Genomic DNA, 72089 nt, shown 5'->3' on the forward strand with positions numbered 1-72089 from the left:
CAAGGAGAGATTGATAACGTGGGCCAACTGGCACTTGGGGCCTGATTATACGTGTGTGTGTGTGTGTGTGTGTGTGTGTGTGTGTGTGTTTGTGTGTGTGTGTGTGTATAATTGCACAAACAGAGGCACAGACATAGTACATTTGTATAAAGCCAGCCCTGCCTCTAATCTAGTTCCCCAGTACAAATAATATATATACGTATATAATACATAATACAAATCTGATATTTATATATCATACAAGTTGAACAGACATAGGTGGGAGAATGAGAGAATGGAGGGTATGATGAAGCTACATATTAAAATGATGTGGAGTTTTAGTTGGCTAAAGTTCCATAGGAACTGGACGATCGCCTTGAGTTATACGTACGACGTTAAAAACTTTTTTGATTTACTTTTGTGTTGATTTGAATTTATTATTTGGCTTAGTTTTAATTTGAATTTATTTATGGGGAATCCACGGGTATATTTTGGGGATTGAAAACGGGTCAAATGGGAGATAAGGAAGGACGTGAGGCTGTGGGTTATTAATCTTTAAAAGGAGAATACTTTGCAGGCCTGCACCAGCTGCCTTCAAATATTTGAAAAATTGGCACAGAGAATATTCATTGTGCTACAATTCTGGGGGGCAGAGCCATAACCAATGAATGGAAGCCATGAGGAGATGGATTTTGGTTAAATATAAGGAAGAACTAACCTTTAGAGCCAAGATCAGATGAGCTAGCCAATGAAACTTGTTATATTCACTGAGGAATATCATCTGTTTAACAAAAACCTGTTGGATTAAATGATGCTTCCACATTTGGCACTAGTCTTAGGACCACTTTGGTTTTCAGATGCATGTTGGGCAGTATCATCTTTCTTTCTTTAAAATTTTTATTTTATATTGGAGTATCCTTAATTACCAATACTGTGTTAGTTTCAGGTATACAGCAAAGTGGTTCAGTTATACATATTATACATGTATCTCTTTTTTCATTTGCGAGTCTTACAGTATGAAAACACAGAAAACCAGTCCCATACCTAGTGAGGGTGTCCTTCCTATGAATCATGGAGGCTCCCTACAGATTATGAGAGAAATGTGTCTAATTTTGTGGTTTTACTTTGAAATTGCTTCTATGTCTTTTCTAAAATTCTATTGTTTTCAGTATTTATAATTATCTCTTTAAAAATGTAAAGTGAGACTAAGCATTGGATAATCTCTCTGAATTGTCTTCAGGAAAATTTTCTGTTAGGTTATAAGGCTCTGGTCCCCCCAAACATCTGGTATGGGGAGGGGCATCAGATGCCAAACAGTGACATCTGATCAGAATTTCAAGGGATATTATTAAACCTGGCCTCTTGAACTTTGGAACGTTGGAATGGCCTCCTGACTGCTACTACTGTGACTCAGGGCCTTATTACCTCACAGTGTTAGTTTTCTAATAATGGTTTGACTTCAGTTTTTCCTTCCCTAATTGACCTTCTCTATAACTAACTACTGACTGTCATTTAAATACTGCTACAGAATAAATCACCCCAAGTTGAGTGGCTTCAAATAAAAACTACCTACTGTTTCTTACGACTCTACCAGTCGGTCAGATTGTTCTAGCGACCTGGACTGGCCTGAGGTCTCTGAGATGAGGGTCGGCTAGGTCGCCTTGTCGATCTTTGCCGGGCTTGATCACATATAACATACTTCGTTCGCCTGGGGAGCTTGGCTGACTTGGCTCTGCTCAATGTGGCCTCCCACTTTTCTGTAGGTTTTCTTGGGTTTATTCTCATCGAGGTGTCAAGGTTTCAAGAAAGACAGTAGAAGTGTGGAAATCTGCTGCTTGAGGTTTAGTTCAGAACAAGCATGCTGTCACTTCCTTTGCATTTTATTGGCTATAACAGACAAAAACCAGCCCATATTCAAGGCTCCACCTCTGGACAGGTAGAGCAGCAAAGTCACGTTGCAAAGAGTATAGTTTCAACAAGGATGTGGAGACTTACAGCCATTTTTACAAGCAATCTACCATATAGGTTTATTGAGAATACACCAATTTTAAGCCAAAGAATACACAGAGATTGCCAAATGCCTAAATTGAATCAAATCCAAACTTTCCAAGCTGGAGTCAAGGACCTAATCCTTCCTGTGTAGCTTTTCTAACAGCTGTCAGCAATGGGAATGCTCTGTCTCTAGAAAAGTGACATGGTTTGGTGGGAAGAGAAGAAGTTACGGACTCAGAAAAATTGGCTATAACTTATTAGGCATGTGCGGCATTACAGCCTATAATCTGCACCTTAGAACAATCTCAGATTTTAGCTTATGTCTTGTTTACCAAATTGAATTGCATGGTAGGAAAGCTTCTACCTTTCTGGAGACGTACTGGAGATGGCTCCAATGTCTCCTGCCTTCCTAGGTATTCATGACCTTGTGTAATCCCTCCTCTTGAATAACTTGCTTCTAGCCAGTAGAATGCAGTGGCATTGCTGGATGTCACTTCCATGTTTAAACTGCAGAAGACGGTCACTTCCATCTTGCAAGCATGCTCTCCTATTGCCTCCTCAGCTTGCATACGTTGGTAAACAAGCTGATGTGTTGGAGGGGCTGACATAGCAAGGACCTAATCGCAGCTACTGGCCAGCGGTCAGTGAGGAACTGAGGCCCTCAATTCAACAGCACATTGTGAACTGAATCGAATTGTGCCAATGACCAGGATGTAGAAGCAAATCCTTCCCTGATGGAGCCTTAAGATGACTGCAGCCTAGTTGATATCTTCACTGAGTGATTCTGCAACAGCACAGCTGTGCTATGCTAAGATCCTGACCCATAAGAGCTGTGAGATTATAAATGTGTGTTCTAACCCACTAAGTTTTGGGACGTTTTTCTTATGCCAAAGATAACTAACACAAATTGTAAGTCTTTTGTATTAAAAACCTATCTTCACAAAGAGAAGGGAGTGAGTCTGCCACACACTCAATATTTAAACTTTCTAAGCATGTGGCCAAAAGACCAATATCCATATCTTATTTCATAGAATTGTTGTGAGAACTAAACAAGATAACAAATGAACTGTACCTAGTACGAAGTTGCGCCATGAATTTCATCTCCCTCCCTGTCTCCTTTTTCTTCTTAGTGTTCTCTTTGCCATTTTCAATTGATGTTTCCCTTTTACATTCCATATTTTTCAATATTTTTGAATGGAGTAAAGAAAGATATAAAATACAGGGAGGGGGGCAGTTGAATAACTGATTCTTTTTTACTGGAGTAATTTTGTGAAGGATGGCAAATTACTTGCCTTAGCCTGGGCTCACCTGAAAGTGGAGCCTGAAGCAAAGGCTTCTATGCTGATATTTCCTAAGGGGTTCGATCAGGGAAGCCAGGGTGAGTGACAGGGGAGCCAGGCAAAGGTGTGTTACTGAGAGGGACTGCCCTGAGTGAGACAACTTGCTTTTCAGCCCAAGAGGCTGGGGACTTGCATGGGGCAAGGAAGGGAGAGGAGTTATTTGCCAGCTCCGGCCCCTCAGGGCTAGGTGTTACCCTGTGAAGCACCGACTCATGTACCCTCCACCTCTGCATCATGTACAAAGAGCAGGGTTCCTGTAGCCTCTTCGCTTGGGCACCAACAAAGAAGCCTTGAGCTGGAGGTGAGAGGCGAGAAGCTTGGGCATGAGACCAGCACTCTTAGACTACACTTGCATCGAGGTGGTCGGAAGCCACGCCATAAGAGATGGCCGCATCTGCACTTTGAGTTGGAACTAAAGGTAGGAGAGCTGAGAGGACCTGGAGCATCATGATACGCAGGTAGAGAGAGGTCAAGAGTTTAGGAGGGCAATTTTCTGAAAAGGATGTGCTATAGACTCACTTTGTGTCACCCCCCCACCCCCAATTCATAGGTTGGAGCCTCATCGCCAGTATGATGGTATGAGGAGGTGGGTGGGGTCTTTGGGAGGCGATTGGGTCATGAATGGGATTAGTGCCCTTATACAAGAGACCCCTGATAGCTCCCGAGTTCATCTGCTATGTGGGCACAGTGAGAAGAGCCATCTGTGAATCAGAAAGCAGCTTCTCACTGGACACCAACCTGCCAGAGGCCTCCGGTCTTGGACTTCCAGCCTCCAGAACCGTGAGAAAGGAATTTCTGTTGTTCATAAGCCGCCCGGTCTATGGTATTTCGTTAGAGCATCCCAGACAGACTAAGGCAGGTTGTTCAGACGGTCTAGTGGCAGGGGAGGGCAGGCGAGGATGGATTCTAGCAAGATTGTGAAGACAAAGGTAGGATTTTGCTAGAGATCATGTAAAAAAGTGAAAAATGAAATGTCAGTTGCTCTTCAGATTGGGGGCCAAAGGGATCAGAAGGTGAGAAAACTATCTTCTCTCAAAGATACAGAAGCACTCTGTGTGTAGGGGAGCAAGACATCTTGGAAGAAGAAGAACATTGGACACACATCTGGGAAATAATACAAAATTAAATATACATAGCCTTCTCAGTTAAAATTAATGAGGGACATAACTGCTGCTAATATCTGAAGGGTGTTAACAGGAAGAAAGGAGCATAATTACTTAGCACCATACCCGTAAACATAATTAGGAATAATGGTATGCAATTAAGAAAAATTTAGTCACAACATCATGAAAGTTCCTCTGTGTTTGTGACATCTATTAAACTAGGGCATCGTTTTCCAAAGCATCTGGGAGGAGTCCTGTTCCCTGAAGCACAGAGAATAAATGAAACTAGGCGGCAAAAAGAACACCTCCTAGTGCCAACAGAACAAAACAAAACAAAAAGATGCTTTGCAGCCTGCATAGGTCTGTATCATGGATTTTATGTGTTTCTTTGAATTGGGGGTTTAGAGAGGAGCATAAAGTACCAGGATTTCAGTTCTTAACTCATGCTATCTGCTGTGCACGACCTTACTGTTTTGTGTACTTAGGAAAACCAGGGCATTTGCTGAACAGCCGTTCACGAGGCAGTATCTATCTCAACCCAAGCCTTTAAGGTCTCTCCTCTACTTCTAAGGTGAAACTGACAATAGAAACAGCACTTTTAGGGCAATTAGAGTGTTTAGTATTCTTTTCTTCCGCCTAAAACATCTTTGAGAACTCCTTTAAAAATAGATGGGGATTAAGTAGTGATCTGTTGCTGGATAAGAGGAGGGCAAATGGGGGTGACTGCTCTCAGCTTCAAGATTCCAAAGCAGTTACTGCAAAAGTGGCAAAAGAATACAGGAATCAAAGGCCTATTAGAGAGACCTCAGGTTGTTAAATGAGGAACTAATGGTAGGCAGAAAAGGGTAAAGGGAATTGAATGATAATTTTTTACAGTCTACTTTAAAAAATGCCAATGTTCCAACTCAGTCTGGTTGCTTTAATAACTCATAAGACATTTAGGCTTTTGCAGCAATTGTGCACATTTAAGGAACAGCAGTTGGCTGCAATGTAAATATTCTTTGACTGATTAGTATAAAAATGGCCCTTCCTCCCCATTTCCCTTTGTGATGCTGACAACAGAGTGACCTGATAGATGCATGCATTATGTATTTTCAGAAGATAGAGGAGCTAGAAATTGAAGAGAATGCTTAATTTATATTGTTTTGTGCTTTCCCTACAGAGGGTATCTGCTTAAATTGTCTGCGGTTAATTTATGAGGGCTGCTGTCTCCGTTTAATCTCCAGTGCACAGAAATTTGTTCTTCACACCTTTATTTCTAGATATTTTAGGATATTTCTGGAAAGCAAGCTGATCTGTGCCTTTTCATAGGAGTAAAAAGCAATCAAAATTGGTTATGATTTGAGTAAAACTAAAAGGTATAGATCTCTCTCATATGTCTTTCCCATCCAGAATGTGATGGTGTTTAAATTCTGTTTTTTAAATTCAATTCTTTTGATGAAGGTACAATTTTCTAATGTAACCTTTTAATACCCAGATGTTTTACGGCTAATAATAATATTTATTTCATGGAATTCTTGTAAGGATTACATCGAATGACTTAATGCCTATAAAGTGCTTAGCATAGAGCTTGGCACAGAGTAAAGATTTAATAAACCTTATTTTATTATCATTATGAGTGCTATAATTATGATTATTACATTTACCTGTGTCAGGTAACAACCTCACAGCCTTTTAATACAATGGCAACCTTGACTTGTGACTTCTTTAGCGGACATCAGGACCCTGTGAAATAGGTGACAAGATAGGAAATTTTTCATGGGGGTTTGGGAAGACCAATTTGGATGGCTTTGGAGGCTGGTTTCCTCACCACTGTGCTAGGTGAGCCAAGAGCTGGCTCAGCAGATGAATTAGCTCAACAAAAACCCTAGGCTAATTCCAGCTACTGGAACAGGTATTGGTTCCGTGACTCCACCTTTGAACAAGGCCATTTTCTATTGTTACCTTGGATTATCAATGTTTCCCCACTCCCTGCCACTTCCTACCCCCATATCTGTTCCTGTAAATACATAGCCCATTATAGGGTAGGGACCTCCCGGTACAGGATTGTTGGCTATGATGTTTGTATGCCCAGCCTGGGCTGTAAAATGAGAACTTAGGGGACCACATGTATTCCACTCCTTCTCTGCCTGGGAGTTTTGTCCCAGTAAACCCAGTATCTGTACCGTATGACGTTAATAGTGTGGATTCATGGATGCTTTGTAGAACGGGAGAAAGGAATACAGGCTCCTGGGTAACTTGAGACCATTGTACCCTGTAGACAAAAAAGAGTCAACAGTGCACTTGATTCAGAAATTACTAGCTCAGCATAACATTCACTGTATCTGGCCCTTGTTATAAGCAACGCTCGTGCTAATGCTATAGTATTTTCCAAAGAAAATTGATGCATGAAATCTTAACTTTGTTTACTTCTCTTTTTCCCTGATCTCTGTGCGCTGATGCAGTCTGCTAATTTCTGTCCCCTTTTAGTTCGGTTGCCAAAGAGGGCATTAGAAAGTTGGATTAATGATTAGTTCTTTTGATCAAAATGTTATTCTTGATTATTGTCATTTAAAATACGACACACAGAGGCATATATTACTATTATTTGTTTCAAATTAGAAATTAGTTATCTACCACTAATTAGAAATGAATGACACACTATTAAATTAGGGCTTAAATATAATGAAGTCATACTAAGTAAGAAATAAGAAAATGCCACAAGAGGTCCTCCTCACGAAAGAATGTTTAAATGGAAAAAAAAATCAAGATGGTCTCAGATACGTTAAAGAAAGTGTGTTGGGATGGAAGAAATCTTTATTTCAAAAAATCACTAAAACAGAAAATATAGACAGAAATAAAACCGCTGCCATCTGACAGTGAAGAATGCCCACCTCTTAACAGCAAGTATTAAAAATAAGTAGGTCATAAAGATGAGAAAGTAAAATGCTATGATATTGGCTCCTTATCTTTAAGTGGAATTCTAATTTGACTCTAGCACAAGGAAAGGGAATGCATACAGTATGTTTTCCCATGTGAGCTGTCAGAATGATAAAACTGAATATGCTGTAAATCAGCTTTTCCATGGACAGCTGGTTCATCATCATTAGTATGTATATCCTTAATAATATCTAGGCCACTCGACTATAGTAGAACTAGATTGATGCTCTTTAAAATTCTGCACTGCTCCAATCAATTGCAGAGGTCTGTATTACAAGTATCAAGCTATAATGAACAAAGAAATACTATTCTGACTGGCTTCTTCAACAAAGAAAAAATATTTTACTATACCATTCTGCTCTAAAAATATTCTAAAGGTTTTTTAATAATGTAGAATGTGCTTATTTAGATGCCTGCATATCTGTGCAATTCTTATTCCCTTAGCTCTTCAAGGAGTTGGAGGTGGTGTGTAGGTTGGTGTGCTTTCTCAGTTGGCCCAAGTGCCCTGCCAGGGAGCAGAGGGCCTTTAATTTTCAAGTGAACTGAATTAAAATAATTGACCCTAAGATTTGGGTTCCTATCTAAGAGTTTAGTTATATTCCTTGTGATTATCATCAGAGTGTATTTGAAAGTACAAAAATCAGGTAAAAGGAGCATAAGTAATCAATTCCAACGTTCATTATAAATGTGAAATTGAGTCAAAGACAATAAAGTGAATTACTGAAGGACACAAAGCATAGCAAGGCCATGAATTGAGATCAAAAGCCCAGGACCCTTCCCTAGACCATACTGCATTTAAGAACGTGAAAACCTTTTCTGATGCTCCTATCTGCATGCCCATATGATTCACCCGATGTTGGTACAGAATGTCTGGTACCCAAACTCCAATAAGGTACAGTAGCTTAGGTACACTTGGATTTTTTCCTTCTTCCCTCCATCCCTCCCTCCTTTCCTACTTTCCTTCCTTTTCTTCTCTCATTTTATTTCTTTTTCTCAGCTAAATTGTGGTTGAGGCCATTTGAATCATAGGCTCTGCCTGAGGAGTGCATTCCTCTGATAAACCATAAAATCACAGGAATTGTTCTCAACCAAATGCTGTTTCAGTTTTATTTCCTATTCTTGAGTTACAGAAGCAATTTACTTTTTGACCCTTAAGGATCCCAAAATCTTGGACTTTATTCACTTGTATTTCTGCTTTCAAACTAGAAGCTCTTTCCTGAGCTCATATCTTTATTGTAATACCCGAATATAAGGAGTAAGAAACAAACTAAACACATCATATTGTAGCTCTTGCTACCTCCCAAAGCAATTGGTCTGTATTCAGAGTTACCAGAATTTTACCTAATGTTTTGACACAGCTTATCAGGGCTATCCAGCCTTCCAGCCTTGGAATCTATTTTCTTATAAAAGCCTCAACCTCTCAACGGTTGCCTCTCAACCCACGCGGCAGCTTATGTCTATGCTTTTCAGGCTTTTCTCATTACATCACCCGATCCAAGTTTCCAGTTTCTGAGTTACACATAGGCTCCCATCATTTTAAAAACAAGATAAAATAATATTAAACATTTATAAATTTAAAAAATATTTCTAATAACTCCAATCGATGCTGTTTATCACATAATAATGAAAAGTGGATGGTTGCGGTTGGCAAAGTAGAAATTGCACCAAAGTTCACCCATAAGGAAGACTTTATTCAAGACTATTGCCATAAAGGAGAGAGACTGAACTCAACTTTGCTGAGGCAAATGGCTGGAGAGTTTTTAAGCACTGAAGTGAACTAGTAAAAAAGTATTGGAGGATTTTGTGGAGAGGGGAGGTTGATCAGTGGGATGTGCTGAGCACTTTGAGTTATTCCTGAGTTTACGAATGTTTTTCTCTGAGATTAGGCCATCTGTGTTTGCTCCTTGGCCTCCCATGGAAGTAACACTTCCACCCTCCCACAGGGACTGAGAGATGGGCGTGTTATCTCTTTCCATCGTCATATTTCAAAGAGATGGTTCTTAGGTCCTTGAGAAAGATATGTTCTGAGGCATAAAGTTGGAAGGAGGCTGGGAGAAGATTTACATACATTTCAGAGGAGTAGAGAAAGAATTGACACAGGCTTCCAAGGGGAAGCTTTATCACCAGCTGAAGGAGGAAGAGCAGGAAGAATGATACTTGTAAGGTATTTATTGGCCAGAATAGTGTACATCACTTTTGCTCACATCTATTCACAGTAGTTCCACTACATGGCTCTTTTATCTTCAGAGGCAGCTAGCAATTGTGATCTTGCTGTGATCTGAGAGAATTGAGAACATGGATTTTGCTGACAGTTTTTGCCACAACTGAGTGTTCACCAGGATCTATGCCAAATAAATACCTAGATATATATTATTTAAATACTATGAAAAAAAACCTGAGAAGCAAGTATTAGTGTCCTCATTGTGGAAAGGAGGGTTGAGACTTAGAGAAGTTAGTACTTTGCTCATGTAATCAAGAGCTGAATAAAAATTCAAATTAAATCTTTATGCCTAAATAGTGTACAGTCTTTACCTTTATGCCACACACACACACACACACACACACACACACACACTCAGAGAGAGAAAGAGAGATTGAGAGAGAAAGTGAAATTTTCCATTGTTTTTTCCCCATAACAGATGGCCATAAGGTACAATATGAATGGCATTATAATTAATCCCATATATTTTATTATAGTTTTCCCTCAGTTCTTCCTCAACACAATTCTAACTTCCTAAATGCCTCCCTCCTTCTCTCTCTCTGTCTCTGTCTGTCTTTGTCTCCCCACTTCCCCTCTCTCCATTTTCTCATGTCGTTTAGTCTCAGATTACCCCAACTTTATTTTTTATTTTTTTTTTTTGCGGTATGCGGGCCCACTACTGCTGCGGCCTCTCCCGCTGCGGAGCACAGGCTCCGGATGCGCAGGCTCAGCGGCCGTGGCCCACAGGCCCAGCCACTCTGTGGCACGCGGGATCCTCCCGGACCGGGGCACGAACCTGCGTCCCCTACATCGGCAGGCAGACTCGCAACCACTGCGCCACCAGGGAAGCCCACCCCAACTTTACTTGAATAGTACCCTTTTCAATTCATAGTAATAAACCTTCAGCAAAGTAGGCATTATATACAAAAGACAAGAGGGATATAATATTTTGGAGCATGAATCTCAGGCTTGCGCATTTAATCTGGTTTTTCAAAAAACTTTCATCATTGAAAGATAATGCAAGAGGACATAGAAAAAGCACAGAAGGAAAAGAAAAATGAGAAATATTAAAACAGCCAGGGGGGTAAGGAAAGAAGACATAATAAAAATAAAAGACAAGGAAAGTCAGGAAGAAAATACAAAAAAAATAAAAGAGAATTGGTCTTCAGTTTGGACTATACTGTATAGCTCTAGTAAATTAAAAATTTGAAAATAAATGCAATGATTTGAGGATTTTTTAACCAAAAATGAAAGTTGTTGAGTTCCTCAAATGTGGAAAGAGACATACTTTCCAATTTTTCCCTGTTGAACTTTACGTTGGGTGTATTTTATGTAATAGACTGGGTTCCGTGCAATCAAAGTGTGTGAAGGTCCTTTCTAAATTACCTGAGGTGGTTATCTGTCACAGAGTGAAGGTACACTATATAACTCAAGGTTAGGCCTACATTTTTATGTCAAAACACAAGTGTTGCTCAAGTTTTCTATCTCTGGGAATGATTTTATATATGGCTCAAAGATACTTCAGCTTAACTGCTAACGATAAACCTAAGGAGAAGCTGTTGTTCATTTAAATCAGAGGCTGCACACACACACATACACACACACAGATTTTCTCAGTTATTCCTAATTCCTTCTATAGAACGTAGATTTGCTCTTAGCAATAATGTGAGTCTGCATTTACAGACATCCCATGCAGTGGAATAATGCAGAGGTACGTTTCAGTGGCAACCTGAAATAGCAATGAAATATCAATGAATAGAACATGATTTAGAATTGCATTATGAAAATATTTCACATAAAAAGACTCCAGTGTGATAAATGTGTGTGTGCGTTCATGCAAAAGTAATTATCGATCAAGCCCTGTTCTAGATGATGAAGAAACAGTGGAGATCAGAACAGACAAAATCTTCATGGAGCTTTTATCCTAGCTCGCATATAATTACATGCCTAGACTTTAAAATATACACATCAATTTAAGAGAAATAATATTAAATTTGGTAATTTATCATATGAGTATATTTTGTACCTTATGAAAACCTCATACGGTGAGAATGATAAGGAAACAAAAATGGTATTAACCAACAGGGATAAAAACAACAGGAAAGACAGCAAAGGAGTTTAAATCTTAGCCATGTTTTCCAAAAGGATAGAGGGGTGGTGAAGTAAAATCATAAGTGTTTTCCATATTAAGGGTTATGGACCCTGCAGGTGCTGGGAAATGTTCCTGCAGAATTCCTAAAAAATATTATGTGGTTGGCAGTACCAGGTAGTGCAGAAGGCGCAGGGCAGGAACAGCCCTGAGCAGAGGTGAGTGCTCGAAGTCTGTAAACAGAAAACTTAGATCCGCAGCACCCTCCCTTCATGACGCCAAGCGACTACCCCCTCCAGCTTCTCAGGAAGGAAGTGAGAGGAGCTTCATTCTTTGGAGAAATTGGAGCAGAGGTGTTCTCATCTTATGGGCCCTGGACATAGTAAGGCTAGTATAAGGCAGGGGTGACACAGGCAGTGAAAATAGGAGAAATAAGTGGGAATCTACAAGCTGGACTCTGGGATCCTCAGCCTTTCCTGTTTTTGCTTCTCAGAGGGAAGGTGACCAGCTATAAAGTCGTCTCCCCTTTCTCAGGGAGATTACCTGCTTCTTCTCTGATGAATCATCATTGCCCAAAGAAAAGACCTGTGGTTCCCAGTGCTTCAGGGCTGCTCACTGTCTGTTTAGGAGAGTAGGAATCAGGGTGAGGTCTCCTTCCAGTCAGTGCTACATTTAATCTTCCTAACGATGACTTCGTTTTGCATATTCTGTATGATACCTTCCAGATCTCACATTTTACAATTCTAAGTTTTCTGAATAAACAGTGATCATACAAAAACATTGTGCATAAAAAATCAATTGAATTTAAGCATAAATGAAACAGTTCTGTATTTTTCCTCAACAACCAGTTACCAATTAGACTACAATTTGAGAGTCAATTTTTATTCCAGGCATTCACCTTCAGATATGGAACAGAGAAACATCTTCAAAGAAATAATTTTGAAGATGAAGGTGTCTTGTTTCTTTATAGAATGCCCCCCCCCCATTCAAAGTTTAGAAGACCCATCATGACCCATGGACTAGAATGAAACTTAACAGCTACCCCTGATTTCAAAGTGCTGATGACAAGACAATATAAGATTCAAAAAATATTTTTGTATTTGACCAAATATGGCTATATGTTTTTGTTAAAAGCATTTTTTTTTCTTTTCTGGATATTTAAATGTTTCTCTGAATACTCTAATAAAATGCAAATGATGGATTTCTTTTCCCATTAGTTTTGTCTTTCTCCTATCCCCTGAGACATATTATGTATGATTAAAAATATTTTAATGACAGCAAGAAGAGATTTCCACAGAAAATGTTGTAAACGTTGTCACTAAAAAAAATAGCTTTCATTTCCAAAATTTTATGAACAATCTTCTCCTGCCCAGTGCGTTTTCCAATTATGACAGAATGAGACTAGTTTTTAAAGCTTAAACGCTTAACCCTTCATTTTATCCAATTTTATTGAAAATTAAGGAGAGGAAAAATTCTTGTATAATGCACTGCTGTGAAAGAGGAACTCTTAGTTTTAGCTTTTTGGACATTTTAGTTGGTACCCATCTTATTCACAACTATTATAATGTCACAATTTTCATAACCTTATCTAATGAGAGATTTTCTGGTTGACTCCATTACCTTGTCTGACCATAGCATATAATTCATCAGTTTGTGTGAAAGTGTCCTTTACTAAGACTCTATGGCAAAAAAATATCATTCTAATGTAAACAAACATTCCTGCATATGGTGACTCAAATACAGTCCTGAGATGGTGTATCCTGTTCTTTTTAGCTCATTGAAAATAAAACCCCAACCTAGCTGATGGTTAATAACAGAATCCTTAATTGTTCTGCAGAGAGACATGAAATAGAAGATGTTACTTTGATCTGTCAGAACTTCTGTTTCTGATCACAGCTTTAAAGATAACCTTAGGCTCTTTTTCAAATTATAGTATAAAACTTCCATTTGTAAGAGACCTTCATTTACCACATTGCTACTGTTTTTTTAATTCCAACCTTTAATAGTTAACATTGAATAAAGCTAGAGTCCAATTGTTTTATTTGACTTATTTTTCCATACTACTTCCTTCTAGAGCTGAATTTTATACATAATGCATATTTTTTCCTTATACAATGCATTTTCTTTGTTTTCGTATTTATCCATACATCATTCTTTAAGATTCCTTTTTCTTGTAATCCATTTCTCCCTTAAGCTTTGTATACATGGCTAAAATTGAAATACACTGTTCAGCCTTGACTCACTTTTAAAATTCTTCAAGAGTCCTATTAAATAATCCATACCATCTATCTTCTACCTAAATGTGATTTTTCAGAAGTCTGTACATTTAACTAATCTTAGGTGGATTTTTAAGGCACAGTTCAGGGAGATACCTGAGGCAGACCTGAACTTGGACCAGTGAGGGTGATGGCTGACTTGGATTGTCATATAAAACGAGTACCTTGGAGCTATTACCACTGTCTTGGTGACTGAGAGGGTTAGGTTGAGGTGTGCAGCCAACAGCTCAAGGATAGTTAGGAGAAGACAGGGAATAAACCCTGTGAGGATAGCAGAGGGTGTATCTCAAAGAACTTGAAATCTTTACCCTAATCAGGTGTATCACCATAGTGATGTATGGCCACAGAGTTCCGTTTATTTCGTTTAGGTTTATGAATATATTTAAACAACTTCAGTACTCTCCTAAATATTGAGTTAAATGGAAACCTATGATAAGTAATACATAGACATAATTTTTTAATGCAAGTGGAGGGGAAGGAGGAATTTATTATATCTATATAGTATATAATTTTATAAATTCATAAAATTATATATATAGTATATAATTTTATATTATAAAATTTTATATTATAATATAAAATAATATAAATATATTATATAAATATATTATAATATAAAATTATAATATCTGTCTGTACTCACTTTGTCTTTACCATGATATAAGATGTGCTCAGTGACCTATCTACCCTTTCTAACCATTCTTGTGTTTTTCCTTGAATATTTCCTTCCCTGTATTCCTTACTTTAGGTTTTCAGTATTAGATAAATGGTTTTCACGTCGTAAGCCATTTTTTATTTGATTATTTCTGGTGGTAAAATTGAGTAAAAAGTTGGTAAAGCTTAGAATTAAGGGAAGAGAATAACAATAAACAAAGCTCCCTTAATTTCATGGAAACATAATATTTCTCAATGGCCCAGAACTATAGCTTTTTTTTTCCATTTTCATCCATATCACCTATATTTTCTGAGGTAGGACACCTTCATCACTCATTGTATTTTAAATATGAACACCTTCTACCCTCCTTGTCCTCCTTCATTCCTGTTCTGTATCTACCTCTTGGCCAGTTTTTTCAGGAGAGTCATAGGAAGAACTTACAGTTATTACAGGGCTCCATGATGTGCATTTACTTTCTCACAAGTGTAATAAGTATAAATTTTTGTCGCTAAATGATGCACAAAACATAACTCAGGAGCAAATACCCTTTTTAATACTCTACTTGCCTGAAGATCAGGTAGTTAGTTAGGATCAGGGAGTTGAAGTCAGTGAATAATTCGACTTTAAAATTTTGGGGGCAAGAGCATCTGTATTATGATATAAATGAAATGAGTGCTGTTAAACACCTATTGTATCCATTTCAAAATAAAAAAAACATAAGGTGCTGTTAAATATTTCTTTTAACTGTTTACACTTGTCCTAATTGTATGATCATAAAAGCTTATTTATTTATTTATTTTTTAAAAATTAGTTGTCCAGTGTTGGTGTTCCTTTAGGGAGGGCATGTTTTTATCATCAGTATTCTAATACTTTTATAGTTCTTTCAATTTTATATTTTCATTCTGATTTTATATTTACATTGCGTGAACTTGGTTAGTGGATCTTCTCTGGGTACGTTAACAAGTAAGGTTTCTCAAATTAAAAGGTTGAGAACTGACATGGTAACATGGCATGTTTACTAAGTTCTTGAGTGCTAGTGTGAGAGGTCAGATGGCCATTTATTACATTTGTAACCATCCCCAAACGGGCATGTGGGTTCATGTATAAGGCTTTACAATACTTGGAGAAATTCAAAGTGAAGTCAAATAATAGTATTACGCTGTATTTCTGTGGCTCTTGCTCTTACTTCCTCTTTCTAGGTTCTAAGATTGGAAGTGCAGATACTTCTCACAGAGTGCTACACCCCACATGATTTCAAAGTTCCCACTGGGTGTACATAAGCTTCAAGTACATCCTATCGGCCACCATATTTTGCCTGTAGTTTTCTGTTTGCATCTTTAACTCCAGCCCAGGCCCTCTTTGGCGATACTTGACAATGAGGTTCATTTGTTTGAGCGATCCTGAGGACATCTTGAATTCATTGGTACCATTTGCACTCTATATCCACCTCCTCGTGTCTACTCTTCTAGTTTAGAGTCCATGATTTGTGATGATTCCTACTACTTATTACTCCTTTGCGAATATTCTCCAATGTCTTTCCACTTTCTTCCTGCAAACCTCCACCTTCTCTATGCTTGCACTCCTGTAGCTGAATATTGTTGGAGAAAACACACATGCTCACCCGTGTTGATGTCACTATACATGCATAATCATCAATTTTAAAACAAGACTGTAAACTCTAAGAACTATAAACTTTATAAAATCACTTTCCTGCTAAATCATATCCTTTCATAACCTGTCAAACTTCTTATTCTATATGTTTCTGTAACTTCAGCGGTTGCCCTTTCCTTCCTGGGGAAAGTAGACCCTCATGTGTAAAGGCTCTCACCTTGCCATCACCAAGTCTTTATATGTGTAAGCACCTGTGCCCATCTTCTCCTATAATCTTAAAGAAGAGACCCCTCATCAAAGGTCAGTATATCCTCACTTGATTCTCACCAAATCCCTTTCTCCTTCGCAGGACTTTTCTCCTGCAATTATCTGCATTCTCCCCGTGTTGTCTGTTTCTCCCTCACAAATGAGTGGTTATTCTCAGAGTCCATACACTCTCCAGTATCCACCAATTTAAAATTCATTTTCTTAACCATATCCCCTTTCTTCATCTATACCCCACGTTTTATGAAAGAGGTTTTGTATTTATCTCCACTTCGTCAAATTCTGTTACATCCTCTCTCCATCTGGCTTTGTCTCCAAACCCCTTTCTGATTTTTCACTGATGGAATCAACAAAAACACCTTGTTGCCAACATCAACAAATTACCACAAACTTAGTGGCTGAAATGACAGAAATTCATTCTCTTACAGTTCTGAAGGTCAGAAGTCCAGAATTAGTCTTACAGGAATAAACTAAAGTTTCAGCAGTTCTGACTCCTTCTGGAGGTTCTGGGGAGAATCCATTCCTTGCCTTTTCCATCTTATAGGGTCTGTCTCATTTCCTGATCCTGGTCCCACATCACATTCTCTTTCCTCCTCCTGCTTCCATTAACCCCTTGCCCCCTTTCTTCAATTCTAACTCTGTTCCTCTTGTGTCCCTCTTATGCGAATCGTTGTGATTACCTCGGGCCCACCTGGGTAATCCAGGCTAATGTAACAGTCAGCATCATTAATTTATCTGCAAAGCCTCTTTTGCCACATAAATTAACATTCACAAGTTCACGAGATTAGTACATGACACATTTGGGGAATCATAACAGTGTTCTTGATAAGAAGGTACTTTTCCTTTAAGTGGTGATTCAGAATCTCAGGGTCTTTTCTTTTCTCTTCCTCCCTCCCCCCTTCCTTCCTTCCTTCCATCCTTTCTCTTTCTTTTCCTTTCTTCTTTCTTTCTTTCTTTCTTTCTTTCTTTCTTTCTTTCTTTCTTTCTTTCTTTCTTTCTTTCTTCCTTCCTTCCTTCCTTCCTTCCTTCCTTCTTTCCTTCCTTCCTTCCTTCCTTCCTTCCTTTCTTCCTCTCTCTCTCTCTCTCTTCTTTTTTTCTGCCTCTGCCATCTCAAACACAAGTAAGTCAAACTTGCCATCCTTTCTTTCATTGAATACAAAACGGAAAGTGCATAGAGGATCACAAATGGAAAGTGTTTCAGGGTGAGTCCTAGAAGTGAATTACCACTTCCTCTTACATTATATTGAAGAGAAACCTTTCATATATCCAAATATAACTGCAAAATAAAAATCAAAAACAAATATGGGAAACATAGTCAACTTGTGTATCCAGATAGGCATGTTTGATGATTGGCTTAGAATCTCTGCTATACTATTCTTATTAATATTTTTTTATAATCTAAAATGAGAATTTTGAATTCATACCACCCTCCATCCTGATAATGGATTCAGATCTATTCACTGAGTGTTTCTTCTATTCCTTAGTATCTTGTGGGTATTATTTATTCGTTCATTTATTTATTCACTCAAAAATACCCATCACTTACTAGATATCAGAGATTAGAGTAGAACATATGTATTGCTTTGACGTTTATGTCTAAAGATAATGTTGGTTTAGTGTGAAGACATTCTGCAGACATGACAACTAAAGAATGTTTCCATAATTCGGAGAAGAGATGATGGTATCTTGGGCGAGAGTGGTGTATGGAGGAAGATGAGAAGGATTTGAGATGGTACGGGTGGCACACTGGAGTGAGTGTTTAATCTGGGAGAGAAGAAGGAGTTAGCAGTTCTGTTACTTATTTATAAAAAACAGGTGAATAGTGGTTACATTTGCTGAGAAACAAGAATATTAGGATTTGGTAAAATCCTAATAGGATGGTGAGTTTATATTTGGATACATTGAGAATGAGGAAAACATCCAAGTAGATACACCCCAACAGTGTTGGACACGGAAGTCTGAAGGTCAGGGGCGAGGTCTGGCCTGCAGCTGTGGGCCTGAGAGTTGTGAACACAATGAAGTTGTATGAGTAGGTTTTGTTATCAGAAACACTATGTAGAATAAGAAGAGAGGAAGGCTTGGGACAAGACTGAATAATGACAGTACCCAAGAGAAGGACTGGTATACTTTTTCTGTATAGGGCCAGATGGTAAGTATTTTAAAATTTTGAAGGCCATATGATCTCTGTTGTAACTACTGAACCCTGCCACTGTAGCGTGAATGCAGCCATAGACAACATGTTAACACATAAGCAGGGCTGTTCATTTTTAAAAATAATAATTTATATACCAAAAAAAAAAAAAAACCAGTCCAGATTTAGCCCACGGAGCATAGTTTTTGAGCCCCTGCTCAAGAGGATGGGAAAGAAACAGTAGACCTAGAAAATAAAGAAAGAAACCCCAAGAGAGTGTGAGCAAGGGAAAAGGATGCTTCAAGAGGAGGAGGAGTCTGAATTTTAAATATGATGACTGAAGGTGGAAGACTTCAAGACCAATCTGACATTCTTTGCCCAATGTGGACCTTAAACTAATTATACGACATCCAAGAATAAATCAACAACTTTGTCCTTTACGCAAAATTGGAAACTTAATTATCTCTAAATTTCCATTTTGTAAAACTTGTTAATTTATGTAGATTATGGGACTTCCCTGGTGGCGCAGTGGTTAGGAAAATGCCTGCCAATGCAGGGGACACGGGTTCGAGTCCTGGTACAGGAAGATCCCACACACTGCAGGGCAACTAAGCCTGTGCACCACAACTACTGAGCCTGCACTTTAGAGCCCGCAAGCCACAACTACTGAGCCAGCGTGCCACAACTAATGAAGCCTGTGCGCCTAGAGCCCATGAAGCCACCACAATGAGAAGCCTGCACACTGCAATGAAAAGTAGCCCCCGCTCAACACAACTAGAGAAAGCCCCCGTGCAGCAACGAAGACCCAACGCAGCCAAAAATAAATAAATAAATGAATAAATTTAGTTATTTTAAAAATTATATAGATTATTAGATAAATTTAGAAATCCTTTTTTATTTTTGCATTTATTAAAAACACGTTCCTAATATCTACTTAGAGATAACTCATTTTAACTTCAGAGTTAACAGAATATCCTTTTTAGCTTGTTGGCAGCTCCTGGCAAGTTTTGCAAAAATGTAGAAAACACTACATTTTTGTTTGCATGATTTTGGTTTGTTATTCATCACTTATGTGTGCAGAGCCACATGAGCTACCCAACTACTCAGTCTGTCTGGAGCCTCTGTGCACAATGTCGTGTCCCCAGGTCCCACCCATGTACATAAAACATTCCTAACATTAGAATACATACACTTCCTTCTATAAGGCGTGTACAATGATCACAGCTTTCTTTTGTGAGGAAATATGCCTTTGGATGTCCCATTTTTAGAACTTTGGGGTTCAGTTATTTTCTCAGGTTCCTCTGTCACCATTTTAAAATTCATTTTCATAACCATATACCTTTTTTTTTATCTATTCCCCACTTTTTACGAAAGAGTTTTTGTATTTATCTCCACTCCCTCAAATTCTATTACAACCCCTCTCCATCTGGCTTTGTCTGCAGCACCTTTCCTGACCTTTCACTGAAAGAATCAACAAAAACCCTGTGTTGGCAAAATCAACAAATTACCACAAACTTAGTGGTTGAAATAACATAAATTCATTCTCTTAACCGTTCTGTTCTGAAGGTCAGAACTCCAGAATGAGTCTTACAGGACTAAAACAAAAGTTTCAGCATGTGTTTGGATGTCTCATTTTTAGAACTTTCGGGTTCAGTCATCTTCTCAAGTTCCTCCTGTCTCCCAATTATTAGCTAGTATTTGGCTCTAAAAGTACACACCCTTATCTCATTCTTTTTATTTCTTTCCTAACTAAAAAATTTTAATACTTACGTGGTATAAATGATTACTCCATTCTTTTAAAATCTATTATTTGATTCATTTGCGGATTGATGGAGTATGTCTTCATGTAATTTTCACGGAGTCTGTGCATAGCATATTTTCATGGAGTCTTTACATATCAGTAAATATCATTGCAGTAACTTCACAGAAAAACGATAACTTCATTGAGTATATTTTTTGCCATACTCTTCTCTGTCTGTTAAGCATCACTCAGCTGGTGTTTTAAAATATTTTTTAGATGCAGTATTAGATGCTTAAAGCCTAGTTTCCATTTCCTTATAAATAGCCCATTTTTTTTCTCTCCCTGGATCTTTGTAGAAATGTATTCTTTAAACATGTAACAAAAAATATCATATGTTTTTCTTTCAACTCATAGTTTTATCTTAAATATTTATGATTATTTTTATTCACTTTTTAAATTTTTTTCTGATAAAATGCCTATTGTCCCATCATTTTAGTCTCATTGTTCATTTTACTCTTCATAACTAATTGTATTTTCTGTGGTGAGATTCTAACTCTTTAAATCTTCCAATAGGCAGATTGAATTTACTAATTTAAAATTTTAATTTCTTTGCAATCACAGCTTATTTCAGTCAGCTTTCTTTTCATCTCAGTTTATATATAGTCTGTTATTTTCCATTTCATATTTTATTTTGTTTCTTACAGGCCAAATTTTTATTTTATATATTTCTGATAATAGGTACAAATGATTTAAATTTTTCCTATAGTTTTTGGTATTAAATCTTTAAAAATTATTATTTTCATATATATATATATATATATATATATATATATATATATATATAGGATTGCAGAAATTTTTCTTCATGCTCCCTCTTTTGCTTTTCCTTTAGTCACTTATAAATTCCTCACTGTCTATTTGAGTGTTAACACAATATTTCTTCAGATTTTTAGCTGAACGTCAGGTTTATACATAAACCCCTATTTTAGTTAGAATTAAGACTCGTGTATTGAAACAGAGACCTCAATATACAGTTGCTTAAGTAAGATAAAGATATAAGATAAAACTTAGTTCTCACGTAAGAGTCTGGAGGTTATTCAGACAGACAGGGGCTCAACCTGACAAGACCATCAGGAACCCAAGTTCCTTCCATCCTTTCTTCTCAAAGAATGTTTTTCTTATTTGTCAAGTCAAAGCTGGACCAGGACTATATCATGTTTCAGTCTGAGAGAAAGGGAAAGAGAGAAAGTAAAGGCCAGGTAATTTTCTTTTAAGCTAGTTACTCAGAAGTTATAAGCATTGTTTCCACTCACACATCTTTGTTGAGAACTTTATTACCTCACGACCACTAGCTGAAACAGAAGTTGGTTAATGAAATCTTTAGCTAGGTAACTATATGTTCAGTTAAAACCCTATTACTATGGAAAAAGGAGAAACGTAATTGGATGGAAAATGGCCCCAACCTTTAATGATTCTGTTTACAGTTCTTGTTTTTATATTTTTTTCTATAAGAAGAACGTTTTTCTAGATAATACATATCAGCTGTCAACCCACGTTTCTTGGAAGCACTAGAGTAAATGTTTCCCTAAGCTCTGCCGATCTCTTTCTTGACTTACTGTTGACTTCACATCTCAGAATATAATGCCTTGCTTTCTGCGGCCTTATACCAGGCCCTGTCTTATTGTAGCCCCTGAATGTTCATAAAAAGGAAGGGCTGATAGAATGAAATTGTCTTCAGCCCATTCAAAGAATCATTGAAAAATGTGCAGCAGGGACAATGGAAGCTGGGAAATGGGAGCAAAGGGGCATCTGCTTTTGTGTATTGAGTGACAGCAAAATGACACTATACAAAATGGCTAGAGATATTGGTTGGAAGGAAAAAAATTTAGCCTCCTTTCTGCTGGAGATGAAAACACATTATTGGAATCACTGGGGAAAATGAGAACAGGATAAAAACTTCATAACTTAGTACTCAGACACTGGAGAATTGGGCTTCCCTGGTGGCACAGTGGTTAAGAATCTGCCTGCCAATGCAGGGGACATGGGTTCGAGCCCTGGTCCAGGAAGATCCCACATGCTGTGGAGCAACTAAGCTCGTGCGCCACAACTACTGAGCCCATGCGCCTAGAGCCCATGCTCCACAACAGGAGAAGCCACCGCAGTGAGAAGCCCGGGCACCACAACGAAGAGTAGCCCCAGCTCGCTGCAACTAGAGAAAGCCACGTGCAGGAACAAAGACCCAACGCAGCCAAAATAAATAAATAATAAATAAATAAATAGAAACTGAAGTATTTTCTCACACCACACACATTCAGTCATTCAGTTATTTTCTCAGTGTTTAGAGGACATTTATTGCAATGAGGCCTTTCAGAGTTACACATTTTGGTATGAAACTGTTTCAGCTATAGTTAGTAATTTTTTTTCCCAGGAGGGGGTATATAGAGTGGAGACTGTGTTTTCCTTATCAATATACATGAAAGAGGGCTACGTATTTTGAAACAAACCAAAAAAATCACAAAATTTTTTTTGGGGTGTGTTTAGAGAAATAGCCTTCAGTTTTATGATATGATTACCTTACTGTGCCAAACGCTTCAGGACATACAAAGATACATAAATTGCAGCAATAAAGTAAAGGGACTAATTTTCATTTTCTTCACAGTCATGCCAGTATTTGAATGGTGACAAAGAGATGTGTCACCATTATGTAGGCATATTATGCAGACAAAATTCAATCTATGAAGTAATTTCCCATGGAGAATTTAGTACAGGTAATTCCAATAGTACTATCATTTTAAAAATAACATTTTAGAACTTCTGAGGATCAGGTTTCTCATTAGAAGAATATAACTATTTTCCAAAGATAACTTATCCTTCTCTTATTGTTATTGGCTGTGGATTTAATATTGGTAAATTGCCAAAACCATTCTTTTCAAGTTTACTAAATATAATATGCACACACCTTTGTTAGTACTATTTATAGTTATATGTGAAGTGACAGCAAAGTGAAGAAACTGACTTTACTTCATTAAATGCATAAGGGACAACCTCAATGATTGATGCTCTAGGCTAGGAAACAAAACATGTTAAATGTGTCAATCCTTCTTAATCAGTTAATTTATTAATTAATATAAAGTTAATAAAATTTGAGACAGTGCTCGTTTTAAGCTTAAAAATTATACAACAAAATTTATCTGGGTGAATAAATTGCCAAGGAATATTTGAAAAAGAAAACAATGATTGGGAACTAATTTCATTAATATGAAATTTTATATGTATATAAATAGATCCATTTTGATAACAGTTGTAGATACATACAAACCTGATAGACCAAGATGAAGAGTATGGAAGTACAGCCAATCATGTATGTCATTTCATGACAATTAGAATTCTAGAAAAAGATTTTAGATTCCTATTTCATACTACATAAGAATAAATTGCTAAGAGTTCTACTTCAGAGCTTTTAGTTATTTAGTTAAATTTTTCTTTTAAAATGTTGTAATGTTTGTATAAGATGTAAAAGGCTTTCTTTATTCCAAATTATGGTATGTTATTCCTTTTCTTTTTTGGTATTTTTATAGTTTTAAAAAATGTTTATTTCTTGTGAATAGTATAATAAAATTTTTAAAATGAAATCATAAAATTGAAAGAAAGCATATTATGGGAAAATAGATGCAACTTACATTTAAAGAAAATGAATTAGAGCTTCCCTGGTGGCTCAGTGGTTGAGAGTCCACCTGCCGATGCAGGGGACACAGGTTCGTGCCCTGGTCCGGGAAGATCCCACATGCCGCGGAGCGGCTGGGCCCGTGAGCCATGGCCGCTGAGCCTGCGCGTCCGGAGCCTGTGCTCCGCAATGGGAGAGGCCACAGCAGTGAGAGACCTGTGTACCGCAAAAAAAAAAAAAAAAAGAAAGAAAATGAATTAATACTCATAGTACTAAAATACATTTTATAAAAAAGAGAATATAAAATATGTGTACCTGTAGTTTATAATAATATATTATTTTTATTTATTCAGTTTAAATGATTTCCTCATTATATTCAAATTTTGGATTTCATTCTTTTTTTTAACAAATAAATAAGAAGAAAATTAAATCAAATTCCTCTTGCTAGAAGAATCATATCCCTGTATTGAGTCTCTTTCTCTTACTGAAATATGCAGCAATAAATAGACTGTACATTTTTAAATGTACAATTTGATGCGTTTGAACATTTGCATACACCCGTGAAACGATTACCACCCTCAAAATGGTGAATATATACATCACCTCAAAGTTTCCTTAAACTATTTTGTAATCCCTCTCATCCCATACTCTCTCTACCCCTAGTTAACCTCAATCTCCTTTCTGTCACACTAGATTAATTACTTTCTCTAGAATTTTAAATAAGTGGGACTATATGTTATGACCTTTTTTGGGTGTCTATCTTCTTTCTCTCAAAATATGTATTTTAAGATTCATCCATGTTGTTGTGTATATGAACAGTTTATTCCTTTCTGTGGCTAATTAGTATTCCATTATATTGATATACTGAAATTTGTTTTTCCAATTATTGCTTGGTGGACACTGGGTTGTTTCCAGTTTAGAGGCATTACAGTTCTCTAAGGTAATTACCTAAGAGTGGAATGGAGAGATCATATAGTAGGTGTGCGGTTTAACTTTTAAGCAAATTGCCAAACTCTTTTCCAAAACGGTTATACAATCTTACATTCCTTCCAGCAGTGTATGAGAGTTCCAGTTCCTCCATAACCTCACCAATACTTGACATTGTCAATGTTCTTCATCTTAAACGTCCTAATAGATGTAGAGTGGTAGCTCATTGTGGTTTTAATTTGCATTTCTCTGATGTCTACTGATATTGAGGATCTTTTCTATGTTGTTATGTGTCTTCTGTATATCTTCTTTCATGAAGTGTCTGTTCAAATCTTTTGTCCAGTTTCTTCTCCATTGGCTTGCTTGTTTTCTTATTTTTGAGTTTCAACAGTTCTTTATATATTCTAGCCCTTTACCAAATATGTAACTTTCAAATATTTTATCACTGCCTTTGCTTTGCTTTTCATATTCTTAACAATATATGTTGAAAAGCAAACGTTTTCAGTTTTGATGGAGTCTAATTTATAAATTTATTCCTTCATGGATTGTGTTTTGGTGTCATATCTAAAACATTTTTCCTAATCTAAGTAAACAAGTATTTCTTCCATTTTTTTCTTCTAGAATTTTAGGTTTATATTTAGGTATAACACTTGTTTTCAAATAATTTTTGTATTTGGTATGAGGTATGGCTCAGAATCCCTTTTTTTTTCTTTTGACTAGGGAAATCCAGTTGTTCTAGCACCATTTGTTGAAAAGACTATCCTTTATTCTCTGAATTATATTTGCAACATTGTCAAAAATCAGTTATCCATTTGTGTTAGTCTCTTGATCTATTTGACTAATCTGTATGGAAACACAACATTGTCTTTGCTCTTTAAAAAAATTTTTTTTTGGCTTATTCTTGGCTATTTGACTATTCTAGGTCCTTTGCATTTCTTTATGAATTTTAGTATCAGTTTGTCAGTTTCTACAACAAAAGTCTCCTGAAATTTGGATTGGGATTACACTGAATCAAGAAATCAATAAGGGAAAAATTGACATCTTATCAATATCGAGCCTTCCAACCCGTGAAAAAGAGATGTATCTCTATCTTTAGGTAGGCCTTCTTTAATCCCTCTCAGCAATGTTTTCTGGTTGTCAGTGTGTGTGTCTCACACACCTTTTTTTCAGATTTACTCCAATGGATTTCATATTTTTGATGTTATGCAAATTATACTGTTCAAATATAAATTTCAGTTGCTTGCTGCTAGTATATAAAATTGAAGTTGATTTTTAATATGTTGATCTTGTATCCTGTAATCCTGATAACTAAACAAACATTAGTTTTATTAACTTTTTGAATATTTCATTAGAGTTCTGCCTGTATGATCATTTCATCTGCAAGTAATAACAGCTTTACTTCTTTCCTGTGTGGATGGCTCTTACTTATTTTCCTTGCCTTTTGGCACTGGCTAGCACCTCCAGTTTCATGGTGAAAAGAAGTGGTGAGAGGAGTCTTGTTTCTGATCATAGGGGCAAAGCATTCAGTCTTTCACCATTAAGTGTAATGTAAACTGAAGGTTTATGGAAGATGTCATTTACTTGCATTGAATGCATTCCCTGCTATTTCCTAGTTTGCTGAGACTTTTTATTGAGAATGAATATTTGATTATCAAATACTTTTTCTGAATCTGATGTATTTGTCAATTGATTTTTTTGTTAAAGCAAACTTTCATTCTTGAAATAAATACTACTTGATCATGATATTAGCTTTTTTCCATATATTTTTATACTTTATTTGCTACATTCTGTTAAGCATTGGGCTTTAGCTTTGGACTATTTTCTTATAATGCCTTTGGGTGGGTTTGGCATCATGGTTATGATGTCCTCATAGAATGAGTTGGGGAATATTTACTCTTCAGTTTTTACAAGAGTCTTTATAGAATTTGTATTATTAATTCTTTATAAGTTTGATTGAATTCACCAGTAAATCTATATGGGTCTTGAGTTTTATTTGTGGGAAGCTTTTAATCACAGACATGTGTGTATTCATGTTACCTTTTTCTTCCTGGAAGTTCTTTGGTGTTTGTGTTTCTCAAGGAATTTGTCTGTTTAATGTAACTGGTTGAAGATTTTGGCAGAACTTGTTGATACTTTTCCCTTATAGTCTTTATAGTATCTGTGGAATTGCAAGCTGTAGTGGTGTCACTTCTGTCATTCCTGGTATTAATAGTTGTTTCTTTTTTCCTGTTCAGTCTGACTGGGTGAGTCTCAATTTTATTGCTTTTTCTCAAAGAACTAGCTTTTTTAATTCATTGATTTGGTTCATTGATTTTTATCAAAGAACTAGTAGCTTTTTTGATTCATTGATTTGGTTCATTGATTTTTCTTTTTTTTTCTGTTGTCTGTTTCTATGTCCTTGATTTCTGCTTTAATCTCATTTCATTTCTTTTGCTTACTTTGGAAATAAGTTCTATTTTTTCCCAAGCTTTTTAAGGTGAAAGCTAAGATTATTGATTTGAGTTTTGTGTGCTTTACTTTTTATAAAATTTTTATTGGGGTATAATTGATTTGCAATGTTATGTTAGTTTCAGGTGCAAAGCAAAGTGAATCTATTATACAGACACACATATCCACTAGTTTTTAAATTCCTTTCCCATATAGGCCATTATAGAGTATTGAGTAGAGTTCCCTGTGCTATACAGTAGGTCCTTATTAGTTATCTATTTTATATGTAGTAGTGTGTCAATCCCAATCTTCCAATGTATCCCTCCCTCTCTTTTAACCCATGGTAACCATAAGTTTATTTTCTACATCTGTAACTCTATTTTGGTTTGTAGATAAGTTCATTTGTAGCCTTTTTTTTAAGATTCTACATATAAGCGATATCATATGATATTTGTCTTTCCCTGTCTGACTTCACTCAGTATGAGAATCTCTAGGTCCATCCATGTTGCTGCAAATGGCATTCTGTGTCCTTTTCTAATATAGGCATTTGAAGCTTTAAAATGTTCTCTAAATACTCCTTTATGGGCAACTAACAAATTTTGCTATGTTCTGTTTTCATTTTCATTCAGTGAAAATGCTTTATAATTTCCCTTGTGATTTTTTTGATATAAGCAATATTTTGTAGTATGTGATTTAATTTTCAAATATCTGGGGATCTTCCAGATGGCATTATATTATTTACTTCTAATTAAATTTCACTGTAGTGAGAGAACATTCTTTTTATGACTTGAATCTGTGCAAATTTTTGGAAACATTTTTAGGGCCCCAAATATGGACTACCTTGGCAGATGTTCCCTGACACCTGAAAAGCATGTCTACTCTGCTGATGTTTGGTGTTGTGTTCTCCATATGTCATTTAGATTCATGTGATTCAAGTCTTCCACATCTGTGTTTATAGTCTGTCTACTTGTTCTTTTGATTATTGAAATTTGTAACCGGAATGGTGGATTTATTTAATTCTCCTTGTAGCTCTATCACATTTTTCTTCATGTATTTTGAATTCTGTTATTAGTGGGAAAAATTAGGATTATTATTTCTTCTTGGTGACATAATTTATCATTCTGAAATGCTCCTTTTTAGCTCCTGTTAAACATCTTTGTTCTGAAATCTACAATGTCTTTTATTAATACAGCAACTACAGCTTTTATTTTACAGTTGTTAGCATGGTATGCTTTTTTTCTCTCCTTTCACTTTTAACATATTTATTTTCATTTAATATGTGTTTCATATAGGTGGCATGTAGATGGCAATCTCCATCTTTTCATTGGAATGTTTGTTCTACTTACATTTAATGTGATTGTTGGCATATCCAGGCAAAACTTCTTAGGGTTCATTCTCAGTTTAACAGAATGCATTTCATCACTGGATTATAAATCAAGATATGTGGGAGAAAATTGGTGTTAGAGAAGCTCGGAAAAGGTTTCCAGCACATTCTTTAATGCTTCACTGGTCAAATAGTTAAGCTAGACTGTGTGACCAGTTATATCAGTTATACTAGGTATAAGCCATCAATCCATTCATCTCTAAAAAGTGTAGACAAACAGCCCTGAATACCTCCAGGGAGTTTCAAAATTTAAACAGTACATTAAGTCACCAGACAGTCCATCTCTTTCCTATGTTGGCCAAGGGATGGTATCAGACATACAAGTATGCCCAAGGACAAAAATATTGCTTCCAGGTAGTTTTCATTTCTAAGGAGAACATTTGGTCTTTCACCATAGAGTATGATGTTAATTATAGTTAATTATAGCTTGTTTGTAGATGCCCTTTTCCATCCCTTGGATTCTGATTTGCAACTTTTTTTTACATCTTCTGTATGTATCTCTCATTTACATGTTTGTAGTTCCTGCTACCTACTTGAACATATGGAATATAGTTAAAATAGGTATTTTAGGGCTTCCCTGGTGGCGCAGTGGTTGAGAGTCCGCCTGCCGATGCAGGGGACACGGGTTCGTGCCCCGGTCCGGGAACATCCCACATGCCGCGGAGCGGCTGGGCCCGTGAGCCATGGCCGCTGAGCCTGCGCGTCCGGAGCCTGTGCTCCGCAACGGGAGAGGCCACAACAGTGAGAGGCCCGCGTACCAAAAAAAAAAAAAAAAAAAAAGGTATTTTAATATTTAATTTAAGTTAATAAAATACCTATAAATAGGTATTTTACCAGTCTTGTCATCTGTATTGTTTTGAGGTCAGTTTTAATTGATTGTTTTTCCTGTTTATTTTGGCTCATAGCTTTCTGTTTCTTTGCATTCCTGTTCATGTTTTATTGTATGCCAGACAATGCAGATTTTACCATGGTGGGTGCTAAAATATTTTTAAGTTGTTTTGAGCTTTTCCTGGGATGCAGTTACTTGTAAAGAGTTTATTCTTTTGAAGCTTGTTTTAAGCTTTGTTAGACCAGATCAGACCAACCTTTTGTCTAGGGCTAATTTTGCCCCGCTCCTGAGGCAGGGCCCATCTGAGTTCTCTAACCAGTGCCCTATTTATTACAACGATTCTTCACTGTGGTTGGTGGGAATAATACGTATTCCTGGTACTTAATGAGATCTGGTGATTGCTCTGCTTTTTCCTTTAGGGTTTCTTCCTTGTGAGTCAGTTTTCTCACACATGTGTGCTAATCAGGACTCAGCTGAGGACTGGAGGGGGACCCACTGAAGATCATCAGAGTTGTCTCTTAGTGTAGTTTTCTCTTCTCTAGCACTCTGCCCTGAAGGCTGTGACACTTTCCCCAGAACTGAGGGAGATTGGTGGGCAACATCTGAGCTTCCCCTTTCTATGACTCTGGAAACTCACTTTAGGCATTATCTGGGGCAATTGTAGTCACCTCATTTGCTCACTTCTCCCAAGAATCAGTGTAATGTGCTGCTGTTTAAGGTTTGAAGTCTATTTTTCATCCATTTTGTTTGGTGTTATTGTATTTTAAGGTGGGAGGGTAAAACCTGTGCCTTTTACTCCATCTTGGTCAGAAGTAGAAATCCATACTCCAGTCTTCTTATACTCACTGCTGGCATGTTCCATATATATATATATATATATATATATATATATATATATATATATATATAAATATAAATATAAATATATATATAAATATATGTATATATATACACACACACACATATATATGTGTATATATATAATATATACATTTCCCCATAATTTACTTTCATCCTATCTTTTTTATTTATATTTAATATCGTGTCTTCTGTAAATAGCATATGATTGGGTTACTTATCTATTTTGACAGTCTTTGCTTTCAATTGGAGTATTTATACCATTGATAATTTAATTATTGCTATGTTTCAATTGTCAACTGTAATTTTACTCTTTTCTGTATTGTACTTGTTGCCTGCATTTCCCTGTCCCTCCTTCCCTTCTTATTTTGACTTATTTAAATATTTGAGGAGTTCCATATTTACTTATTTATGGCTTTTAGCTATACCACTTTACCCTTTTTGTTTTTTAGTGGTTTCTCAATCATTGTTATTATATTGTTTACAAATCTAATAATCTTTATATAACAGTACAACAGTCCCTTTTTTTAGCAATCATTTTTTCTTGATCTTTGATTATTTTGATTAAAATTGAACTGATTTAATTTTTAGTCTTAGTTACTAACTCAGTAGGACTAGTTTTATCATCTAGGATGGAGGATGGGGTCAAAGGTCTGGGTTGGTATATGATTGTGTTTCAGGCACAGATTTTATGTGAGGACATGGGATATGAAGATCATATGATTTCAGGAAGATTTTACATAGCTAGTGATATATATGATGATTCTTATTTTCTTAATAACTGCTGTGAACCCTAATCCATTTTCTTCACTCGAAATAAGTTTTTCAGTGTTTCCTGGTTACTATTTAAATTTGCAAGGCTTGATTGGATTCAGCTGATCTCTTTATGCTTTACTGAAATTTAATAGCATCATATTTTTGACATTATTTTTTAATGACATTCCATTTCAATTTTACATTTCTTCTCTGTATTCTCATAGCTGCACAACCTTCAGCAATTATTTAATTTCTCTCAATCTCATTTTCTTTGTATGTAAGATGGTAATGGAACAGGTTCAGAAAAATGCTGTGAGCATTAAATGAGGCAATACATGTCCAGTGCTTAGCTCAGTGGCAGATGGATCATAATTTTAGCTAAAATTGTTATGAGTAAAAAAATGCTGTTATTGACCTTCATATTAATGCAAGGACTTTGAGTTTTCTTTCCTAATGAAAGAACTCCATTTGTGATGGTGTGTTCACACACTCTCATTCAAGTCTTACTGGGATACACAATATATTTACAGTGGCTTTCCTTGCTAAATTGTACTATGTCTCAGATAGATTGCCCTAACATGATCTGAAAACACCCTAGTGCACATGGATGTTTTAGTTCACTTCATTCATTGAACCTGCATCATATGTCTACATTTTTTCTCCTACTTACTGCTAGGTGTTGCTTCTACACAGATAGAGTGAAAATGACCGAATGTTCTTGTTTGGTTTGACTTGCTGAAATAATTTATCCAGCACTGACATAGCATCATTAACTAAAGTAGTAAAAGGGTGTAATGTGAAGTACAGTGTTTATTTGCTAGCACTAAAGGAACAAAGAGTTTGAATTGGGTTGAAGTGAAATGACAAGGACTGTTTTTGTGTTGACTTTGTGGGATGCCCAAATTATGAACAAATAATAGCTACCCTACAATCAAATATTACTCTGATGTTTCTCATTCTTCATAATTTGAGGTGCATGCAATATTTGATTAAGTTTTTATTGAAAATAAAGTTAATTCCTCTTGCAAACACAGTCTTCTCATTCATTAGAAACTTTAGTAATTTTCAATGACACTTCAAAATTGATCCATGGACTAATGTATGAGATTCCAAATATTTAACATGTTAAAGCTCACAGAATCACAAACTTGGTGACTGGACAGGGCACGTGACACCAAAGCCAGACTTCATTTTTCATAAGAGTTAAGAGAGATAACCTTTCCAAACTAGCTAATAATGAAAATGCTACTACAAAAAAATGTGCATTAAAAAGCTTTCTGGCATAGACTGTTATTAATTCTGTGGGGATCAGCAGGGTGGAATAACTGTAAAAGTTTTAACAGGGGCTTCCCTGGTGGCACAGTGGTTGAGAATCTGCCTGCTAATGCAGGGGACATGGGTTCGAGCCCTGGTCTGGGAGGATCCCACATGCCACGGAGCAGCTAGGCCCGTGAGCCACAACTACTGAGCCTGCGTGTCTGGAGCCTGTGTTCTGCAACAAGAGAGGCCACGATAGTGAGAGGCCCGCGCACCGCGATGAAGAGTGGTCCCTGCTTGCCACAACTAGGGAAAGCCCTCGCACAGAAACGAAGACCCAACACAGCAAAAATAAATAAATAAAATTAATAAAAGGCAGAATAGGTGATAATGTGCCCCGAGCACACTAAAAAAAAAAAAGAAAAAAAAAGTTTTAACAACTATTCTTATTAGCACACTTCCTTAAAATAAATTATTATTTAGTGAACAAACTAGAGCAGTTTGGAATATCAGTAGAACTTTATATTTAAGTCATTCAGTTCTTGGCATTTTAGGTCGTTGGAGCAGAGCAGTGAAAGGATTTTCTACACTTATGATGTGTACTTTTCTGTTCCCATGTTGCATTAGCTTCAGCTTTAGATTTCCACATTTTTTGTTTGTTTTAAAGCTATTCTTTAATACTCATTTAATGTGTTGGACCTAATCATGCAGTCATGGTAATCTATACTTGAGTAAAGACAATGGAATTGGACTCACAGCTGAAATTTAATTTTGTTCCAATCATTATACAAACAAAGCAATAAAACTGCAAAGTCATTATAAAATCTGGCAAATACACCTATATAAAAATGCACATGTGTCATATTAAGATATTCTTTCTCTTTTAGAATTAAAACTAAACTTCAATAAAAAACTTAAGTGAAGCTTTATCATTTATTATAAAAATAGAGATGAAAGGTAATAATACAAGAGCCCTTTTCCAGTTCTTTGACCACTGCTATTTGTATAGCTTTTATTCTTAATATTTTTGAATACTTACCAATTTATAATGCTATTTAAACCTGAAGGGGCACTTTTATTATAAGTCCAATTGATTTTGGCTAAGCGTATAGTATCTTTTCCCAACGATGCCTAATCAATTTTCATTTAAAGATAGAATCAACTAATAATTAATTCTCTAGAATCTATCATTGTCAGGCAGATAATTTATGACTAGGGTTGCATTTCCACTGAAACAGAGTCATGCATTCACAAAGATTCATCAGTGCCAGTGACTGAAGGCAACAGTGGCTTAATTGTTTTGGAAAAATAATTTTCTACAAACTGATTTCTGCATATTACCATTCTGCAGTAGAAACAGCATCCCAGTAATTTTATGTTAATCTTATGAAAACAGAAACCATTCTGACTCATGGTTTCTTCAGAAAATAGCTTTACATACTACACTGATAAACATTTTCAGGACAGGCCTTGCAAATTCTCAGTCCAGATCCCATGTGTGAACTTTCATGAAGGTTTATATAATTTCCATATATTCACATTCACTGGTTCACGTTGTAAATCCCCTGCCAGTTCAGCTCCTTCCGCATCTGAAACACGTATTCCATTAAAGCATTCTCAGGAGGGGTTATCAGCGGAGATGGGAAGAACAAGCCCCATCTGGAGATCCTGTATTTATTTTCCATGTTTCAGTATAGCATATTTCTTTTTTGTGGGCTGTTGGTATTTCATGACATTCAAATGTGCATATGAGTGACTTTATCTAAAAAAAACAGGAAGTGTGGGTTATTAGAAAAAAATAAAATTATATGGTGACACAAAAATATCCTTCTTATACTGGGTATCCTTCTTACACTTATATTGACCTCACTTATATTACATTGTTCGCAGCTACTTTCAAAGGTATACGCCAACATTTTCTGCCTCTTTTATCATTTACCTTGTCTAGTACAGAACTTCCTGCCTGATAACCTCTTAGCATGTTTCAGGCCCACTGTTTAGACTTGTTCATACTGCTTTTTCAAATGTGCAACTCAGTTATATCATTTGGACTCCTTTAAGCAGCAAATAATCTTGACTCAAACTGGCTTAAATGATAAGGAAAGTTATTGTTTCTCATCAGAAATAGTTCGAGTGTCATCTGTGTGTTCCCATCCTCTGTTGACTTGGTAACACCAATTCCAGGTCCAGATTTCCTATTTGGATACAGCAACATCCCTAGGAAAGTGGGGCTGGGACTGTTTTCCTCTATCTATACCTTAGGAACAGTGGATACTTTCCCAGAAGTCTTACCCTACATACTTCCTAACATGTGTAACAGACCAAAAATGCTCATAAGCCCATTATTAAACCAGTCACCAGCCAGGGGAATGAGAGTCCCATAATTTAGACTCATAATTAGAGAAATCAGTTTGTCAATTCCTGTCGCCACGTACAAGAATACTAAAACATCTTAAAACACTGAGGCAGCAATCACAATTTAATTCATGTATTAATTAGGGAGGAACTTATTTTTAATAATGTTAGGTTTTTACATAATGGAAGATGACCTGTTTCTCCATTTATCGTTGTCCTGTTTTGTCATTTAATATAATTAAGTAGTGATTCTGCAAGAGGGTCTTTTGGCATTCTTTTTTATTTACTTTGACATATTTTATAATTTTGCTGATTTTTGTTAATTCCGTATCTCTTTGGTTAATGGTAGCAAAAAATGATTTATAGTTGAATTCTTATTGTTCTGATATTTTTAGTAGAGCCTTTTAGGTTTCTAATGATATAATCTCATCATTTATCAAAAATGATAATGTCACTTCCCACCTTTTGTATAGGATTTTGTAATTCAGTTTCAGTGCCTTCTCTCATTGCATTAGTTAGAAACTTCTCATCACTATTCAGTGTCAGAAGCAATAAGGGTCAGCCCTGTCTTCTTTCTGGTTTTATTGAAACTGATTTTAGTAATATTTATTAAAAGTAGACCTTTACTTTTGGTTTCTACCTCAGTACTTATTGGAGTTGGAAACTTTCTACTCTACCATGCTTAAAGATAGCTCTGGTATGGCTGCAAAATTTATCAAGTTCTTTCTAATGGTTCTTCATAAAATTGATCCTTAAGTATTTTAGTAAAAGGAATTTTGTTGACAGGTATTCTAATGATTGAATCATCTTTTTATTCATGGGATAAGTCCTAACTTGTCATGCTGCATTATTCTTTTAAAATGCTGCTGGGCTTTTTTGTTAATCATGTATTTGCAATTTATCATTTGTTTTTATAAATACAATTGAGATTTTTTCCTTTATTAGTTTGTGATAAGAGGTTTGCATACTAGCATTGCAAAATAAGTTGGCAGGCAGTCTGCTCTATACGATGATCTGATATATTTTCATATCCAAGGAATTATCTACCACTTGAAAATTAAATTTCAATCACCTTGCATTCATTAAATAAATAATTTATAATAAGAGTGACCTCTTACTGAAACTTTCAAATATTTTTTTTAGTAAACACTTCAGCATTTCTAAATAATATAATTTTACTGCTCCTTTTTTGCTTAATGAGGTTAAATATCATCTACTGTCGTTTCTGTGGAAGATGAGGATTTAACACACTTTTGCCAACACCTTCTATTTCCATTTCTTCTATAACCCCAGTATATCCTCTATCGTGTGTCTCCTTTCCTGGTTTATCCTTGTTTCAGAAATTGATAGGACCACCTCATGAGTTTTTACAAAAAGATGGATTTTATTCTATGAAATAGGGAGCAGTTAGAGTTTTTTAGCAGAGGAATGGCGTAATGTGATTTCATTTTGAAACGAAATTGAGTTATTTGTAGTGAGGTGGATGGACCTAGAGTCTGTCATACAGAGTGAAGTAAGTCAGAAAGAAAAACAAATACCATATGCTAACACATATATATGGAATCTAAGGAAAAAAAAAAAAAGAACCTAGGGGTAAGACGGGAATAAAGACAGAGACCTACTAGAGAATGGACTTGAGGATATGGGGAGGGGGAAGGGTAAGCTGTGACAAAGTGAGAGAGTGGCATGGACATATATACGCTACCAAACGTAAAATAGATAGCTAGTGGGAAGCAGCCGCATGGTACAGGGAGGTCAGCTCGGTGGTTTGTGACCACCTAGAGGGGTGGGATAGGGAGGGTGGGAGGCGGGGAGACGCAAGAGGGAAGAGATATGGGAACATACGTATATGTATAACTGATTCACTCTGTTATAAAGCAGAAACTAACACACCATTGTAAAGCAATTATACTCCAATAAAGATGTTAAAATAAAAGATCATTCTTTTTATTGTGTGGAGATATTTTAGGAAGCCAGAAATGGAAATGGAAGTAAGGAGATCACGTGGGGAGCTATTGCAGTGGACTAGGTGATAGAGGGAAGTGGTTTGAATAGGGGAGTAACACTGGACACGAAGAGAGCAGACAGATTTATAGTTTAATGTAGAAGCAGAGTCAATGAGACTTGTCACGGATTTGATGTAGGGGCTGAAGAAGAGTCCCCAGTGATGACTCCCAGGTTTTTGCTCACAGCAAATGAACGTACTGCCATTTTCTCCGATGGAATAGACTTGGGAGGAATAGGTGGAAGTGGGTTGTGGGTTATTCTGAATTCTGCTTTGGGTCTGTTTATTTTGAAATGCCTGTTGTGAACTATATTTAAGATATTCTTATTTTATCCCATCTTTGTGAACATCCCTTCTAAGTTTTCCTTACGGAATCTTCTTCCTTTTCCTTGTGAGGTTTCATAGTATTTTGCCTGTTTCTCATTCTACATCAGGCACAGTAAGTTCTGTTTCTTTGAATTCATCCCTTATCCACCTTCCTTTCCATTTGATGCTTCAGCTGTATGTAAGTATCTGTACCATGTGTAAATATCTATAGGTTCTCAAACAACATCCTCTTGTACAGTTTTTGCACCAAAAACCTCTCTCCTTGAAACGTTATTGATCTTGACTACGGAAAATCATCTTTGAAGCCCCCAGATTAAATATTTTAAATTAGAATATAATTTTCTCTAGAGTTTTTTTTGTTCTCCTTATAAAACTTTCTCCATTGACTACACTTATTGTAATGTATTGTTATGCCATTATCCATGTGACCATCTACTAAAGATGATGAGCTTCTTGGGAATCGTGGTTGTGTCTTATGCACTCATTGGATGGCACGTATGGTAAGCCAGGCACACTTGTGGAGGAGCGCAGTGATATTAATGGTTCCTGACTCCAAGGACCTAACAATTTGGTGTAAAGAAAATAACCAAAAACTGTCAGAGAAATAAAATACAATGGAAAACATAATAAGGAAAATCAACATCTTTATGAAGTCAGGTAAATTCTCCCTGAGTATTAGAGGAAGTCATCCAGATGTGATGCAAGTTGACCCACAAACTGGATGCAGGCAGTCAGAGGCACCGCATCCTTCCCCCATTCTTAGAATGTATATTCTGCCCAGGGTTCCCACAGCTGTGACCTTTTCAAGGACACAGACTCCAGAGAGCAATGTGTCCTTGAGGCCATCTGGACAGAAGATGTGACTGAACCCTTCAGACCTCCTAATAAACTCTTAAGGTTCTGGAGGGTCGGTGCAGAGATCTACTCATCATGCAGCTGCCCAAGACAAACCTGGTAGGTTCCCTTGCTTATGAAAACTGCTGTCTACAAATCTGGAATGGTCTGCCTCTTTCTTTGGTCTCTCCTTCTTCTTCTGTATGGGGACCAATTTCAGATTTCACACAGAAAGCTCCTGAGTTTGCAAACCAACACTGAGGGAAGCCTAATGAAGAAATGTCTTGAAGATTGAATATAAGTTGATTAAACCAAGAATGTGATCTAAGGGTAGGCAGTGTCCTAGCCAAGGCTACAGCAGGTGCCAGGTTCCCAGGTGAGAGAGAAAGCATAGGTATTTAAGCAATGAAAATAATTAATTGAATTTGAATTCAAAGAGAATATGTAGCGAGAAGTATATTTGGAACCAAGCTATAGATTATACTATGGATATTTTAAAATCTATTTTTACTATGTCAAATCTGAAGTTACCAGCTTTTTCTGTTTGTAAATATACATATGTATCATGACCGAATTTTTCTCAAAATTGGTTTGATTTTTCTCAGTTGCTTTCCCTTGTTTATGACCTTTTTTTTACATTTTTTGAAAATGTAAAAAATTGAAAGATTATCTAGTTTCTGTGCTATTTTAGACAAAATTTAATGTCTTAAAGACATGAGGGGACATTTAATATTTTAAAGAAGTGTATGAATGGGAAAAATACACTATTTTTTGTTAGATAAAAAGGAATAAGGTACTAACAGTTTTATCTATTCACCTATCTATTTCAAGCACCTGGCACTTAGAAGATATTCAATAACTATTTGTTGAATGAATGAATTAATCCAGGTTAAATACCTTTATATGTAACCATTAACTTCTTTGGATTAGTTTCTTTCTCCTAAATTTTCAACTGGACATATAACAATTGCAGATACCATTTAGAAAAAGGCAACAAAAGCATTCAAATTTTTTATAATATTAAAAAATTGTTTTTACTTGTGAATCTTTCCATCTTTGGACTGCTTACATTCTTTACATATTTGCACTGAAAATGGCCATAATAAAATGGAGTCTGTTTTGTGTATTTTAACTTTATAGCATAGATATTTAGTAATTTTATATGTAAAATACATTTTATAAACATTTTATGATTGTTCTATTTACTATAATTGAATTAATTTTAAATAAAATATTAATAATTTTTCCACTATTATTCACTTGTTTTTACCAATTTTTTTTTTTTTTTTTTTTTTTGCGTTACGCGGGCCTCTCACTGTTGTGGCCTCTCCCGTTGCGGATGCGCAGGCTCAGCGGCCATGGCTCATGGGCCCAGCCGCTCCGCGGCATGTGGGATCTTCCCGGACCGGGGCACGAACCCGTGTCCCCTGCATCGGCAGGCGGACTCTCAACCACTGTGCCACCAGGGAAGCCCCCCAAATTTTTGTTCAAATATAATTCCACAAAGATATTGTTATGCAATGATCTTTGAATTCTGTGAATCATAAACTTAATTCTTTTACTAATGTAATGATTTTATATCTAAATTATACATATACTCATATTTTTCTTCAAAATTGAACCAATTTATAAAATAAACTATAAATTTAGAAAATAAACTTATTTTTAGCCTTAAGAAGATTTGTATCATTTTTGAAAACAATGTTTTGTTAGCCTAGAATGTAAAAGTCATCATTTAACTTTTCTTCATATTATCGAAGATAAACATTTTCCCAATTATTTACTTACTCTTTTTATTTTCTCTTGTTTTCACTGTTTATATGTTTCCAAGTTTATTGTGACCTGTCATTTTTCTTGTAAACTTGAATTCTTTTTATAAAACACATGTGGACTCTGTATCACATGTGAAAAAATTTATTTCTAGAATATCTTTATTGTGATTTAAATTATAATCCACAGAGTTTTAAATTCTATATGTTTTATGTCAATATTTTATTGTCATTGCTTAAAGATAAAATTGTTATTTTATTCTTTATTTGAACATTGAATTCTTTGAACGAAGTCTTTGAACAAATTCTTTTGCTGTTTATAGTAAAGCCCGACAGAAATGGTTAACAGCAGGCTTACCTTCTGTTCTCTTTCCTTCCTAAAATGATGTCCCTGGTAAAGAAAAAAAGGTGTCTTGGTCAAATGCCCTTGTAAACACACTGACAGAATTCTTGTCAGATATGTTAATAGTATTTACTATTGGGAGAATCCTTATCTGTGAAATGCATTCAGCAAAATATACCTGGTTAATCTAGTATTTCTTATGATCAAGAAACAGAAATACAGAAATGTATTAACTTGTGGAGCAGTGCTCCCTAGAAAAAGTCATGTAAGCTTTGTAACTCTAAGTGTAAAATGGAGGTATTTCAAGTCTGAAACAACTCCCTCTTGTGTAATTGATAGGACTGTATTTATTACGTAGAGATTTCAATGTTGACTTGAGATGGACTAATCAGCAGTCCCAGACCACTGTTTTGCCTGAGCCTTGAAATTACTGGTATTATTAAAATTGCTTAGTAAGTGTAGGTATCACCTAATCATGATACATCTGAGTGTCATTTGATGATCCAGTCTTTGTGTTATCTCATGAGGTGAATTGCAATTATTGATGTTAATTTTACTAAATATTCTTCCATTTCCTCATGTTTTCAAAAAGCTTTCAGATATATATGTATAAGTGTGTGAAGCACGTGTGTGAGTATAGTCTGTGGACAATATTACTTTTTTCCCTCATCAGTGTTTTTTATTTTTAAATTTATTTTATTGAAGTATAGTTGATTTACAATGTTGTTAATTTCTCCTGTACAGCAAAGTGATTCAGTTATACATATCTGTGTATATATATATATATATTATATATATATATATACTTTTCATATTTTTTTCCATTTTGGTTTATCACAGGATATTGAATATAGTTCCCTATGCTATACAGTAGGACCTTGTTGTTTATCCATCCTATATATTATAGTTTGCATCTGCTAATCCCAAACTCCCACTCCTTTCCTCCCACACCACCACCCTCCCCGCCGTTGGAAACCACAAGTCTGTTCTCTATGTCTGTGAGTCTGTTTCTGTTTCGTAGATAGGTTCATTTGTGCCATATTTTAGATTCCACATATAAGTGATATCATATGGTGTTTATCTTTCTCCTTCTGACTTTATGTAGTATGATAATCTCTAGATCCATCCATGTTGCTGAAAATGGCATTATTTTGTTCATTTTATGGCTGAGTAGTATTGCATTGTATATATGTACCACATTTTCTTTATCCATTCGTTTGTTGATGGACATTTAAGTTATTTCCATGTCTTGGCTATTGTGAATACTGCTGCTATGAACATAGGGTTGCATGTATCTTTTTGAATTAGTTTTGTCTGGATATATGCCCAGTAGTGGGATTGCTGGATCATATGGTAATTCTATTTTTAAATGAAACAACCAACAAGGGATTAAACTCCAAAATATACAAACAGCTCATGCAGCTTAATATCAAAAAAACAAACAACCCAATCAAAAAATGGGCAGAAAATCTAAATAGACATTTCTTCAAAGAAGACATACAGATAGCCAACAGGCATGTGAAAAGATGTTCAACATCACTAATTATTAGTTTTTTAAGGAACCTCCATACAGTTCTCCATAGTGGCTGCACCAATTTACATTTCCACCAACAGACAAGAGGGTTCCCTTTTCTCCATACCCTCTGCAGCATTTCTTATTTGTAGACTTCTTAGTGATGGCCATTTTGACCGGTATGAAATGGTACCTCATTGTAGTTTTCATTTGCATTTCACTAATAATTAGTGATGTTGAGCATCTTTTCATGTGCCTCTTGGCCATCTGTATGTCTTCTTTGGAGCAACGTCTATTTAGGTCTTCTGCCCATTTTTCAATTGGTTCGCTTTCTTTTTTGTTGTTCAGTTGTATAAGCTGTTTATATGTTTGGGAAATCAAGCACTTGGTGGTGGCATCGTTTGGAAATATTTTCTCCCAGTGCACAGGTTGTCTTCTCATTTTGTTTATGGTTTCCTTCACTGTACAAAAGATTATAAGTTTGATTAGGTCCCATTTGATTATTCTTGCTTGTATTTCTATTGCCTTGGGAGGCTGACCTAGGAAAACATTGGTACAATTTATGTCAGAGGATGTTTTGCCTATGATCTCTTCTAGGAGTTTTATGATGTCATGTCTTATATTTAAGTTTTTAAGCCATTTTGAGTTTATTTTTGTGTTATTCTGTGAAGGAGAGTTATAACTTCAGTGAGTTACATGCGGCTGTTTCGGTTTCCCAGTACCACTTGCTGAAGAGACTGTCTTTTCTCCATTGTATATTCTTGCCTCCTTTGTTGAAGATTAATGACCGTAGGTGTGTGGGTTTACTTCTGTATTCTCAATTTTATTCCATTTATCTGTATGTCTATTCTTATGTCTGTACCACAATGCTTCTATTACTGTAGCTTTGTACTAAGTGTTGAAATCAGGATGTGTGAGTCCTCCAACTTTGTTTTTCTTTTTCAAGATTATTTTCTCTATGTAGAGTCCCTTGCAATTTCATATGAATTCTAGAATCAGCTTTTATATTTCTGCAAGAAAGGCTGTCAAGATTTGGTAAGGATTGCATTGTATTTGCAGATTTCTTTGGGTATTATTTCCTTCTTAAAAATAATAAATGTTCCAATCCATGTACATGGGATATATTTCTTATTTAGATCTTCTTTAATTCCATCAGCAGGACTTTAGTTTTTGCTATACAGGTCCTGTACCTCTTTGGTTAAATTTATTCCTAAATAATTTTTTTTTGTTGCTATTAAAAATCAAATTATTTTCTTAGTTTTCTTTCCAGAGTATTCATTGTTAATGTAATGAAATACAATTGATTGCTGATTTTTGTGTGTTGATATTGTACTCTGCAACAATGTTGAATTTGTTCATTAACTTTAATAGTTGTGTGTGTGTAAACTTTAGAATTTTCTATGTATAGAATCATGCTATCTGTGACTAGAGATGGTTTTACTTATTCCTTTCCAATTTGAATGCCTTTTATTTATTTTACTTGCCTAATTGCCTGTCTACAACTTCCAGTAAAATGTTGAATAGCAAGGCCAAAAGTGGGCATTCTTGTCTTGTTTCTGATCTTAGGGTGAAAAAAGTCAGTCTTTCACCATTGAGTATGATGGTATTTGGGGATTTTCTTACAAATATCCTTCATCATGTTGAAGAAATTCTCTTCTACTCCTGTTTTGCTGAATTTTTTTTTATCATGAAATGTTCAAATATGTCAAATGCTTTCTCTCCATAAATTGAGATAATCATGTGTTTTTCCCCTAGTTCTCTTAATGTGGTGTATTATGTTAATTTTTCTTATGTTAACATATACTTACATTCCTGAGATAAATATCACTTGGTCATGGTGTATACTCCTTTTTATATACTGTTGAATTCAGGTTGCTGGTATTTTGTTGAGAATTTTTTGCATTTATATTCATAAGTCTTATTGGCCTGTAACTTTTTTTCCCCTTTAATGTCTTTTTCTGGCTTTGGTATCAGGGTAATGCTGATCTCGTGGAATGAATTAGGACATGTTCCCTCCTCTTCTATTTTTTGGAAACGCTTGAGAAAGATTGGTGCTAATTCTGCTTTTAATGTTTGGTAGAATTCAGCAGCAAAGCCATCTGGTACTGTACCTTTCTTTATTGGGAGGGTTTTTCATTAATATTTCAATCTCCTTATGTGTTACAGACCTGTTCAGATTTTATATTTCTTTTTGACTCAATTTTGGAAGTTTATGTCTTTCTAGGAATTTGTCCATTTAATCAAGATTAGCTGTTTTGTTGGTATACAGTTGTTTATAGTGTTATCCTATAATCACCTTTATTTCTCTAAGTTTAATAGTAATGGCTCTACTGTCACTTTTGATTTTAGTAATTTTCATTTTCTCTCATTCTTCTTAGGTAATCTAGCTGTAGGTTTGCCAATTTAAAAAAAACTTTTCTAAGAATCAACTTTTGGTTTTATAGGTTCCCTCTGTTATTTTCTATTCTTAATTTTGTTTATGCATTAATCTTTATTATATTCTTCCTTCTGCTGGCTTTGAGCTCAGTTTTCTCTTCTTTTCCTGGTTTCTTAAGGTGAAAGTCTGTATTATTGACTTGAGAACTTCCTTCCTTTTCAATGGGCATTTACAGCTATACATTTACCTTTGAGCACTGCTTTTGCCTCATCCCATAAGTTTTGTTATGCTGTGCTTTTAATTTATCTCAAAAGTATTTTCTTATTTTCCTTGTGATTTTTTTCTTTGAACCATTTGTTGTTGAAGAGTTTGTTGTTTAATTTCCACATATATGCAATTTTTCCAGTTTCCCACTTGTAATTGATTTCTGTTATTGACTTCATTCCACTGTATTTGGAGAAGATAGATTGTATGATTTTTAGTTTGTTAAATTTTACTTAGATTTGTTTTGTGGCCTAGTATTTGTGATCTGTCTTGGGGAAATGTTTCATATGCATTGAAGAGAGTGTCTATTTTGATGTTTTTGGGTGGAATGTTCTATATTTGTCTGTTATGTCTAGTTGGTTTACAGTGTTGTTCAGTTCCTCTTTTTCCTTACTGAACTTCTGTATAGTTATTCTATCCATTATTGAAAGTGGGACATTGAATACTCCATTATTGTAGAACTATTTCTCTTCATTTCTGTCCATTTTTGTTTCATATATTTTGGGCCTCTGTTTTGAGGCTCTGATTATATTTGTTATATCTTCTGGATGGAGTGATGCTTTCTTGAATATATGATGTCTTTCTTTGTCTCTTGTAACAATTTTTGACTTAAAGTCTATTGCATCTGATGTTATTATAACTACCCAAGCTCTCTTTTGGTTACTATTTACATAGTATCAGATTTTACATCCTTTCACTTTCATCCTATTTGTATCTTTGGATCTAAATTGAGTATCTTGTAGACAGCATATGGTTGGGTCATTTTTATTAAATTCTAATCTGCCAACTCTGCCCTTTGATTGGAGAGCTTAAAAATTTACATATGAAGTAATTACTGGTAAGGAAGTACTTCTGCCATTTTGCCTTTTTTCTATATGTCTTATACAATTTGTATTCTTTCTTTCTTTTCCTTCATTACTGCCTTCTTTTGTGTTTAACTTTTTTGCAGGGCATGATTTTAATTTCCTTCTCATTTCTTTTTCTGTATATTTTTAAAGATTTTTTTCTTAATGATTACCATGGGAATAAATTTATTAAAAAATAGTTTGAATACCTACTTAAGTTTGATGGTATACAAAATCTTTGCTCCTATACTACTTCATCTCTCATTCTTTGTGTTATTGTCACAAATTATATCTTTCATATGCTGTGTACTCATTAACATAGATTTATAATTATTATGCATTCATTTGTCTTTTAAATATTATAGAGAACAAAAATGATTACAAACCAAATATACAGTAATACAACTTTTTTACATTTACCTATGTAGTTTCTTTCACTGGTGTCCTTTATTTCGTCATATGGCTTGGGTTTACTGATCTGTTTGGCATTTCTTTGAGGCCAGGTCAAGTGCCAGTATTTCCCTCTGCTTTTATTTTTTTCTGGTAGTGTCTTTATTTCTCCTTCATTTTTGAAGGTTACTTTTGCAGGATATGAAATTTTTGGTTGACATTTTTTCCCAGCACTTTAAATATGTTATTCTGCTGCCTTCTGACTTCCACAGTTTCTGATGAGAAATTGGCTGTTAATCTTATTGTGGCTTCCTTGTAAATGGCAAGTCATTTTTTCTCTTGCTGCTTTCAAGTTCCTCTCTTTATCTTTCAACAGTTTGATTGTGTCTTGCTGTGAATATTTTAACATTGATTTTATTTGGAGTTAGGTAACCTTCTTGAATGTGTAGATTTTGGAAGCTTTTCAGACATTATTATTTCAAATATTATTTCTCCTTCATTGCTTAGTCAGACTATTTGAATTTCTGCCTTAGCCTTCACTTACTGTTTAAAGATAGCCAGAGGTGGAAGCTTATCCTCTTCTCAGTTCTTTTCTGAGAATTCATCTAGCTTTGGGCATGTGCAACAGGCTTCCGGAATCCCCATACAGGAGTTCTTTAACAGCTTTATTTCAAAGGTATCTCCTCCTACCCCAGCCTCTTACTTCCTAGGCTTTTTGGTCTGTCTGCTGCTTGCCCCATCTGTTTTATCTTACCCCAGATGGTAGCAGGTAGTATATACCTTTAAATTCTTTCAATAATTGCCACAGAGTGGTCATTCCAGCCCTGACAGAATTCCAAAGGAGGCGAAACAAAAACAAATCCTTGAGAAGATTCCATAGGGGGCTACAAGACAGGACTTGATGTATAATAATAATTCTTTGAGAACAAGATCTGTACTCTTGTTCTTGCACCTCAGTGATACCAGGAAGTTTCATAAGAAACATGGTCTTACATCCCTATGGTCACCTCTGATCTAGGTAATGAGGGGTGGGTGGTAGGCAGGTAAGCAAAATTCCACAACATTCTCTTACAAAAGTTGAGGAGCTTATTTATTTATTAAGCACTCCCTTGATTTTTTGTAAGATTTTTATTAGATTCCAATATTCTGAAAAAGTTGATTCTGACAGTTTTTGCCAGATCAATCGCTGTTTCAGTGGAGGAATGGAACTTAAGTTCTCCCTACAGTTCCATTTTCCTTGGGAGCACCCTAATAAGTGTATTATTGTTTATGGGAAGGTTACTCATTTATTTGCAGTTATCTAATAAACAATTTAAAAAGTTTAGAATGCATAGGATTTGACCAGTTCCCTCAGATTTTCAATATATTTTCATACATTGTGACTGACTAAGATGACTAGAGAAAGCTGAAATAAAGCTAGCAGTACAAGAAGCCTAACATGTTTGCTCTAAAAAAATCTATCAAATACTCAGGAGTGATGGCATGAGGTCCCTCTGAAAATGAGGCTGGATGTGGGTATGCAAACAGTAATATCAGTTGAAGCTTTGTTTAGTAAGTTGCCAGAAACTGGGATTATCCTTCTCTCTCACACACACACACACACACACACACACACACACACACACACACACACACACACACACACACACACTCTCTCTCTCTCTCTCTCTCTCTCTCTCTCTCTCTCTCTCTCTCTCTCTCTCTCTCTCTCTCTCTCACATAAAGACAAATGCTAGCAGAAGTCTAGAGGTTTATTTTCTGGAGAAGCTGACCTCAACTGAATTTGAACTACTGAACTATGAAGTAGTTTGAACTACTGAACTATTAAGTAGTTTGTACCATACACTAAAGAAAAATTAAGTAAATTCTCTGTACTGTAGAGTGAGTCACTTATTCTTCTAGGCTTCCATAGTGGTAGTGGTTTCCAGGTAGGAAATTGATAGGCTTTTCTTCTGGGAAACCTAACTAGCTCCAAAGAAACAATATAAATGTACTATTGTTTAGTGTTCTCCTCACCCAAGTGACCCAGCAGGATTACTCTATAGTAAAGCCAACAAATCAAAACATCCTGGTTCTGCACCATGGCGTTTCCTTATAGTTTTTAACTGCTGCCTTAAATATGGGAAGACATAAATGGGTCCCTAGACATCTGAGAAGAGCTTTTAACATGAAAGACCTAGATTAAAACAAAGAGAAAATATGTGGAAGGTGTAGAGAAATAAAGTTATTTCCTCTCTATTTTTTGATAAAAAGTGTGGCCATGGCTTTTATTTTTTAATGCTTTGTTATACTCAGTAGGTTAGGGTATTGTTTTATGTTGATGAAGATTTAGTTAGAAGTATGTTTTTTATATTTCTATCAGCTTGATTAGTTTTGGTTTAAAAAAATTCATATGTAACTTCTAATTACTTTCTAAAATTTTGGAAATTTTTATGTAATGATGGAATTGCTATAATTATTTTCCAAGTCTGACCTAATATACTACTAAATATGTCTAGTGCTGGTCATTTTTGAATAGATGCTAATATGTGTGTGTGTGTGTGTGTGTGTGTGTGTGTGTGTGTGTGTTGAGGGTAAAGGGTTGGACACTGTGTAGAGAGAGAATATTCCTTAGTTATCTTATTACTTTCCTAAACTCAGTCTTATGCATTTTTCACTTTTTAAGCTATTATATTGGATTATTGATTAATTTTTTTTTTTTTTTTTGCGGTACGCGGGCCTCTCACTGCTGTGGCCTCTCCTGTTTTGGAGCACAGGCTCCGGACGCGCAGGCTCAGCAGCCATGCCTCACGGGCCCAGCCGCTGCGCGGCATGTGGGATCTTCCTGGACCAGGGCACGAACCCGTGTCCCCTGCATCGGCAGGAGGACTCTCAACCACTGTGCCACCAGGGAAGCCCCGATTAAATATAAATTATTAAAATTAATTCAGTTTTTTGATTTATAAACACAATAATTATGCAGAATTTTTCATTATATATTCTGTCTTATCTGCTGGTTGTTAAATTACACTTTTTTTTCTAATTTTGCTTATTTTAATATTTTCTTAATTATATTTTTAGAAGTTTATTTTATCCTTAATCATAAAAATCTGTATAACATGTAAGAGAAGACATGCTGTGAATGAAAAAATAATTTTTTTAAAGTATTGCTCTATCTGTTTTCCGTGATTGCTGACATCTGAAAAGTATATCTAAAAATTTCCTTTGAGATATAACGAATTATTTTAAATATCGGTGTGCACTAAGAGCCTTTTCTTTTCTTTGAAATGATTCCATAATATTTGATACACTGATATAGGTTATTTACTCAGTTTTTAATTTTCCCATCAGTAAATTCAGCAGCTGTCTATAATCACAACATAATAGTTTAGAACATGAAAGGAAGTCTACCATAGTTAAATGAACCCACATGGGGAATTTAGGTAGGCTGAACACTATTACCCATTTTGGGCGACCTCCATCCTGGCAGCACTGATGCCTGTAATCCTTAGAAGTCCCTGTGATCAGGAATAAACTCAATTGGTTAGGTGTTTAGTTTGCTCTGTTTAACACTTGCTTATTCAGTTCTGTGTGTCATAATATGAAGTTCAGAATAATTTAGGGTGAAAATATTTTTCATTCCCACAAAGCATTTGCTACAGAAGCATTTGCTACATTTCGTGGTATAATTTTTCAGTTTCCAAAGCAATTCTTCAGGTGAAATATGACTTATGGTTTAAGGAGTCATATTTACCACAAGCTAATGGGATATTTTAGAATATATACACAGCTGTATTCTAAAGAGTATGGGTACTTTAAAATATTTTTTAGTGGAGATAATTAAAATAATGTTGATGGTCCTTAGAGTACAAATATGTGATTCAGTAGAACACTGAGTACAGAGGCACTTTTTTCCTACTAGCTCATGACAGATTTTAGACATGTAGTTATTTTATTTTGGAAGAAGAAAGATTTTCCAAATTGAAAATAAATATTTTAATGTTGGAGAATTAAGTAGGCTATTATCACAATGATGGCTAGAAAATATTAACAGATCACAATTGTGACATTGTGTCATGAATGGTCTATACTTGATTCATTTTTAACAGATATGGCTAAGGATATATTTAAAAGATGAGGAGCACCAATGCCCTCTCATTGACAGGGAAATAAACTACCTCCCAACAGGTAGACATAATCGTAAATGTTAATATCTCATATTCTAATGAGACAAGATGAATTATGGTAGAATTGAGAGTGACATTACACAACGAGGAAATGGTGAGTGAAATTTCCCATTTATTCAGGAAATTCTGAGTCATTGTACGCTCCTGAACTCTTTATGTATCCCCATTTTTTTTGGTTCAATTCTTGTTCTAGTTGGCTAGTCTTTGATTATTCTGTCTTCCCTCAAGTCTTTGCAAAGGCAATGATAGCAGTTGTGGTGTAATACAGAAAATTTCTAATGTTTGTTCAAGCGATGGACACCTTTTTTGTCCCCTAAATGAAGTATTACTCAAAATGCCATATAGACTATAACAAAAGGAGAGCCCAAGTCATCCTCTGCTTACCATTGCCCTTGCTTCCTTTGGCAGTGTTTCATGAACTCTAAAAAAGGAATCAGTTGTTCCTAGGTAAAAAAAAAAAAAAAAAAAATACTGTATTTTTGTTTGTTTTAAAGCCGAGGCTTCCTCTCTAAGTAACTGCAGCATTTATGTTTTTGGAAAGACATGTCTGATTTGACTTGCTACCGTTTTTTGATTCACATAGATTTTATGTTGAGGATCATGCATTTTGGTACAAGTTAAAGTGTGGTACGATAGCTAAACAGATTTAACACACTGAGAAGTGTATGGAATTTTTTTTACACAATACCAACTGCTTGGTTGTTTGGAAATGTTTGCCTGTGGGTGACTACGAACAGAGAATTTGAATACTATTAAAGACACACATTCCATCTTCACCAAGAGGGATTTTCCATTATGACAAACAGAAACATCTTGCTAGGTCAGAATGACTAACCATTACTTACATTCTACTTCTACTACATACTACTTCTCATGAGTTACAACTGTGTCATCGACGTATTCCTCTCTCATGCAATGTTTGGTGATAATGCAGTTAAAACTTCCCTTTTTTTGTTTTGTTTCCCCTCCTTTGGAATTCTGTTCTTTATAAACACTGGGAGTTAGTTTTAATTTTCAGTTTTACTTTTTATGAATTAAAAAAGTATATCTATCATCATTAGGGAGTATATTTTAATTATTAGATGGTGAAACATTGCTAAAAGGACATATTGTTAAAATAAAATTTCAGCAAGGAATCTAAATCAGATGTAATTAGTACAATTATATCAAATTCCTAACTGTAAGGTGACATTTTCAGTGAGAGTTGCTGTGATGGAATCTCAGGCCCAGGTATTAACTCATGTTTGTTTTTTATTTAGAAGTATGGAGAGGGTAGACAAACTTTAATAAAGCAATGACTCTAGAATTAAATCCTTTGATGAATGACATTTGAGATTTACTGTATGTTCTCTCTTCCCCTTGGATCCACATCCACCGCTCTCCTGCCATTTTTAAAAGCGATTAGATCATTCACAGAGCACATAGAACAGATTTGTTTTCCCCTTTTCCTATGTTAAGTGATTTTATATCAAGACTAATGAGATGAATATTTTCCTACAATTTATTCTTAGTATTGCATATCCTGTACTTGAATTGGTTTCATTAATTATGCATCCAGCATTCAAGAGAAGATGAGATATCCAGGAAAATAAGATGATGTTTGCTTTAAAAACTCTTATTAACTTAATGTTGGGTCCAAATGAAACCTGTTGTAAGGCCTGGTAGGACTGTGTTGCCATAAGTTTCATTGATACTAATCAGATCCTCTTTGTGCTAATGACAAACTACAGTGTATTACCTTCTCTCATCTGCTAATTTTAATTGAAATTGAGATTCTGTGGTTGTGTACTCATTTCTTGTATTGGATTCGAATATGTGTGTGCATTCAATATTTCTTCCTACAATATAAGGAGTACCAATTCAGTCTTGTGTGTGTGTTTGGATATGGCTTGTTTATACAAACTCCTTCAAATACCAGTAGCTAAAGGCTTGAAAAATTTCTATATAATACTACATCCATTATTGGTTGGTTATGAGTTGTGCTGACAGTTCATGAAAAAAGCCTTAACTTAATATTAGCTTATTATTTACCTGATGTAGGAAATACCCTTCTTTCTTGAGTTTGAATGACTTTTAGATTAGATGCATGATATCATCAGAAATTTAGGTAAGCTTATTACTTTTAAATATTTTAATACAGAACATTTGTTGTTTTCTTATAATTTACATTTCAAAACAAAGGGCAGAGGTACAAAAACTATAGAGAGCATTTTTATTTTTACTTATTTTTTATATTTAGGAGATATATTGGAGTTTCTTCCTTGTTTATAGAGTTATAAAATGTTGATGCTTTAAAGATAATTTATTAAGAAATATTTGACAGATGTTATGTCTTTAAGATTGGTAATACAAGGGTCTGTTTTGTCTTTTTGGTTTGTTTTTTGTTTTGCTGTTAGGTAAATTGAGAGCTTACCACATATCACAAAGGCTTGATTTTGTCCAAATAAATGTATTAAATCTGCTGCTAGAAAGCCCAGTGAAAGTGAACACTTGGTTGAGTCTGTAGGGAACAGGTCCCCACTGAGCCTTTACAGAGGAGCAACTGTTTAAAGAAGAATGGAAAGTAGAACAGACACAAAGTTAAGAGACAAATGTGCAGACTCCTGCTTTTAATGGTATTCCAGGGTTTAGCAAGCCATTAACTTTAGTGCTGTAGAACTGCTGAAAGGAAGATTTAAAAATAAAAGTTGTGGCTATCCAGGGACTAAGATGCTGAAGGATCCAGAAAGATCATTTGCTGTTGGAGAGGATCTCCAAGCATGGAAGGTCAAAGTCAATTGAGAAGATATATGGAAATGGTAATTGATTCCCCCTGAAAAGCTGGTGGCCAGTACAGGGAAGGAAAATAAATAAATTGGTAAATCATTGGTGTTTTAAATATTAGGAAAGCCATTTGTAAATCTTTACAGCCTATCTCAAATTTTCTATATATTTAATAAGGACAATTGCCTTTGTGCAAATAAATTGTCAGTAGTTATTGAAAATGAAAATTGTCAGCATTATTGAAGATTTGCTTATGAAGTACTGGGGGAAATTCTCCATGAAATACCATATTTCATCCTGCCAAAGTATCAATCTCTGGTGCACTTCTACATCTTCTAGAATAAGTAACCTTGGTGTATAATCCCCTAATACCTACTGTTACCCATTTTGTCACTCATTCTCCATCTCTTGTGTGAATTTTAAAATATCACAAAGAGCCAGAAATCTTGTTCTTTTGAAAATGATACAATGGTTTTAATCCTGAGGTTGTGATCAAATTTTCGACTGATGTGGTGTACTGTTAGTATTTTTAATTTTTAAACATGCAAAAATAGGTCTGGCTTTCCTTTCAATTTAAATCTGCTATTTCAAAAGTAGAGAGGGAAATCTTATCTAGGTTTGATTAATTAGCAATAAAGATGGTTTCCAATAAATCTTTGCTTGTGATTCTTCTTCATATAAAAGGAAACTGACTTGGAGCCAAGTTACCAGCAAGAAATAAATGCCCTTTACTGTTACACTTATTCAGAGATAGGTCTTGGATTGAAGCCACCTATGTAAAAGGAACCATGCATGGTTCATGATGGAAGAGAGTGCTGTAGATGAAAATGGAAACTTGCATCCTACCGCAGGACAGAAATGAAAAAAAAAACAAAACTGACAATGCCTGCCAGGTGCCAGATATTTCTATATACACTAACACACTCAATCTAAAGTCAAGTGCTCTAAATCACCAGGGAAATAATACCATGTATAAAGTACGATGCATAATAACCACAGAGTATGGTTCTGGAGTCAGACTACTTGAGTGTGAATCCCTGCTCTGTCTCATACTAGTTACATGATGTTGGCAAAATACTTATTTTTATGTTCCTGTTTCCTTATTTGTAAAATAACAACACTGATAAGGTTTTAAGGGTTATAAGAGTTAATATTTACATGGCTTTCGGAACAATGCTGAACACACACAACTGCTAGATGAAGGTTTGCTATTGCTATTTATAGAAGATAAAGATTTAATATCATGAAGTACTGCCTCCTATTGTTATAATCTTTAAAGATGTTATTTAAGCCTAGCTTGAAAAGAAAATGTATATATCTTAATAGCAACATTAGTATCAATATTATTAGATAATACTTAATATTATTACAATTAATTAATACTTAAAATATTCACTATAATAGAATGTATAGCATTGTTTTCAATATTACAAAATAATGTATTTGTGATTAATTGATTACATGTTGTAGAAAAATTGACGATATATACCTAAACAAATGACTACAGTTTTAATTGGATTCTTCCTGATTTTCAGTTTGCTTCATGGCACATGGACTTTAAGGACATTCTGATGCCTGTAAAAGGGAATCGAGCAGTTTCGTCATATTGTTTCCCAGATATTTTGCCTTTATAGATAAGGCCTGGGAATCTACATTATTAAAAATTCCCAAAGACTGAATATCAGTAGGTTGGGACATAAAGTATTTTTTAAAATAAACCTACATGAGAATAGTTTGTAGATAAATTTCACAAGGTCTTGAGGCAATAATGCTGCTTCCTATAGACATTAACATAGAAATAGAAACTAATTGTATAATAGATACAAATTGTGAATCCATATTTAAACGTCCAGTGGAAGACTTTCCATCCTATAATTAGTTTCAGTTCTACAAGAAATTATGATATACTCTATGATTATGTGCCTTTGAACACCAGTGAATATTTAATTTATGTTTTGTTGCACTACTCTCATATGTCATATGAAAATATTTGTTCTCACATGTGTCAGATTATATTCTTTTATTTGAAAGCAATCTTTTTTTGAGCCCTCTGTATTATTTCTAAAATGGGTCAAGAATAACAACTTCAAATAACTTGAAATATCTTCTGCTTTTGATGCTGAATAACTGCTGACATATGATTTTATAAATAGACTTTATTTTAAATATGGAAATTCATGGCTTTGTAGTAGTTGAAAATGGGATCTTAATATTTTATAAGCAACTTCTTTTTCCATTTATAATAGAATAGTAAGTAAGCAATGAATTATTATTAAATTTCTTCAGTACATCTGATATTTAGCACATTTAAACATTTATAACTTCCTCCTTTAATTATTCTGTAATATTTTCTGCATATAGATTAAGTTCTTAACTACATAAAAAGAGGTAATAATTATTTTAATAACAATATATATTGTATGAGTTGATATTTTTCTTGACTATACCACAGAATAAAAAAAGGAAGCGATTTAAAACCTTTAATGAAAAATTATACCTGGATTTAATATTCTTTTGCTTCTGCACTAGTAATTACATTCATTAAAGTTTTAATTTCAAGCAATATTGCCTAGATAAAATTAAATAAGCATCTCCTGTTAGTATCTGTTTATACACTGAACATCATTGCCTTTTACCCTTCATTTCTTGTAATCTACATTCAATTATAATTACTTTTTCTCATTTAATGCTAACCCATATTGTAATAATGCTGCATGTACTGAAAAATTATATAGAGAGCTGCTGGAAGATGTGAAATATTTATTGTACATATAAAATAAGCTTTATATATTCATCTTAACTGAATTTCAATTTGATAAGAACTATGTCTTCTTTAAAACATTATATTAATAAATCTTGGAATAAGTAGGTTGCTGTTTTAGATAAAAGTTTATATATCATTTGCCAAATTCAGTCAACATTTGTAAAATTATTATACAGATCATTCTTGATGGATAATTCTTGATATTCCATTCAATAATTGCTAAAATAGTTTCTTTGTTTATGGAGTTGAGGCTGGGTGATGATCCCAGGCAAACATGATTCATCTTCAAAAATGAATTTGGCTCAATTTTTAAACCTATATAAAGGAAGAAATTGAATTTTTAAATTTCTTCCAGAATCTTCCCGATGCTGCCTCTGACAGTGATAATCCTTATTGTATATTGTACACTCTTCATTCTGATATATGTGAAGAAAGGAAAGAAAAGATGGGAGAAAAAGAGATTTGCAGGGGAAAAGAACATACAATAATTATGATAATGAAAGGTGGGTATCTCCTGTAGGGATTATCACACAATGAAAAATGTTCTTCAGTCTATGGAAAAGGGGATATAAATGCCTCCAAAATATAAGTGGAATAGATTCTTGATGGATTGGGATAGACTTGCAGTTATTTACACTTTTTTTTTAAAAGAATTCTATTTTTCAAATAAAACCTAATGAATAAAATGGATGATACAAGTAAAAAATAAATAAATAAAATCAGCTTAATCTGGAGGAAACACAATTATAAAAATTAAAAGAAGAGAGTAGAGATTTACCTTCCCTGAACTTGCTCAAGCCAGGCAGTTCATACTGATAGAATTTTTCCATCCAATTCTGATTTTACTTTTCTTAACTAGATATAACTTAATGCCATCTTTAAAGGAGTTATCTGTGTTTTATTACTTTTTTCAATGTGGTTAGTATCAGTCATTACAACAGTCTTAACTGTGTGGCAGTCTAAATGAAATGTGAGACAGAGTAATTAATCATATTTACCATATTTCTTTAGCTATCATGTTATTATTACTATTATTTTACTTTTGTACTGCACAATCTACAGAATATTGGTAGTTTAAGTCAACCCTGCAGAGTTTAATTTTATCTAATGTAAGAAATTAGAGCTTTGAGGATGAGCAGTATGTTTGTTTTAACTTTTACATGATTTTGAATATCAGTCAAAATGGAAAAAACATTTGTGATATATTTGTAGATAATCCATTCCCAAATTAATGAGGTAAATGTATTAGTCACAGATACTGTAATTATGACCCAGAAATTAATGTAAATCATCTTCGAGGCAGGATGAGTGAATGACTCTTTGTAAGTTAGAGAAATGAAGGAGAAAAAAAAAAAGTTAGGTCTTTAGAGAAGAGTTTCCATGCAAATGTTTTATTTATTTTTTCAATAGATCCATTATGTCTGAGCAGATAATTTCATAATATCCAAAGTTATAGCCACATATATATTTTAGATTTTGCAGAAATGCTTGTAGGATTTCTTAGGCCTACATTTTAGGTCCACAACTCAGGCAATGTGGCAGGTAAGGGAACTACAGAATTCAGTGGGAAAAAATAAACAAACAAAAATTGTCTTACTACTTCAGCTTCAATGAAAGAGGTGAAGACTTTACAGAAGTTTGAGGTTTGAGTAGCCCCCCCCCAAAAAAAAGCCTATAAATTCCATTTGCCTAGTTAATATTTGTTTTATTTTTACAATTAAGTTATTTTTAGAATCATATTTCATTAGAAATGGGAATAAATTAAAATGTCCACAAAGAAGATTATAGACAAATATTGTTAGAAATTATAAATACAGTTGGCGTAAGTTTATAAAAACTTAGACTAAGAAAAATAAAGGGTAAAAAAAAGGAGTGATGTTATAAAGTCATCAGTTGTATTATGAAAAAAAAAAGATAGGCTCATATGTACAACTAAAAGACAACAGAGCTAAGGCAGTTCCACGAGAGGACAATTCTAACATTTCATTTTAAATATATAGTATTTGGCATGATAGGGCATTGAGGTAGATATATATATATATATATATATATATATATATATATATATATATATATAGTAGATTGTTAGATAATTGGGCTCAGGGGAGACATGAGGTTTATATCTATATATTCACCTGTCTGTATCCTTTTATTTTCACATGTATCCTCACATACACACAAATAACATAAATGACATATCCATGTATATATGAGAATATATGTGTATGCATATATGAACATCCAAGAATGTGCATGTAGACTTAAGTCTATGGATATGTGTATGTTTGCATGTTTAGCAGGTCACATGAATACAAATAAAAATGAAGCTACAAGATTTGTTGTAATCTGAAAAAGAAATGTAGACTAAGGCACAGAGTGCTGAAGACCACCTTGAAACATATTCATATTTGAGGAGTGTGATAGACAAATGGAATAAGAGAAGAGGTGATTGATGATACAGAAGGAAAGTTAGTGTAGTGTAGCAGTCTCTTCTCACGGAAGCCAAAGGATGAGAAATTTTCAAAAAGCCTAAACGTGTTCAAATAGCAGCTCAATGCGGCCTTCATCACTGGGGTTAGAGTAGACTATTGAGAGTCAAATGACAGCGCATGAAGGGACAGGGACGGTGAGAAACGGAGGTAGCTGGTATGGATTACTCAGTTTAAAAGTTTGCCGGTGAAATAAGCAAGTAAAAAATTGTCTTTAAATTTTGTCATCAATTTTTTGTGTTTATAATATCTTATGATTTATGGTTCAGCAGAAATATTATAAACTTTTGAGAGTATTCACTAATCTGAGACTTCAAAAAAAATGCTTGAACGATGTGCACAGAAGTTAGGAGCTATAGTCTCGCTTGACTTTGTCATGCATTTTGTTGCCAGTGTGGCTCTAGATAGTTCACAACCATCTCAAGGCTCAGGATACTCATGTGCTAAATGTTAAATAAGTCCTACTTTATTGCAGAATATTTATAAAAGTTAATTCCATAGATGAAGTTGAACATTAAAATGAACTGCATTGATAACAAAGAAATAAATGTGTCAAGTAGAGTCTACAATTTCAGGAATTAGTGCAAAAGTAAGGAAAAGGTATGGATAAGGGGGGGGGTATCCTTAAGTTTAGGGAAGGTATGCCTTAATTATAGGCAAGCAAGAAAGAAACCGTGATGTGGAAAAATTACTGCTTCAAGGCCTGAATGGAATTTAACTGATTTAGGTCATAGAGAAAGCAAGAAGGGATGATATCTGCAGCATACTTTAAGAATTAAAACAACTTTCATTTTATTAATTTATTTTATTTGCTTTGGAAAAATATATCTGGAAAATATAGGCAGTGTCTAGAGAAAAACAGTGAATTAGATTCTGTGGGAGTAAGACAGTTTCAAGTTATTTAATCTTGGATTTCCAGTGTTACATAAATGCAAAATAAAACAGGTGGTGCAAAACTTTATCTAGGTCATGCTCCTCTGTTGTTTTAAATCATTTCTATTGAATTAGGCTGGCTGATACATATAGTGCATGCCTGTTTACATTGTTTTAAAACATGCTTAGAGTTGGGTGGAATTCCTGAAATTTAAGAGAACAATGAAGTCAGGGATAATGATACTTCTTTCGAAACAAGAATAAACGTGAAATACCTGTTTTTTAATGGATATTTATACACTTAATGCAGAGATATATTTATTAGAAAGTTCTAATAATTGTTCACTTTCATGTTAGTGAAAGGGAGGCATAAGACATACTCATAATGATTCAGCATGGAGCTAATGGAGAATATCCCTTTAATCATGAGCTTATGCATCTCCTCCTACTCATCCAGTGCAAGAAGTGCTGATAAGCAGTAAAATGGACAGGTTTAAATTTCAGAATTGTCTGCATTTTGGAGATATTAATTGTTAGGAATTAAAGATAGAAAACAAGGAAGAAAAATTTTAAAAGTGACTTGTCAATTGGTGAACTGAGTGTACACTTTGCTAATCATGACCCCATTGCCTTTTTTAAAAAAAGAAATTATTATTAAATTGTTCAGTTAAACTCAATATTTGTTAACTAAGCATATATCTTTTTCTGTACCTCTATACCTACCTATATGTCTTTATCTTCATCTATATCAACCAACATTTATTGTTTGTTGTACTCAATTTTAAAATGGCATTTTTCACAGAACTAGTACAAATTATTTTAAAATTTGTATGGAAATACAAAGGACCCCAAATAGCAAAAACAATCTTGAGAAAGAAGAATAGAGCTGGAGATATCATGCTTCCTGACTTCAGACTATACTGCAAAGCTACAGTAATCAAAACAGTATGGTGTTGGCACAAAAACACACACATAGATCAATGGAACAGGATAAAGAGCCCAGAAATAAACCCACACACCTATGGTCAATTAATCTATGACAAAGGAGACAAGAATATAGTCTCTTCAATAAATGGTGCTGGGAAAACTGAACAGCTACATGTAAAACAATGAAATTAGAACATTCTCTAACATCATATACAAAAATAAACTCAAAATGGATTAAAAACCTAAATGCAAGACCAGAAACCATAAAACTCGTAGAGTAAAACATAGGCAGAACACGCTTCAGCATAAATCACAGCAATTTTTTTTGGATCCATCTCCTAAAGGAAAGAAAAGCAAAAATAAACAAATGGGACCTAATTAAACTTAAAAGCTTTTGCACATCAACCATTGGACAAAATTTCAAGACAAACTACTGAATGGGAGAAAATATTTGCAAATTATATGACTGGTAAGGGATTAATATCCAACATATATAAACAATTCATAGAAGTCGACATCAAGAAAACAAGCAATGTGATTAAAAAATGGACAGAAGAACTGAAGAGACATTTTTCCAAAGAGGAAATGTGGATGGCCAACAGGCACATGAAAAGATGCTCAACATTGCTAATCATCAGGGAAATGCAAATTGAAACCAAGATAAGATATCACCTCACACCTGTCAGAGTGGCTATTATGAAAAAGATCACAAATAACAAATGTTGGTGAGGATATGGGGGAAAGGGGACACTCCTACATTGTTAGTGGGAATGTAAATTGGTGCAGCTACGGTGGAAAATAATTTGGAGGTTTCTCAAAACACTAAAAATAGAACTACTGTAAGACCCAGCAATTCCACTCCTGGATATATATCCCGAAAAACCCAAATCACTAACTAGAAAAAATACAGGCACCCCAATGTTCATAGCAGCATTATTTACAATTGTCAAGATACAGAAGCAACATTAAGTGTCCATCAACAGATAAATGGCTAAAGAAGATTATGCTAAGTGAAATAAGTCAGAAAGAGAAAGACAAATATGGTACGATGTCACATGTGGAATCTAAAAACTACCACAAATTAGTGAATATAACAAAAAAGAAATAGACTCCCAGATATAGAGAACGAACTAGTAGTGGTTACCAGTGGGGGAAGGTGGGGGAGGGGCAATAGAGGGATGGGGGAGTGGGAGGTACAAACTATTGGGTTTAATTAGGCTCAAAGTTGTATTGTGTATCCCAGGGAATATAGCCAATATTTTGTAATAACTGTAAATGTAGTATAACCAAAATTTTAAAAAATGGTTTTATTTTTTTCCTCAACGGATTCTATTTTTCCCCATGTAGACCTTTTTTCAGCTGGTGTTATGTTGAGATATTTCAACTGAGGGAGATACTTGACTTTTATATATAACAGACTGGAAGGAGCAACTCAATTTATCACATTGATTTTTACTTAGATGGGCTCCTTTTCATGTGTCTTTTAATTTAAGGCCAATTTTGTAAAGGATTTATGTTGAATTTTCTTAGCTCACCATGTGTCATGTAATAAAGGTACATATTAATAAATTTACCTTGATGCTTTTTATTCTGCTTATGACAATTTCTTTTTATTATAAAACCTATTGGCTCTCATCCTAAAATTAGAAGTCTTACTAGAACCCAGAAGGATAATATTCTGTTTATCTTACTTATCATATTTTCAACTAGTCATTAAAAATCAATTGTATTTATTATTGTATCAATTGTATTAGTGTATCATTCAATATTACTGGCTTTAAGTTTTTGACTCTGTTACTCCTACATATTGATTATGAATATATCAAATAAAGTCCTGGGCTTCCCTGGTGGCACAATGGTTGAGAGTCTGCCTGCCAATGCAGGGGACACGGGTTCGTGCCCCAGTCCGGGAAGATCCCACATGCCACGGAGCGGCTGGGCTTGTGAGCCATGGCTAATGAGCCTGTGCGTCCGGAGCCTGTGCTCCGCAACGGGAGAGGCCACAACAGTGAGAGGCCCGCATACCGCAAAATAAATAAATAAATAAATAAAATCCTAATGGTCTTAGTATTAAATTTTTTATTAAAATGTGTCCGTTTTAAGAATAGGTTTTATGACAAATTAAAAGGAAGTCTATTTTAAACTATATCCCCTTATCTCCATTTATTACACAAAATTAACTCACAAAAAAGTTGTTGAGTTCCATAAGGGCAAAATGATAAATCATGAAATACACCACACCTCTTAAAATTTCTCACAATTACAAAATTGCCAAATTGGTGGAATAGCTGCTATTCACTCTGATTTGTAATACACTTAAAAAACATTATGTGCCCATAGATGAAATAATATTTTTTGCAGATGTTTGGGGTTCTGGAAGAGGGGAATAAATTTAAAGAGGGTGAGAGATGTAATTGTGACATATTCTTAACTGATTCATGTAAGTTGGGTATGGGAAGGGCATTTGCGTAATCCCTTAGTATATTTTAGCATATAAATTTTTATGAATTACCACTCAAGAGTCATTGCTTGTTCCTTAGGTTAAGCAATTTCTTAGATGGTACCAGTAGGTAGTTGGTTCATCTTTTGTCCATTATTTTTTTATTTGAAAGGCTGATGCTTTCATGAAAAAAATCTATTTCGTGTTGCTCTAGAAAGTGAGTTTGTCCAAGGTGTTAATTCTGGATGGTGCTGATTTAAAGTATTATCTCCTTTTGTGGCAAAAGAGACAGTAGTTTTAATAGTTGTACAAGGTGCATGAAAGGGTGTGATTTTTTTTTAATTAAAAAAAATTTTTTTAACATCTTTATTGGAGTATAATTGTTTTACAATGGTGTGTTAATTTCTGCTTTATAACAAAGTGAATCAGCTATACATATCTCCCTGTGCTATGCGGCTGCTTCCTAGCTATCTATTTTACATTTGGTAGTATATATAAGTCCATGCCACTCTCTTACTTCGTCCCAGCTTACCCTTCCCCCTCCCCGTGTCCTCAAGTCCATTCTCTATGTCTGCGTCTTTATTCTTGTCCTGCCCCTAGGTTCTTCAGAACCTTTTATTTTTTTTGATTCCATATATATGGATAAAGAAGATGTGGCACATATATACAATGGAATATTACTCAGCCATAAAAAGAAATGAAATTGAGTTATTTGTAGTGAGGTGGATGGACCTAGAGTCTGTCATACAGAGTAAAGTAAGTCAGAAAGAGAAAAACAAATACTGTATGCTAACACATATATATAGGGATGTGATTTTTGATATAGAAAATATACTGTCTATATCCAATGTCAATAAGTAACATAGTTTTGTTGCACATTACAAGTAATTTTTTCCATGAACCCCTTATTTTCTTCTATTGAACACTCTATATTTCTCTTTCTTCATAGCCATGTTTCTTCAGTCTGTTTGCTGTTTCCAGTTTCTTATGTCTCACTCAAATTTCTACCAATTGCATTCTGCCTTCTAGCACAAGCATTCCACTAAAACACCTCTCTCTGAAGTACCAGCAATTTCCTTATTGCCAAATCCAATGGGAAACCTTTCATTGTCCAATTTTGAGGTGTTAATTTATTGAGTTTTTTTTTTGCTCCCTGTATTTAAAAATTTTCCTTCCATACCTTTAAGATGGCAGCATATCCTGAGATAATACCATCAGGGAAGAGTCTGTGACATAGTAGAAAAGAAAAATACAGACTTTGCCTCCAAAGTCTTATTTTAGAAATGTGAATGACATAAGAAAATGGATCCATGGCTTAGATACCATGTTTTGGAGAAGTTCTTGTGAAAGATTTTGCCTCAGTTTTGCAGAAGGGAAAAGAGAGACAGGTTTGTGGGTCCCAAGAGCCCCTAAAAAAGAAAGAACATGTATTATTTTTTCAGGAATAGTTTGGGAGAATCAAGAGCACCCTGAGCAGGAATAATTATTTGGACTGTCTGGATTATTTACCCATCAGTAGCCTCGCAAATATTCCCATATTCTAAGCGTGGCCCAAATATAAAAGAGAACTCACCATGGGTCATGTGAAAAGGTAAGGCAGGTGTCTCACGGGTACAATGTATGAGCAAAAGATCCCTCACAGGTGGTGGCAACCTTAACACTAAATCTTGGAAACTAAGACATAATTTTCAGAATTGAAGAAAATGACTGAGATTGAGAGTTCTGCCAATCTAATCAAATTATGAGTTCCCCATCAAAAGTAAAGTTTGTAGAAAATCTTTCTTGCACTTCTTAGGTGTTATGAACTGAATGTTTGTGCCTACCCCGGTCCCCTGCAAATGTATATATTGAAGCCCTAACCCCGCAAATGACATTGTTTGATATTTTTTTTGCAGTAGATTATTATATCTTCATATTCAACTGAGTCCTTGCAATAGACTCATGTATTCAAGCTAAGAAATGAACTTATTCTGTCATGTGGTCTTAGCTTTAACTTGTACCTCTTTAAAAACATTTTTCCTACCCAGACTCAAGAAAATAATATATGCTTATTTTAGAAAATGTGGAAAATCAATACAAATAAAGGTTTTGATGACTTTTTACTAAAATTTTGAGTATTTCATTCCAGATTTTTAAAAACTACACCCATTGCTATTAACATAAGTGTAAAATGAATAATAGCTAGCATTTGATAAACATTTACTATGTGGCACACTCCTTTAAGAGCTCTACTTGTGTGGATTCAATGGATACTCACAATGGTATGAGGAAGATTCTATTACTATATCTGACTATTCGTCTAGGATAGAGTCCTAGGAATAGAAATCTTTGGAGTAAAAAATTGATGCATTTCATAACTCAATTTGTGCTGTCAGATTATACTGTAGAATATTGGATTGATTTATGCTTCCTCCAGGATTATGTGAAAGTGTCTATTTACTCAACTTGTACCAACAATGGTTTTTATTATTATTTTTTAATCACTGAAAATATATATGTCTGGTAGGTTAGGAGCTTCATCTCATTTTGGGGTGGATGGTATGCTGTCCTCCACATCTATATCACATGACGGGGATCTGAAAATAAAAATTCCTTGTTCATAATTCTTTTAGTGTGTTCTCTAGCAGTAGGCACTATTATAGTCCTTTATTTCCTTATCCATTAATTAAACAGAAATAAATCATGGCAACCTCAGCTCTTTCTTTGCTGTTAAAATACTTTTCTACTTTTTATAAAAGGTCTATATAATTTTGATATTTGTGCAATCTATTATTCCTGGAAATGGAGAAAGGAGTTAAGCTATGACATTGGTGACAAAATGTCAGGAGTCTTCCTATTTAGATGAAAAGTTTTCGATACTACTTGAATGGTGCAAACCATCACAAGTCAAGGATATCTTCAGCTTCTCCTGTTATAAACAGGAGTCATCCTTCGTTCTTCCTTCTCCCTCCCCACCCTATCCTCATTCAGTCCATCATCAACTCCTGTCAGGGTGGCCATCACAACATATCCCAAATCTGTCTCCTTCTCTCTGTTTCCTCTTCTGTCACTCTCAGTCGAGTCAAAGTCACCTCTTGCTTAGACTCCTTGTAACTGAGCTCACTGCTTACCCTCAAAGTCTAATTTTCTATTTTTAGAAATTTTTTTACAGCAACCATGATTATTGTAGGTCATTTTACCTTCTCAAATTATTCGTGGCCCCTCCCTGTAAAGGATTATGTATACTTCCTTGCCCCACTTTTTAGACTCTGCCACATGAGTCGCTTTGCCTATTAGAATGCGAGTGAAAGTGTTGTCTGTCACCTCTGAGACAGAACTTTTAAGGACATCATGTGGTGGTACCATTGCTAACTTTCTTTTCCCGCTAGAACAATGAGGCCCTAGACAGGGCTTGTTTCTGCCGTCTGGATCTCAGAGTAAAGAAGAAAAGTGGTGTGGACCCACAGCAGACTGTAACGTAAATTCTGTGGTTTTACGCAGCAGCTCACCTAAGTTTCAAAATATAAAACAAATACTGTTGCTTTCCCGTTTCAACCCTGGAAAGGTTTCTTATCACATTTAGGGTCGACTGAAAACTCCTCACCATGGCCTTTAAGGCTGTCTATTATATAGACCCTGCCTACTCCCAGAGTTCATCTTACACAGTTCCTTTCACATTTCCTTGTTCAAGCACAATGACATTCATCACAATTCCAGAACCAACAATCTTATTCCTGCCTTATGGCTTCTGGAAGAGGTGTTCCCGTCTCACAATGGTGCCCTTCCCTCATGTGTGTCACTCTCTGTTAGTTCATCCCATTTTGTTTCCTTCACAGCATTCTTTATTATCTGGATGTCTCTGGCTAATTGATTATTTTCTCTCTCCTCCCTCTAGAATCTAGAAGCAGGGGCTTAATGCATCCTGTATCCCTCCTGCCTAGAATGAGACTCGCCCTGCAGGAGGTACTAAACAAACATACATTAAATGGGAAAATGAATCTGATTCCCTTTGCCAAGTGAATTTTGGTCCTAATAAAAATGCTATTTCCCACCTCTCAGCTTTTCCCATAGCATTTTCTTTTCACTGAATGTATTTCAACATGTCTTAAATTAGAAAATATTAGCCACTAAAACAACCAAACCAAACAAAAAAAACTCTTGAGTGTTTCTAGAACACGGTGGCCATGACTTTATTTCAGCACATTCTCTTATGCACTAAAACTGTTCTATGGTTCCCCCACTGGGTATATATTTGTTCAGGGACAATGAGAGCAGAGTGCGATGGTGAACTGCTCAGGAACTGAAGCCAGATGCTCAGGTTCAACTCTTGGCTCTGCTGTGTATCAGCCATGTGCCCTTGGGAACTTCCCTGAATCCCTTTGAGCCTCAGTTCCCCCATCTGTGAAATTTAATTTGGGCAGCGACAGCATGTACCTTACAGGCCACTATGAAGATTAAAAGGGTTCATATGTGCAAAATGTTTTCAACAGGGCTTTCATGGAGTAAATGTTACATACGTTTGGGTAAGTAAAAAAATTATGTCGTATTCATTTTATTTCTGCAGTCCCCGGAACTTCACTGCTGAATAAATGCTTTTTGAAATAAATTGAACCAAGTTTCAGTTTTTAGGTCTTAGGCAGAAACTTTGACTTCCCTAGTGATAAATTTATTGTGTTTCCATTCAAATGTCAGTGGTCCACAGCATACTACAAGGAGTGTTGAACAAGGAAGAGATAGTGAGAATTTGATTTTTATATACTGTTTTTGGAGGTAGAGCTGATGTGACATGCTAAGAAACAGAGTATGAGGTGTGAGAGAAAGAGAAATATTAGAGGTGACAGAGTCTTCTATCCCAGGTATTTGGAGTATGATGCTTTCTACTGAAAAGGTGAAATCTTGGGGCTAGAAAGTTTGAGGGATGAAGAAAAAAATACAATTCTGTTTTGGCAATATCAGCTCTGAGTTATGTATTTGACTTCCATGTGCAGTTATTGAAGGCTTTTGTGTACTGTTGCACATAAACTCTTGGGCTCAACAGAAAGGTTAGGACACTAAAATCCACGAGACACGAGATCATCTTGGAAGAAAGAGTAAATACAGGTGAGCTTTGGGTGAATTTCTGAGCTCTCAAACATTTATATACTTAAAGGCCAAGTGGAGAAGGTGGAAGGGTCGTTGCTTCTTAAAAAAGAGTTGCCAGAGATGTTTGGGGAGTGAGTGTTAAAAAGTTATATATGAATTTGCTATCACTTCCAAGGAGTTTCTAGTCTAAAATGGAGTTGCCTCCACATCACAAATATTTTGAGAATATATAAGATCTAAGCTTTGCAAATAGTGCTAAATTGTCAACTAAATTCTTTCATGTTCCTCCCTCATTAGTATTCAACCATAGAGTTTTCCAAGTAGAGGAAGTTCTTGAAATTATTTACATGCATTTTAATTGAGGAAGAATTTTCAGATGTTTCAAAAGTTCCACACTTTGTGAGAGTATACAACATTAGTTTTCTGTGAGCAATTAAATCAGAGCAATAACAATTATTTTTCTGTACAATTAAAAAATGTCTGTTTCAAGAAAAAAGCCCTGGATGCTGCATGCTCCTTGCTTGTTTTCCAGGCCATCACTGTCCATTTTTATAGCTTTTAGTGCTCTTATTTTTAGCTAAAATTGTGTCATGTCTATCAAGTGTAATTTCCATATCTTTAACTTCCCACTTCTGTAATCAGTCTCCTGTGAATTTTTCAATTTCAATTGAGGTCATTGTGGTCTGGATCACATCCAATTTACTACAAATGTCTCTGGCATCCTTTCCATGCAAGTCTGGCATGTCAAATACACCTGTTCTTTGCCATCTTAGGAAAACAGTAGATCTTAAATCTTGAAATGTCTTTAATTTTTCTTTTTGATTTGCAAAAATTGGATGACAAATTTAAAATTATGAATGATCCAGTTTATTCTTGTCTTATTTTTGCATGTTTTACTTCTCAATACTAATGATGTCATAAATACATAATAGAACGTGTTTCAGGGTCTGTAGACAAAGAAAAATTAGTTGTTTAAAAAAATTATTATATTCCCTTTTATATATTGTTGTGACATGAATCACTTCTTATAATTAAGGACTATAGGTATCAGCCCTCATCCAATCCTGAATACCCTTACAAGCCTCATATAAAATCTCAAAATTAATAGAAGCAGAAGCATTAGAAGCATTTTGTTATTTTTCTCAAAGAAACGAAGTGTAAGATGTTTAATATTTTTGAATGCTTTTTTCGAAATTGTGGTTACAGAGGCAATTAAACCTGCCTAAATTAAGCAATCCTGTCTCTTGGAAGGTTATTATGTCAAATAGAAAATCTCTTAAGTCAATTTATGAAGGATTAGATACCTGGAGGGAATATTTTATACTGTTAAATTAGCTTTCTCACAGGAGCTAGAGGAAAGTCAGATGAATGTCTTTTTATTTATAAATTGAAATCTCTAAACTGGATTTCATTTCTCTTATTAACCAACAGCAATTCTGATGTGCAAAGATTTTATAGACAATTAAGAAACAGTGCTAAGAGAAATCATAAGTATGAAACTTAACATCTCACAAACTTTAAGATACTGAGTTTATGCTAAACATATACAATTTAGTGGGAAACTAAATGACTACCAGACGCCTCTAAAATAGGGATCTGGTGTCCACAGATTGTAAATTGTCAGATGTTATTTTGGGATTGTATTTTCCAAGATTATTTTTTAAATGAGAATAAAGTTGGCAATGTAGCATTTTTAAGAGACAACTTATTATTTAGGGATTTTAACCTATAGGTAGATTTTGAAATCTATGTAGGCCACAATGAAGATAAAAGAAATAACTGTAACATGAAAGGAAGTATCTCAATTCTGCTCACCACTGTCTCTCCAGTACTAACACAGAATCCAGCACATTGAAAACATACAAAATATATTTGTTGAATGAAGAGAAAAGCACTCTCACACTCATACATGTACTCACTTCATATAATCATTCTTTCTCTACAGAGTTGTCCCAAAGACCCCAAGCTGGTTTCCACAATACTTTGATCAGCAGAGCTAATCATGCTCCTATAGAGACCCTGTCCCCGTCCTTCCTCACTTACCAGAAATTCCAGCCATAACACTACAGAATGCCAGAGAGACCAATCCCAAATAGAATTGGAATCCATTATCTATTGAAACAACAATCAGGCTTAGGATGATAATGCCAATTAACCTAATCACAAACAGTCCAAGTTTCCCAGGTCATTTCTGATCACCAGGACTCTTACTGTCATATTCAAGCTGTCCTGATTCTACATCCTTTCTTAGACTCTCAAAACTTCCAATGTGCTCTCTAGAAACTCAAATTTCCTCATAACCTTAAGTTCTTCTTTGAAAAATCCCTTCACTTCCCATGAATTACCTAGCCTACAGTTTGTAGAGACTCCCCTTGCTTATCATCACCCCCCAGGCCATTGTGACCACCTACTTCCTAGCAAGTTCCTGCTACCTTGATACTCGCACCACCATGTCTATCTCCAACTACCATTTCACTGAAGTCATCCATAGTTCTTTGACTCTATACCTGTATTCCCTTCTCTACTTTATTTCTTGCATCCATTTAAATCAGGATTTCAGACATTGCCAAATCCAAAGTTCTATATTCAGTCCACAACCTACTCCACCCTCAAAACTATCTGATGCAGTCAGTCACTCATTCTTGAAACTTTTTCTTCACTTTGTCATGGAGACCACACACTCCTCTTTTTCTCCAACTTCACTTTCTTTCCTGAGCTTTAATGTCTTTATCATTTTACACTCTAAATATTATGATGTCTCATGACTTAGACCATGTACTTCATGTCTATTCTTTAAGTCATGTCATAGAGTCCCATACTTTTAAATTCAATTTAAAGATTAATAACTCCTAAATTTGTATCTCAAGTCACATCTTTTTCTCTGAGGTCCACATTCATATATCCAATATCGAACTTGATATCTCCATTGGTTGTCTAACAAGTGTCTCGAACTCAGTATATCCAACTATAGTTTATTGAACCCTGAACCCTGCTACTCCCCATCTTAAGGAAGGTCATCACCATTCACCCACTTGCCCAGGGAAAGGACCTTAGAGACTTTCTTCTATCCCCTTTATAAAAATTTTTATTTTTTAATATTGCAGTATAGTTGATTTACAGTGTTCTGTTAGTTTCAGGTGTACAGCAAAGTGATTCAGTTACACATACATATATCTATTCTTTTTCAAATTTGTTTCCCATTTAAGTTATTACATAATGTTGAGTAGAATTCCCTGTGCTGTAAAGTAGGTTCTTCTTGATTATCTATTTTATATATAGTAGTGTGTATATGTTCATCCCAAACTCCTAATTTAAGCCTCCCCCCCCCTTTGCATTTTGGTAACCATAAGTTTGTTTTCTGAGTCTATTTCTGTTTTGTAAATAAGTTCATTTGCATCTTTTTTTTTAGACTCCCTATGTAAGTGATATCATATGATATTTGTCCTTCTCTGTCTGACTTACTTCACTTAGTATTTATGGTAATCTCTAGGTCCATCCATGCTGCTGCAAATGACATTATTTCATTATTTTTTGTGGCTGAGTAATATTCCATTGTATATATGTACCACATCTTCTTTATCCATTCCTCTGTTGATAGACATTTAGGTTGCTTCCATGTCTCAGCTATCGTAAATAGTGCTGCATTGAACATTACGGTGCATGTATCTTTTCTAATTATGGTTTTCTCTGGATATATGCCCAGAAGTGGGATTGCTGGATCATATGGTAGCTCTATTTTTAGTTTTTTAAGGAACCTCCATACTGTTATCCATAGTGGCTGTACCTATTTACATTCCTACCAACAGTGTTAAGAGGGTTCCCTTTTCTCCACACCCTCTGCAGCATTTATTATTTGTAGACATTTTATTGATGGCCATTCTGACTCGAGTGAGGTGATACCTCATTGTAGATTTGATTTGCATTTCTCCAATAATTAGCAATGTTGAGCATCTTCTCACATGCCTGTTGGCCATCTGTCTTCTTTGGAGAAATGCCAAATTTAGATCCTCTGCCCTTTCTAGATTAGGTTGTTTGTTTTTTCGATATTGAGCTGCATGCACTGTTTGTATATTTTGGAGATTAATCCCTTGTCAGTTGCATCATTTGCAAATATTTTCTCCCATTCTCTGAGTTGTCTTTTCATTTTGTTTATGGTTTCCTTTGCTGTGCAAAAGCTTTTGAGTTTAATTAGGTCCCATTTGTTTATTTTTGTTTTTATTTTCATTACTCTAGGAGGTGAATCCAAAAAGATTGCTGCAATTTATGTCAAAAAGTGTTCTGCCTATGATTTCCTCTAATAGTTTTATAGTATCCATTCTTACATTCAGATCATTAATCCATTTTAGGTTTATTTTTGTGTATGGTGTTAGAGAATGTTCTAATTTCATTCTTTTACATGTATCCTTTCTTTTTCTCATTCCTTACATCTAATCGACCAGAAACTCTTACTCTTTCTTCAAAATATTTCCCAAATCTATTTTCCACCATTTCCATAGCTCTCATACTGTTTCACGTCATTGTTATTAATTATTTGGACTATTACATAGGCCACTTTACTAGACTCACTGTTTCCATTCTTTCACCAATTTATTTACCATTGGGTAGTCAGAGTAACAATTTAAAAACATAAGTGGTTGGCCACTTGCCCCAATTTTTTATAATAGAAAACTACAATAGAGTTCTAAATCCTTGTGATGATTAGAAGGTCATATGTAATCTAACCCTGGCTATTTCTTCTATCATGACCTTCAACTTTGTTCGTAGCTTACATTGTTTGTCTCTTTGTGGTATGTCCAGCAAGTCAACCACACTCTCATATCAGGGGCTCTGGAGGCTGCAAATCTTATCCACAGGTATCTCCACCACTCATTCCCTCAGCTGATTCTCATGTCTGTACCCTTCTTCTCTGAACACTCTAACTAAAATAGTAACACCTATCACCAGGCATAGCTCACTCACTTTTATTTTATTTTTACAGTCAATCTCCATGGACCTCATTTGATTTGTTCATTGTGATAAGCTTAAACCAAGAGCAGTGCCTCACATTAAAGGATTTCAATACTTGTTATAATAAGTAAATAAAAATTACATATTTTTCATATAACAGGTAGAAGGTTTTTCTCATAGGAATCACATAGTGAATTATTTTTACAGTAAGTGATTTTTTCTTCTGAAGCTTAGT

The sequence above is a fragment of the Orcinus orca genome, chromosome 1, assembly GCF_937001465.1.
Source record: "Orcinus orca chromosome 1, mOrcOrc1.1, whole genome shotgun sequence".
Lineage (NCBI taxonomy): Eukaryota > Metazoa > Chordata > Mammalia > Artiodactyla > Delphinidae > Orcinus > Orcinus orca.